The following is a 72089-nucleotide window of genomic DNA, read 5'->3' on the forward strand; positions in this document are numbered from 1 at the left end:
CCCTAAGTACCTATGTATCCATGTTGGGAACACTGTGACAGAGACAATGTGAAAAAACCTAGAGGAAGTTGGAAAAAGGGTAAGTGATACCCTTGAGGGGATGGGGGGGGCAGTTATATGTTATTTGGGAGAATTAATGCAGTAAGGAAGATACTAGCAATAATCCTCCACCTACGTTAAAACATACAAATAGACCTTAGGAACAAAAGGTTACAACAAATGCAAAAAGACATAGAGGACCGTGTCAATAAAGGTAAGGGAAAAACAGTGATAGCAGAGCAAAAACGAAAATGAATAGAAGAAGGGGGACTGGGGGCTCCCACATACCCTCAATATATGCACTGGGTTTCACTTCAGAATCTCAAACTACTGAAATATCAAATTTCGGTAGCTCGAGACCGAAGTGCCGAAATTGCACTTGTGCAAAAGTGCAGAATCCCGAATGTGGAAATGTCGAATCCTTGGTTGTGGAAGTGTGTACATGATGTGGGATTCTCTGTGTTTATGATGTGCGGTGTGGAATATGGATGTAGCTGTTGATTCAGGTAAGTGATGTTTTACTAGGGGCTTTGGGTAGGGATTTTAGTGTGTGTGAGTGTGTTTGGAGTTTTGAGGTGTGGGTTAGGGTAGGTAGGTAAGATTGTAAGTGTGTAAGTGTTGAGAGTGGTGGTATTTATATGTATGTGATGTGTGTTTGTGCAAGGGGAGTGTAGAATGTGTAGTGGTGGTTTTTGTGTGTTTGTGTTTTTAGTGCGACTTTGGAGTTAATATATAAGTAGCAAGGGTGCGCAGCCCATCACATGGGAGGTGCAGGGGGCTTGCCCCCCTGCTTATATGTAGGGCCCGCGCGTGTGTTTGTTTTGTTGTGTTTCTGTGTGTTTTGTTGGTTTGTAGTGTAGGGAGGAAGGTGTATGTGTGCTTGTTTGTGTGTGGAGTATGTATGTGGGCAGTCGCGATTTTGAATTTTGCGCTTTTGGGGTTTCAGGTGAAACCATGCACTGACATGTAAAGTCTTTCACTGGATGGATATAGATGAGGTGTGGAGAAGTTTATTAAACAACATGAATGAGGCAGCACTAAAATAACTGGGATGCATGAAATGGGGTGAAGAGAATTCCCACCAAAAACTATGGGGAACAGAAGAGTAGGGAGCAAAAATAGGGAATAAAAATGAACAAATCTAGAGTAGGAACCAGGAGTGATTCACACTTTCTGGTACTGTGTGTAGGCACAAGAAGTCTGGAAGCAGGCATAGATGACTTTGGGAGACATATTTCAAAAGGAAGCAGAGTATACTCAGGAATTCTGTATATGGGGGCAAAAAGAAAGAGGACAGCATCTAGAAAGAAATAGAAAAGTTAAAACCATCATCACTCAAAATTGGAAAGGATCAAAAACGAAATGACAGCAAGAATTACACAAGAAGTTCATGGACTAACTAAGGAATAAGATGACAGAATCTGTGTAGAATGAGAAAAGGAAGGGACTGGAGGGAAAAATGAAAAGGCAATGGAACGAGGTATTAGAATAGTACAAGAGTGAAAATTGCACCAGGAGGAAGGAGAGCAAATCCAAAGGAAAGCCAAGGGGATGAACAGGAATAGGACAGGGAATGAAATAGATAACCACTGATGTGATATATTGCACCATGCAGGAAGATTGTATGTCAATGTAATATATTGTATGGAGTTAACCTCAACACCAGTTTTGATCTATGACAAATGGAATAGATAAGATGGAATATAACCAGCTGCTGTTGGGGATAAAGTGCAGCGTGAATGCTAATTTAATTTGAGGTGTTACGGAAATATATTTTATGCAATAAAGTTTAACTATGCAAAAAAATGTGGGAATTGTGGTCATAGACAGGATACTGGGCCAACACATTAATGATGCATACCCATTCATCATACAGCACTTGACAGTTGATGGAATGGTAACCATTCCTGTTCTGGTACTGCTCCTACTGTGGTCCAGATGGGGCCCTAATAGCAACATGGTACAAATGGGTCTATATCAAATGAACGAAAAATCTGTTCATCGAATACGTAAAGATCGAAGCTTCAGGGACATCGAAAACAGTATTGTGGGGTCTCAGTACAGTGAGGATTAGGGTATTTACCCTTTCCTCACTGTAGTGCGATCTCAGAGTTAGAATATATAATTAGCGGGGGTGGGGTGGGGGGGCACAGCCCCCCACAATACAGATTTCGATTTCCGTGATGTTTCGATCATTATGCATTCGATGAATGGATTTTTCGTTCATCTGATATAGACCCGGTACAATCTACTGTACCAAACACCTCTGGAAAGCATGTACAAGGCCACAGTATTGGCTCAGTCTTGTGGTAACACTGGGAAACAGAAATACTGATCCACATGTGCCAAGAGTATGTTGAGGAACTGCCAAAGTATTCTTGCGGGGAAAGCCTTTGAGATGCTAAACATATTCCTATTTTTTCTCTGGAAGTTCCCTGTATATTGTGAGGGTTATACATACCTTAGTATCCACAGGTTTACAAAGGCTATGCATTCTATTAGTCCCTGTCTGCAGGTGATAAAAACTCACTACAGCCAAGATTTCCAAATCAGCAAAGTTCAGATGGGTTACCTTTGCCTGTATCTACATTTTCTCAGCCAACAAGCATGTCTGAATGTACCTGGTTTTGTCTTGACCGAGGTAGTTTTTTTCTACTAAACACAGGTAGATTAGTCAACTACTCCTACTCCCCATTTCTAAAACTGTTTAAATACACACTCCCATCATGCCAAAAAGCCCACACTAACAGTTTGTCTGTGTTACTTTCCCTCAGATTTTAACTGAATAGTTTCTTGCTTCAGTTGTTTTAACAGCAGTGGCTGATACTTTCTCTGCTGTACTCACCTCCTTTTTAGCCCTCCTCCTTCCCATGATCCCTTCCCACCTATACCCACCCTTTTAGTTCTACCTCAATCCCCTCAACGTTTTCCCTCCCCTTTAGCTATTTCCTCCCCCCTGGATATTACTTACAGAAGTTACGGACCACGGTGCCATTTTTAAATCTGGTTTGTAAGCGTCTGCATCTCCCCTGTACCGGTTGTGCAGTTGGGCTGCTTGACTCGCCTCCCGGTAGGTTTACTACTGTGTCTTTCTCTTAAATACAAGCTTGCACAGCACTAAATATGCTAAATACTGTGAAACTGAACGCTAACTCAATCTATAATTGTAAACGATCTAGTGCTGGCGGCATCATTACATTTATTTAATTATGCTGTTCCAACTACTAGGTTCATAGGTTCATACTAGGGCATTTATAAGCCTAGCCAGAGTGTGATTGGCTTTCGCCACCCATTTTAAATTAATTTTGCTATGCCCTTTTTTGAGGTTAGTATACTGTGCCTCTGTTTAACAGTGACACGGAAGTGATACCCAGGGTAAACCTACGATCTCCCATCCACTCATCAAGATTCCTCTTGAAGAGACTCAATGAGGGACTCTACCTAACCTGGACTGGGGTTTTATTCCAGAGTGAAGGGAGCCTCTGGGTTATGAATCTGTCCCTCCAGCATGTCCTATTTATTTCAGTGCTGAGGTTCAAGTCTCTCGAGCGTGTATCTCTATGGGATTTGGATTTTCTGAGGTGTAGCATGTCCATTAATTCCGGGTTGGACATGGCTTTATACGTCAGGCACAGATCGCCTCTGAGCAGGTGGTATGCCACTGAGTAGAGCTGGAGTTTCTTTAACCGGGCAGCATATGGCATCTGTTTGATCCCTTTGATCCTCTTGGTGAGGTACTTTTGGGGTCTTTCCAGTTGCTGCAGGTGTCTGGTAAGGTATATCCCAAAAGGGACATTGTACTCAATTATGGGCCTAATGAGGGATGAGTAAAGAGGCACGATGACCTCCCCTGATCTAGATGTGAATCCCTTCATGATTAGGTGGGCTATATAAAATGTTTTTCTAACCACTTTAGCCACGTGGTTGTCAAATGAGAGATTGCTATCAACTTGGGTCCCCAGGTCTGTAATTACTTCTTCTGTACTTAATGGATTAACACCTACGTGGTAATTTGTGGGCACTTTGTTTTTGCCAAAGGGGATGACTATACACTTTTTGGCATTTAGCTTGAGGCCATGGCTCTGGCACCAGTTGTCTGTTTCTATGAGGCCCTTTTGGAGGATGCTTGTGTCGGTTGGAGAGTCGATTATGGAGCCCAGTTTGCAGTCATCTGCGAACTTGGTCAGCCACAGTCCTTCCGTGTTGGCCTGTACCTCCGAGAAATATATACCGAACAAGAGAGGTCCCAGGACTGAGCCTTGTGGGACACCACTTGTAACTGGTTTGGAGTCTGACATGGCTCCAGCAATTCTAACCATGTGGGTTCTGTCCTTGAGCCAGTTTGCAACCCATCTAGTGACATAGGGGTTTATATTTAAGCTGGTGAGCTTATCTATAATGCCCAAGTGGGGTATTGTATCTAAAGCTTTTGCGAGGTCCAGGTAGGCTGTGTGAACCACCTTCCCCTCGTCAATGGCCTTGGTGACTGTTTCAAAGAAATCAACCAGGTTTAAGAGGCAGGATCTGCGCTTAACAAAGCCGAACTGGGTAGAATCCAGTGTCTGTAGGTCCCCAATATCTTTATTTATGAGGTCCATGATGATCCTTTCCATAGCTTTGCAGACCAAGCTAGTCAGGCTTATGGGGCGATAGTTTCCAGGATCCGTTGAGGCACCACCTTTGTGGAGAGGGACCACTGTTGCTGTACGCCACTCTTTGGGTACATATCCTGTAGTAAGGCTGAGATTGAACAATAGTTTTATGTTTGGGTTTAGCTCTTCTTGGAGTTCATGTAGGATGCAGCCCGGGACACCATCTGGTCCCATTGATGCTGTGTTTTTTGCTTTGGAGTGGGCGGCTCTTACCTGAGCATCTGAGATGTCAGGGGGGCAGCACTCTGCTAGGATAGATATTTGCCCTTTTGGTGGGGAGGGGAGGGAGAAGTTTGCGCTGAACTTGTCAGCTAGGATGTTAGCAATGTCTGTGGGTTCGGTGTATTTTTTGTCATTTTGGACTAATTCTGGGCATATCTGGGAATTCCAACCCAGGTTCCTAACATAACTAAAGAAAGCCTTGTGATTATCCTTAGTGTCCTGTGCAATTTTTCTCTCGAAGCTGGCCTTAGACAATTTTATGAGTGCCCGTAGTTTTTTGCTAATACTGATCAGAGATGCCTTCCATTTTTGGGATTTTGCTCTATCATGTAGTAAACCAATGCCTTTTATCTAATCAAGTCAGTGATGTCATCAATTAAGCAATGTTGTTAGTAACCATAACAACATATTATCGCAGCCTACTTTTATATAACAAGTTATGACTCATTAACTTATAATACAGGAAATAATAAACAAAACAATACTAACCTGCGATAATATGGTTATGGTTACTAACAACATTGCTTAATTGATGACATCACTGACTTGATTAGATAAAAGGCATTGGTTTACCATGTTTTAACCGTTTGTCTGAAGAAGGCTAGGCACTGTCCTAGCTGAAAGTGTAATTTATAATAAATAGCACTAACTCTTTTTGGCCGACTTTTATTGTGTTCCGTTTCAGTTCAATAGTTCGTTGTCTGTGGATTTTTGGTGTTTTGTATTTTGCTATCATGTAGTAGCTTCCTCCTTCTATTGTATAGTTTGTTTATGGCTGGGGTCCACCAGACAGGACGTCTGCCTTTGGAGGATTGGGTCTTGGTTTTATTTGGGATTGCATGATCCATGCATTCCTGAAGGTGTTCATGGAATGTGTTTATAAAGGATTCTGCGGTCTGGGCCGTATTTTCCACAGGCCTGGGGGCTTTGAAGGATTCCACCTCGGTTTTGAGGAGTGCGAAATTTGCTTTAGAGAAGTTTTTCACTGTGGTTTTCTGGGCAGGAGGTGGGGTCAGGATGTGAATATCCAGTGAGATTAGTTTATGGTCTGGTCTTACCAGTGAGGGATACACTTCTGGTCTGGAGCATAGAGTCCCCATGTTGGTGATGATCAGGTCCAGTATGTTTTCCCCTCTTGTGGGAGTGGTAACAAGTTGTTCCATAGCATTTGAGTTTATAAATTCTAGGAACCTTTGGGCTAGGGTGTTGGAGCTAGAGTAATGCTCCCAGTCTATGTTTGGGTAGTTGAAGTCGCCCAATATAATGGTGTTTGGAGAGACCTTCATATTCTCCAGTGTTCTCAGGAAGGCCGAGTGGGGTTCCTGGGTTTGGGAGGGTGGTCTGTAGCAGGCTATAAACTGGAAGGCAGTTTTACCCACTGTTAGTTGCACATGGATAGTCTCTGATGCTTCATGCTGTGCCACCAACCTGGAGGTGTGGGTATCTTTGACGAATATTGATACTCCCCCTCCTTTTGTGGTTCGGTCCAAGTTTTGGGGCCGAAAAGCATGGTATGAGGTATAACCTGGTAGTGCTGGGGTGCTCTCGGGAGCCTTTAACCAAGTTTCTGTTACTGCACGGATATTGATATTCTCCATGCTAAGGAGAGTTTCGAGTGTGTGCATCTTGAGGTTTAGACTTCTGGCGTTGAGTAGCATTACTCTTAGTTTCTTATCCCTTGTGATACCTATGGAGGTGGGTTTGTCTTTTGAGCCTTGCCTAAAAAAGGCACTATGGGGTAGCAAGAGCCTTTGCCAATATCCGAAAGCCCAGGGGTGACAGGTGCAAGCCGTCCCTAGCGAAGCATCGTGGCTTGTCGAGCATGTCATCCCAGGCTGACAGGCATTGGATCCCCTTTGAATGACACCAATACTTAAGCCAATTGTTGAAATTGATCATCTTGTCTTCATATTGTGGCATCATTCTTGGTGAGGGTAAGATGCTACTCTAGGTCAGGGTCATACCGGCCTGGGCTACATGCTCAGAGAGCTCCTCTATGTCTCTTTTCATGTAGTCCAGGGAGGTACGTCTCAGGTCATTCACACCAGCATGGACAATGACTGAGTCATATTTGTACTTGCCTTGGAGTGACCTGAGTGCTTGTGTTATGTGGTGGATCCTAGTGCCCGACAGGCAGCTCACCGTGGCCTTCTTCTTGTTCAGCCTGATGAGCGGGATGTCAGTGTGCCTGATGATAGAGTCACCTATTACAAGTGTATCAGGTGTGTTGTTTAGCCTTAAGGGCTGTGACTATTTGGCACACTGGCTTTGTGAGCTATGTGTTGCACGTGTTTTGTTTTGGGGTAGTGGTTGCTTGGGTGTCTGCTTTGGAGGTCTCTACTGCTTAGGCAGATTTTTATTTAGAGCCTCTGAGTACGTTTTTGTGTGTTTATGTGTTTGGTTTGCTGTCGTGGTAGGTCTATGTGAGACTGGAATTGTAGTGAGTGTGGTTTCCTTCTCCTCCTGACTGGTTACGCCAGTACTGAGTTGAGAGAGCTTAGCCTCCAGTTTGGCTATATGGTTGCATCTCTCACATGTGTTGGAATTTGTTGGGAGGAGGAGAGGGTTGTCTGTGTACATGAGGCAGTTGTAACATTGCCTCAAGATTCCCATCTCCGCATCAGTAATTTGTCAGAGGTTTTACGCCGGATGCCCTTCCTGACGCAACCCTCCCCATTTATCCGGGCTTGGGACCGGCACAAATAAATGCACTGGCTTGTGCATCCCCAGTAGCTGGTAGGAGGACCAGTCTGAAGGAGATTGATTGGAGACTCTAAAGTGTTGACTGGGGAAAGTGTAGTTAAGCAGCATAGAATGGTGGTCTGCAGGATGATGTTGGTGATCAAGAAGCAGAGGAGGAGTGTGAAAGCAGTGCCAAGGATTAAATGGTGGAAGTTAAAAAAGGGTGATTGTGAAGTGGAGTTCAGGGAAGAGTTAAGACAGGCACTGGGAGGCAATGAAGAGTTACCGAATAGCTAGGTAACTACAGCAGAGATAGTAAGGGAGACTGCTAGGAAGGTGCTTGGTGTGACATCTGGACAGAGGAAGGAGGACAAGGAGACATGGTGGTGGAATGAGGAAGTACAGGAGAGTATACAGAGGAAGAGGCTGGCAAAGAAGAAGTGGGATTGTCAAAGAGATGAAGAAAGTAGACATGAGTATAAGGAGATGAGGCGCATGGCAAAGAGAGAGGTGGCGAAGGCTAAGGATAAGGCATATAGAGAGTTGTATGAGAGTTTGGACACTAAAGAGGGAGAAAAGGACCTGTACCGATTGGCTAGACAGAGGTACAGAGCTGGGAAAGATGTGCAGCAGGTAAGGGTGATAAAGGACAGTGAGGGAAATGTACTCACAAGTGAGGAGAGTGTGTTGAGTAGATGGAAAGAGTACTTTGAAGGGCTGATGAATGAAGAGAATGAGAGAGAGAGAAGGTTGGATGATGTGGGGATAGTGAATCAGGAAGTGAAACAGATTAGCAAGGAGGAAGTAAGGACAGCTATGAAGAGGATGAAGAATGGAAAGGCTTTTGGCCCAGATGACATACCAGTGGAAGCATGGAGGTGCTTAGGAGAAATGGCAGTGGAATTTTTAACCAGATTGTTTAATGAAATTTTGGAAAGTCAGAGGATGCCTGAGGAGTGGAGAAAAAGTGTTTTGGTACCTATCTTTAAGAATAAGGGTGATGTGCAGAGCTGCAGTAACTACAGAGGGATAAAATTGATCAGTCACAGCTTGAAGTTATGGGAAAGAGTAGTGGAAGCTAGGTTAAGAAGGGAGGTGATGATTAGTGATCAGCAGTATGGTTTCATGCCAGGAAAGAGCACTACAGATGCAATATTTGCTCTGAGAGTGTTGTTGGAGAAATACAGAGAAGGTCAGAAGGAGTTGCATTGTGTCTTTGTGGACTTAGAGAAAGCATATGACAGGGTGCCTAGACAGGAGTTGTGGTATTGTATGAGGAAGTCGGGAGTGGCAGAGAAGTATGTAAGAGTGGTACAGGATATGTACAAGGATAGTGTGACATTGGTGAGGACTGCGGTGGGAGTGACAAATACGTTTAAGGTGGAGGTGGAATTACATCAAGGATCAGCTCTGAGCCCTTTCTTATTTGCAGTGGTGATGGACAGGTTGACAGATGAGATTAGACAGGAGGCCCCATGGATTATGATGTTTGCAGATGACATTGTGATATGTAGTGAGAGTAGGGACCAGGTTGAGGAGACCCTGGAGAAGTGGAGATATGCTTTAGAGAGGAGAGGAATGAAGGTCAGCAGGGCTAAAACAGAATATATGTGTGTAAATGAGAGGGAGGGTAGAGGAATGGTGAGGATGCAGGGAGTAGAGTTGGTAAAGGTGGATGAGTTTAAGTACTTGGGATCAACAGTTCAGAGTAATGGTGAGTGTGGAAGAGAGGTGAAGAAGAGAGTACAGGCAGGGTGGAATGGGTGGAGAAGAGTGTCAGGAGTGATTTGTGACAGACTGGTACCAATAAGAGTGAAAGGGAAGGTCTACAAGAGGGTAGTGAGACCAGCTATGTTATATGGGTTGGAGATGGTAGCATTGACAAAAAGGCAGGAGTCAGAGCTGGATGTGGCAGAGTTAAAGATGTTAAGATTTGCACTGGGTGTGACTAGGATGGACAGGATTAGGAATCAGTATATTAGAGAGTCAGCTCAGGTTGGACAATTTGGAGACAAAGCAAGAGAGGCGAGATTGCGTTGGTTTGGACATGTGCTGAGGAGGGATGCTGGGTATATTGGGAAAAGGATGCTAAGGATGAAGCTGCCAGGTAAGAGGAAAAGAGGAAGACCTAAGATAAGGTTTATGGATGTGGTGAGAGAGGACATGCAGGTGGTTGGTGTGAAAGAGCATGATGCAGAGGACAGGAAGAAATGGAAACAGATGATCTGCTGTAGCGACCCCTAACGGGAACAGCCGAAAGAAGATGATGATGATGCTGTTCCAACTAATGATTGCTTAGCCACATTATGTTGAGCTAATCATTGTGTTAACATTAACTTTCAGCTGCTTTTGGGGTTGTTGTGGTTGTTTGTTGACTGTACTTTTGGCAACATATTGTCTCTCTACTGTTGTAAAGCCAGTAAGCAACAGGACACTTACCTAATAGGGTGCTGTGAAATCCCAGTACTTGTTAAAGCATTGTACTAAATGCGACACACATTCTCTAGCTGCAGTTTCTAGCAGTAAGTTGTACAGCCGATAAGCTACTGGATGCTTACCTAAAGGGTGCTGTTATCTCCTGGTATTTGTTTCAGAGCATTATATTAAATGTGACATGCATTTTCTAGCTGCAGTTTCTAGTGGCTAGTTGTAAAGCCGGTAAGCTACAGGATGCTTACCTAAAGGGTGCTGTTAAATCCCGGTATTTGTTTTAAGCATTATATTAATGTGACACGCATTTTTTAGCTGCCTGCTTGAACATAAAGGGATTCTGTAGAGCATTTTGTATGTAAACGGTTAATAATGCCATATATTTAGACTAAAAGCTAGAAAGCTACAGGACGCTTACCTAAAGGGCGCTGTTAAATCCCGGTATTTGTTTAAAGCATTATATTAATGCAACACGTATTTTCTAGCTGCCTGCTTGAACATAAAGGGATTCTGTAGAGCTTTTGTATGTAAAAGGTTAATAATGCCATATATTTAGACTAGAAGCTCCTACTATAGCTTTACTGCTTTTTTTTTTACTTATACAGCTGCTACTTTTTTTCTGTTTTGTGCCTACATGGATATTGCACTGTAAAAGAAACTATCTTTTTGGATACTCTAAGGCTTTTGAAATATTACCAACTGAATATGTTTTGCATATAATCTCTGCTTTTTTTCTGTAAACCTCTGTTATGAACAAGGTGTTCTTGTATTAAGCTATGCTATACTGTGATTGTTTCCTTGGAATGAATGTTTACACTGCTTAACTTGCATTGGATATGCTATTTAATGTCCTGCTTTCTGCTATTCACTGCTCAAAATATACTCTCCCTGTACTCATACCCTTTATCTACATCTATCCCTAGACTTTCCCTACTTCCTGTATGATCTTACTAACGCCTTTCTCCTCTGTATATAGCAATATTTCTGCCTTAACTCTCTACCCCTTCCCTGCATCTGCTAGATTATCTAACACAGTATGTCTCTCTCTCTTACAGTTTACTGTCCCCAGGTGCTCCCTCCCTGTCATTCAAGTAAACAGATTTCCCTCCTGTGAAACCTAGAAGACTTTGAACTTTACCTGCTAGCCTGGCTTCACAAAAAGCTACCGCAGAGAGGAATCCCCTATTTCAGAACCTTGTTAATGTATGTAGCTTAAGGCAAATTACCTGTACAGTATTTTCTTTTGTACTACCTATATGTATTAGCTTCCCTTTCCGAGTGAGCGTTTTTAGCAGCCTATTGCAGACCGGTGGCCACTCTCCCCCCCCTCCAGTCTCTATATAACCTATAGTCTTACAGAAGTTGCTCTTGCTAATCCCTCAGGTTGATATCTCCTTCAACCACTAGGTGGCAGCATCTACCATTATAACATTATATAGCCAGACAACATTATTATCCTGAAGTTTGTTTTCTACTAAAAGCAGGTAGATTAGTCAAATACTCCTACTCCCCATTTCTAAAACTGTTTAAATATACACTCCCATCTTGCCAAAAAGCCCACACTAACAGTTTGTCTATGTTACTTTCCCTCAGATTTTAACTGAATAATTTATTGCTTCAGTTGTTTTAACAGCAGTGGCTGATACTTTATCTGGTATACTCACCTCTTTTGCTCTTGCCTGCTCTTTTCGCCCTTCGGGCTCACTCCACACCCTACCCTACCCCCAAATCCCACCCACCCCAACTATTCCAACACTTATACTTCAGATAGCCACACCCCCTCCCCACAACTACCTATCACCCTTCCTCAGGTAACTGAATCCCCTCCCACTCCCAAAACCCCACCTCATCATCTATAAACCTCCACCTCTCCAAACATCCTTTCCCTTTTCCACCCCAAGTCATCTATACAATCATAATTAACAAAACCTCTTTACTCCTACTCCAAACTCTTATCTTCTGTATCACCAGCTCATCAAGCTTTCCCCTCCTTGCTATCTTAAACACAGTTATACATCCTAATCCCACCATGTATACCTTACTCCTAAGCAGCCTTCTACTAATTCACCTACTCGTCTTACATCATCTCACTGCACCCACTGCACCATTACCCTCCTTCCATAAACATCCCACAAACCCACTCCCAACTAACCAACCTTATTCAAATAATTGCATCACCATCTCTCCTTCTGTCTTACCTACAAACATCCAACTTCCCAAAATAAAAATACCTCCTTCCTATTTCCAAACTTCTAAAAACAAAACAAAATGTATCCGTTACTACCCTCTCTTATCAAAGACTATAAGCTTCCCCCCTCCAGTACTAATAGCAGGTGACATACACCCAAATCCAGGCCCAAACTCACATCTTCTCTCAACCTCAAATATCTTTACTCCTGGCCAACACAAAACTCCTCACAAACAAATTTCCTTCTACTCTATTAATACCCAAAGCATTCTAAACAAAGTTAGTCAATTTCATGCATGGATAGCTAATCATACCCCAGACATAAGTGCAGTAACTGAAACCTGGCTTAAACCCCATAACCAAGATAAAGATATCCTCCCCCTGGTTATAACACAATTTGCCTCGATCGTAAAAACAAAAAAGGTGGTGGGGTTGCAATACTCTACACTAGCAATCTTACAATCTATCCCATTACACATCCTACCCCAGCTTTCTCCCCAGCAGCAACACTGGCAGTTAACCTTAAACTAAACAACTATACTACAATTACAATAGTAGCCACCTACATCCGACCAGGGGAAAATATTCCACTACTCGAAAATATTCTTTCCTATCTCTCCTTAAATATTCCAAATGAAACAATCCTCCTCGGTGACATTAACATCAATTGGCTAACCCTACATAACCCAGGATCACCACAAAATATTAACTTATATGGATTTACACAGCTAATTACTACACCTGCACACTCTAACAATACCCACACTACTAATACCCTCATTGATTGGATACTTGTCTCAACCCCTTCCAAATATCACCATCCTGAAATTCTTCCTGATTCCCTGAGTGACCACTCACCCATAAAGGTGCTAAGGTACACAAACCATCTCCCTAAACCACACAGATATATCACTAGACACAATCTCTTCAATTTTAACCCTGAAACCTTAAACACTCTCTTATATAGAGTATGCTGGGACTTCCTTACTCAGCTCCCCCTAGATGAAGCAGTCATTACTTTTAATACTACTCTTATAGATATCATAAACTCTCTAGCTCCACCTCGTAAAATTAGGACAAAAGCTAAAATATCTACTTGGCTAACTAAAAGCACTAAAACTCTCATGAAGTCTAGAGATAAGTCCTGGAAAAATGGCTACATACAAAAGACCCTAATGATCTACGAAGATATAAAGAACAAAGAAATCTGGCCTAAAGACTGATCAACAAAGACAAAAAAGAATTCTACTTTAACCCCCCTACAACACTAAAATCTGACACAAAAAATTCTGGAATGCTATAAATCACATACTCCACCCTGGAAACCCTACCTCACCCAACCTTACCCCAGAAAAAAACACTTGTAGAAACTGCCAATACCTTCAATGCATACTTTGTTGAATCTATATCCAAACTCTTTAACTCAAATAGCTCTACTAAAACTTACCCCATAAACCCAGATTCCTCCTCAACAACTACCCCTCCTAAAATCTTCTCCCTCAAGCCCATCTCCACAACATACATCCGAATCCTACTCTCTAGACTAAAACCATGCTCAGTATCCGCTGATAACATCCCATCTTTCTTTCTCCAGATTGCTGCCCACTCTCTAGCCTTTCCTGACTCTATAATCATCAACTGTTCAATCTCTGAATCCAAAGTGCCATCCATCTGGAAGCAGTTCTATACCCTACCAATCAACAAAGGAGGTAACTCCAGTGAAATCTCCAACTTTAGACCCATTACCATCCTCTCTCCTCTGTCAAAAGTGCTGGAAAAATGCATACATAACCAATTTATGGATCACCTCACCCAAGAAAACCTTCTTACTCCTACACAACATGCTTTTCAACCAAAACACAGCACCTATACTGCACTTCTATCCTTTCTAAATACTATTTCCACAGCCAGAGATGACCAAAAACTTATCTCCTGTCTCTTTCTTGATCTTTCAAAAGCCTTTAACAATGTCTCTCACTCTCTACTACTAAATAAATGGTCTAACCTTAACTTCTCCCCCACAACAGTGGCATGGTTTGAAAGCTACCTTAAAGACAGGTGCCAATCTGTAAAATGGGACTCTGCTTTATCTACTCCCCTTTCAATTCATATGTGTGCTCCTCAAGGATCCATTCTAGGGCCACTACTCTTCAACATCTTCACAAACCTGTTGTATACCTCCTGCCCTCTCTCCTCTATTATACAATACGCCAATGACTCTACAGTCATAACAATAGCAAACTCCCACTCTGAACTCTTAACAGCTACCCAGTCTTCCTTTAACTCAGTGGAAACATGGCTCTCAAACAACCAACTCATCCTCAATCCTAAAAAAACAAAACTACTACTCTTCCTCCCTAAAACAGCCAATCACATAAAAACTTATTTTACTATCCAGTCACTAAACAAGACTTCAATTGCAGTTGAACCTAGCTCACAACTCCTTGGCATCACAATAGATGATCAACTAAAATTCAACCTCCATATTAATAATTGTATCAGGAAAACACACCTTAAACTAGGTCTACTTTACAGAAATAACAAATTTCTTACTCAGCAAGCTAGAATAGCCCTCACTCATGCCTATCTTCTTCCCTGCTTAACATACTGCTCACAAATTTTTACCAACCTAAACTCCTCTCTGCTTTCAAGACTTGAGACCACATACCACAAAGAAGCTAGATTTGCAACCCAACAACCATATAGATCACATCACTGTCTCTCTCTTAGATATCTAAACTGGCTAGAACTGCCCCAACTCCTCCTTCTCTCCCAGCTCCAAACCATACACTTAATTCTTTACCAGCCATCCTTCTGTCCAGCCTTATACTCTATCATCTCCAACTATGCTCCTGCAAGGACCCTCTGAAGCTCTTCCCTTGACCTCTTAAAAATCTATAAGCCCAAATCAAAATCTGGACATAACTTATACAGCTACAATCCCTCTATTGAATGGAATAAACTTTAAATCGAAATTCGAACAAACATGCATCCCAAACAATTTAAACAAACTCTAAAAGAATACTTTAACAGGAAATGGATCTGCCAATGCTCTAACCTTCCTTGAAAATGTCTACTCCCACCTCTCTAATCTAGGCATTTCCTCTTCAATTTACTTGTACTATATCCTGTTTAGATAAATTGTAAAAATCTTTTCTCCTATTTTAACTTTTTTATACTTACTACTTCTTGTATAATATTGCTGTTGCTGTAATGTTGCCAATTGCATAATATTTGTTCATTGATTATTTACTACATGTTTGATTACTATATGTATTTACTGCAGCTTTTCTCTCTGGGCCTCTGCTGAAAAAGGGCTTCGGCACAGTCAGACATTCCTGGTCAACAAATGTAAAATAAATAAATAAATAAATAAGCATCTTAGATTGGGAGATACCTAAGTTGGGAAGGAATGCAAGCACTTTCACAGATTGTAAAGTAAATAGTAAAGACATGACTTTGATTTTATAAGTCTTATTGCACAGGGCACTTGGACTTCAAAAAGCGACTACAAATTCACTAAGGCAGGAAGAGTGCCTTATTTACATAATATACTAACAAATTTTTCATGCATTCCTCATTTACAACTCATTGTTACCTCATTTGCATAAGATTTTCTCTAACCAGTTTAAAAAGCTTTTGTCACAATGCTCTTTCCTCTATCTTCAAACAGATGAAAAAAGGAAAACAATTTCCTTTTCCGATTAGCTAAATAAAAAAAAAGAGAGAGAGAGAAAACACTAACCTATAGACATAATTTGTCTGAACAGTGGTACTGTTAAGTAAAGGGTGTTTTGTACCATAATGTACAAGGTTGGGGTTAGAGACAAGGATAGGGTTAGCAGACATGAGTAAGACAGGACAGAGGGGCAACTCCCTTTCCCTAACAATACCACTAAACAACACCCCAACAGACACACGGACAGACAGGCACACTTATATACACACACACACACACACACACACACACACACACACACACACACACACACACACACACACACACACACACACACACACAGCCTCAGTACTGAAACTTTTCTTACAAGCAAAAGTTTTGCATTACTACCCAGCCCCACGTATCTTACATTTGATTTTGCGTGCTTTGACTAACTTGCATTCTGTCAATTCTGACATCAGAAAATCCGTGGTCAAATATTAAATTTGGCCAAATGTACTGTACCTATTTTTCTTATGCAAAAATTGTGTATTTTTGTATTCGATTTTTCTGAGGGGGCTGGTCTATGACATTTTTTGGGGGCATTTTCAACCTCCTGCTGCAATATCATTATGGACTAAATCCAGTGAATCCGGAATACCTCACTAGGTAAATTAATGTGCAGGTTACTGTATTTCCATACCAGTTACACCAATATGAGACTTCTACCTACTGGAAAGATATGACAGCTAGATGTTGCAAAGGGAATGATTTAGGCTAGGATTCATGGACAAAGTGCACAGTGATGTGCTATTTGTGGCTAGGTGAAGGGAGAAGGATGTAAAATCATTGCAAAACATAAATGGTTACCTGTGAAACATCATGCTGACTTTCTACTCACCTCTCAGCTGTTCAGAATTATCAAGAATGAAATCTTGACCCACTAACTTCTAGTCTCTTCAGAGATTCATCAACATGCAACCTTAGAAATCTTAATCACTCAGGTCCTCTCCTCCAAACCCCACAGACTTGGCTTCAGTGCACAAACTATGCTTTCTCAGTCCTCGGCCCTAAACTGTGGGAATCTTTCCTTTATTTTCATCAAGGTCAGTCCTCTTAACCAAAATGGTAATTGGCAGCATATTTTCTGGGAGTGCAGTGAGTCAGAAATACTGCATGAGCAAACTGGTATAACTAATGAAATTATTTTTTGAGCTATGATACAGAATTGGAATTGTTTAGGTATAGTAAGACCTTGCTTAGTCTAATTATGTTGGCAGCCAAGAAAAGTAGTTACTAGGAAATGGAAAATAAAGTCTAAACTAACTATAAGAAGTAGTGAATACAGTAACAGAGATAAAACAACTAGAAATCGGATCTTTTTTAAACACCTTTATTGAATTATCACTTGTGACAATAAGTTATGTAATGTCTGACTAACAGCGATTGGATATACTTTAAGTGATGTATAATGTTTGGAAGTAAAATTATCTCAATATGGTTTGTTTTTATTTATATAAATGTATGATTGGCTATGTCATAAGTGATAATTTAATAGAGATTTGTTTGAAAAAAAAAGATCAGCCCTCTTACCCCATTTCCAATCAGAAATGAAAGCATATTGCAAGGTTCCAGGAAAATGCATCTGCTCTGTTTCATATAAACTAATCTCTTCCTGCCTTACTTCTCACAGCATAGTTTACCCTGACTGTACTTTTATTATGATTCTTTCAGCAGTCTTTTGATAGCCATTCTGTTTATACTGCATATAAGTATTGTATTTTGTCAGTCATGCTGTATGCAGTATCATATATCTATTATCTTTATACCCTCAAATCAGCTCTAATATTCACTTTGAATATATAATACATGTGTATATTGTATTTTGTCATTCACTCTGTATATAATGTCATGTACTTATTGTGTTTTACCCATGGATTGAGAGTAAAAATAGGTCCAGAGGGATCAGTGTTCTACCCCAATTAACAAAGTCATAATAAAATAACATGAAATAGAATAAAGTCAGTGCACATTCTATTACCTGCATAGCTGTGACCACTCTATGAATAGACCTCCAGAATATTAACACAGCACACCTGTGCAGCACTCATCTATGAATTCCAGTATCACTTTGAAGATTAACATATGTGATGATGTACAAAGTGATTGCTTTTGCAAAGAAGTCATTATTTTTGATTACTCCAAATACATTCTTGTTATAAATAGCTCACTGCCTGAAACCTCTTGTGGCATTATTTTATAGAAGTAGTCATACAGAAAAAATAAGCAGATAAGTGAAAGTAAAACAGCTAAAGCACAATGTATTTTAAATATATTGCAACTTCAATATCTGGAAAAAAATGGAAAAGACATTTATTGTAAAACAAAAAATAATGGATAAATCCCTAATGGGCCATATTTATTAACAGCTACACGAAGTGTAGCCATCATATTGGTGCCACCAACGTGATAGTGGGCTATTTGGTATTCATTAAGTGGCTTTACACATCATGTAGTGTCACCAAAGATAAATGTCAGAATATGCTAATTTATTTATTGGCATTTGTTTACCGGGATAATCCACTGAGCTGTGAAGAGCCCATTTTCAGTGGAGGGCTGGGGGAAAAAAGCTCCATAAGAAAACAATTAATAATATGTACAGCATGAAATTTCACAAAATTTCCTTAAATAGAATTTACATAGAAATATGAGTAAAGGCCAAACAATGTCAACTAATTCTAGCCAAGTTACAGGAAATATATTGTAGACAATTAAATATATAGAAATACATGAGAGAAAATACAGAGGCAAACCTAGGAATTATTAGAAGCAGGGAGTACAACAGAGAGTATAATCATGTTGAGAATGAGAATAAGAAGAATATTAGTAATAGTAAAAAGTTAAATAAAGAGTAAAAAGGAGTACCTAGATAATCTGAGTTAAGTTAATCAGCAGAGACTAAATTGTTATTTGCATTTGGAGATGTGCAATAAAATAGGAAGGTGATGACAGCTAGGTTATGGAAGGATGAGGTTTAGTACAATTACATATCTAGTTAGTGGAGAAGTGTTCACGCAGTGATGTTTTGAGAGGTGCAAATTGCTATGGAAGGGCATTCCTGGTTTTGGCCATCACATAGGAATAAAGTAGTTGACCAGCAGATAGCTTGGGCTTATGGGTTTGCAAGAGGTGTTGTTTTTCTAATCTAAGGTACCTACTGAGATTATAGTGGGTAAATAAGAAATTTGGGACAGGACAGTCTAGAGGTTTGAAAATAATTTTCTGGGTGGTAATTAGTTGGAAATAGGTGATTTACTAGGGGAGTTCAAGACAGTTTAATAAATATAGTGGTGTGCAGTGGCGGGTAGATAGGCGGGAATTTATTGCAAACTTTGCAATTTTATTATAGCATGTTTTAGTTTTTTTTTTTTTTTTTTTTTTTAGTGAGGATTGGAGACTGGTTAGCAAGGGGGCCCTGTAGATAAGGGAAGGAAGTAGATAAGTGGAAACAAGGCTTTTTAGTGGGGGGAGAAAGGAAATGTTTGTGCCTGCATAGAATGCCAAGTTCTTGGTGTGTCTTACTGATATTGTGTTGCATGTGCAATTCGAATTTTAGGCTTTCATCAGTAATTACTCCCAGCAGTTTAGTGTGGCTAACAACTTTGATTGTTGGGTTTTTCTGGAAAAATGTGGTAAACTGGGATTTGTTTATGGAGGTATTTTTCCTAGGGGTAAATATTATAAGGTTAGTTTTGTTGGGATTTAGAGACAGATGGTTATTGTAAAGCCATATCTCAATGGAAGTAAATGCTGATTGAGTGATATGTTGTTGAGATGTAGTGTCGGCAGAGCATATAATAGTGTAGTCATCTGCATATTGTTCATAGGTTCATAGGTAGGTACTAGGCTATCAGCCCAATGGCCTAAGTAAGCCTAGCCAACAAGGTTCCCTGGTTTATACCACCCAAGAAAGTTAATTTCCTGTGCCCCTGTCGAGCAGAGCCACAGAAGTGATCCCCGGGGTGTATTTCATATTTCCCATCCACTCATCAAGATTTTTCTTGAAGAGTGCTAATGAAGACTTTGCTTGACATAGATGGGTAGCTTGTTCCAGAGTATAGGAAGTCTCTGGGACAGGAATCTATCCCTCCAGCATGTCCTGTTTATTGTGGTGACAAGGTTTAGGTCCTTAGAGTGTGTAGCTCGGAGGGATTGGGATTTTGTAAGGCGTAGCATGTCCAACAGCTCTGGGTTTAACATAGCTTTATATGTTAGGGAGAGATCTCCTCGGAGTAGGCGATATGCTACAGAGTAAAGCTGGAGTTTTTTGAGATGCTCAGTGTAGGGTATCTGTTTGAGGCCAGTAATCCTCTTTGTGAGGTACTTCTGTGGCCTTTCCAGCTGCTGCAGACATCTTGTGAGGTACATTCCAAAAGGGGCTTTGTACTGGGTCTAATAAGTGCTGAGTAGAGGGGAACAATGACCTCTTTTTTCCTGGATGATAACCCTTTTGTGATAAGGTGTGCCACATAGAAAGATTTCCTGACAACTGTGGTGATGTGATTATCAAAGGAGAGACTACTGCCACCTGGGTCCCAAGGTCTCTTATCACACATCCGGTGTTAAGTAGACTGCCGTTTATGTGGTAGGTCATGGGTACAGAGTTTTTACCAAAGGGGATGACAATGTACTTTTTGGCAATGAGCTTGAGGCCATGCCTCTGACACCAGGCATCTGTCTCAGTGAGGCCCTTCTGTAGGATGTCCACATCATTTGGGGACTCTACTATGACTCCTAGTTTGCAGTCATCTGTGAACTTCATTAGCCAGAGGCCTTCTGTGTTAGCCTGTACTCCAGGAGAGGTCCAGGACCGAACCCTGTGGTACTCCACTTGTCACTGGTTTGACGTCAGATTTGGAGTCTGCAACTTTTACAGTGTGGGTTCTGTCAGTGAGCCAGTTGGCAACCCATCTTGTGACATAGGGATTTATACCTAGTTTATTGAGTTTAGCTATAATTCCAGAATGGGGGATGGTGTCAAAAGCCTTGGTGAGGTCAAGATAGGTAGTGTGAACTACCTTACCCTCATCTACGGCTTTGGTGACTGCCTCAAAGAAGTCGATCAGGTTCAGAAGGTATGATCTGCCTTTCACAACCCCGAACTGGGCGGGGTCCAGAGTTTGGAGGTTACCAGTGTCTTTGTTTATGAATTCTATGATGATACGTTCCATGGTCTTACAGACCAGGCTCATCAGGCTAATAGGGCGATAGTTCCCAGGATCAGTAGTGACTCCCCTTTGTGGAGTGGGATAACTGTTGCTGTGTGCCATTCTGTGGGCACAAAGCCTGATGTGAGACTATGATTGAACATGATGCTTAGGTGGGGAGCCAGTTCGTTCTGAAGTTCGTGTAAAACGCAGCCTGGGATGTTGTCCGGTCCCATGGATGCTGTGTTTTTGGTTTTAGAGAGTGCAGATTTTACCTGCATAGATGTGATTACAGGGACTCTGCATTCTTCCTGTATAGATATGGGCCCTTTAGGGGGTGAGAGGGGGGTAAAGTTAGCACTGAACCTATCAGCCAGGATGTTGGCAATATCAGTTGGTTCTGTAATTTTCGTGCTGTTGTGCTGTAACTCAGAGCAGATCTGGATGTTGCCATTGAGACTCTTGACATAGCTATAGAATGCTTTGTGGTTGCCCTTAGAATCAGTGGTGATTTTGTTTTTGTAGCTAGCTTTGGAGGATCTTATAAGAGATCTCAGCTTCTTATTGAGACTGAGCAGGCAGCTCCTCCACTCATGGGATTTTACTCTCTTTTGCAACAGTTTCTTCCTTCTGTTGTAGAGTTTGTTTATGGCAGGGGATCACCAGATTGGCTTCCTTTTTTTGGAGGATAGCATCTTGGTTCTGTTTGGGATAGCATGATCCATGCACTCTTGTAAGTGCTTATAGAGCTCATTTTTGTAGGATTCAGCCGTTGTAACTGTATTGTCCATTTGCATGGGTGTCATGAAGTTTGCCACTTCTGTCTTAAGAAGCATTAAGTTGTCTTTGGAGATATTTTTTACCATGGTTTCCTTAATGGTGGGTGGGGGCGGGATGTGGATATCTAGGGCGATTAGCTTATGGTCGGATCTGACCAACGAGGAGTTGATTTCGGGTGTGGAACACTGGTCACTCATGTTGGTAATGAGTAGGTCTAGGATATTGTTGATCCTGGTGGGGCTGTGAATAAGTTGATCCAGGGCATTCGAATTTATGAATTCCAGAAAGTGCTGAGTGAAGGAGTTGGTACATGAGTAGTTTTCCCAGTTAATGGTGGTGTAGTTGAAATCGCCCATTATTAGGATGTTTGGTTGAACCCTAATATATTCCAGTACATCAAGAAAAGAGGAGTGGGAATCCTGGGACATGGTGGGGGATGTGTAGCAAGCTACAATTTGGATTGCAGTTTTGCCCAGAGTTAGTTGCACTTGGATAACCTTGGATGCATTATGCTGCACAACTAGCCTGGGGGTGTGGATATCCTTAATGAATATGGACACGCCTCCGCCTTTAGTGCTTCGTTCTGGGTTAGGTGGCCGAAAACTGTGGTATGAGTTATAGCCTGGTAATACAGGGGTGCTCTCTAGTGCCTTGAACCAGGTCTCAGTCACTGCACAGATATTGATGTTCTCCATTTTAAGGAGTGCCTCGAGTGAGTGCATTTTGAGATTTAGACTTCTAGCATTGAGTAGCATTGCCCTCAGTTTTTGCTTCCCTGTTCCTGTTACGGTGGTGAATTTGTCATTTGAACCTTGCCTAAAAAAGGCACTATAGGGGCGGCAAGAGCCTTAGTCAGTATCCGGAATCCCAGGGGTGACAGGTGCAGGCCATCTCTGGCAAAGCATCGTGGTCTGTCGACCATGTCGTCCCAGGCAGACAGATACTGGATCCCTTTAGAATGACACCAGAAGCTTAGCCAATTGTTGAAGTCAATCATTTTGTCCTTGTACTGCAGTATCATTCTGGGCGATGGCAGGATGCTACTCAGGGCTAGGGTCATACCTGCATGGGCTACAAGATCGGAGCGCACGTCCATGTCTCTTTACATGTAGTCCAGGGAGGTGCATCTCAGGTTGTTCACACCAACATGGACAATGACAGAGTCATATTTGTACTTGTTGTGGAGTGACCTGAGTGCGAGGGTTATGTGGCGGATCCTGGCACCCGACAGGCAACTGACAGTAACCTTCTCCTTGTTTAGCCTAGTGAGTGGGACATCAGTGTGCCTGACTATAGAGTCACCTATGACTAGTGTGTTGGGTAAGTTGGTTTCCCTTATGGGCTGTGGTTTATTGGCATACTGAGTTTGTTGGCTATGTGTCATTTGGGTTATGTTGGGAGGTGGAGGTTGCTTGTGTTTCTGCTTTGGAGGTCTCTGTTGCTTGAGCAGATTATTATTGAGAGCCTCCGTGAATGTTTTTGTGTTTCTATGGGTGGATTTTGGTGGTGTAGGTTTAGTGGGACTATGTGATGAGTGTGGTGTGGTGCAAGTGTTTACCTTCTCCTCTTGACTGTCAAGTTCAGTCTTGGTTGGAGAGAGCTTTACATCCAGTTTGGCTAGATAAGTGCATCTCTCACAGGTTGTGGTGTTGGGTGGTAGGAGGAGAGGGCTGTCTGTGTACATGAGACAACTGCTACATTGCCTCAAGATGCCCAGATTCATCAGATAGACAGGAGAGAATACCGGGAGCTGACCCTTGGACATGTCTGAATAAAAAACTACTTTCCTCCAGACAAGTGAGGAAAGTGAGTATAAAAGCTGTTTTTCTTTAAGCAAGTGAGGAAAGTAAGTACAAAAACTGTTTTCCTCTAGGTAAAGAGGAAGGTTGAGTGCTGTAGTAATTTGTAGCTTATTTAGTGCTAAGAACAAGTTCTGGACAAGTGCTGAGCACAAATAAGTAAATTCATGTGCTAAAACTAAGAATCTGTACTTGGATCTTGTGGTAGATAGGCTACCTAGTGCTTACCACTCCCACTGATAAGCTAGAATGCTTCCCTCCAACACAGAAAGGCTTGGGGGCTCAGAAGCTTTCAAACAGTCCTGGATACAGCAAATCTGTATCTGGACTAGACTAGTTACAGGAAAGGTGGGAAACAAGCACAAATGCAGGCTTTTAAACCTGAAAGTTGAAAGAGATGGAAAAACTGCCCAAACGGCCAATAAACTACAATTTCTGGACCAGAAACCACTCTTGCGGTAGATAGGCTACCTATTGCTTACCACTCCCCCTGATAAGTTAGAATGCTTTCCTCCAATACATAAAGGTTTGGGGGCCTCAGAAGCTTACAAGCAGTCCTGGATACAGCAAATCTGTAACTGGACTAGACTAGTTACAGGAAAGGAGGGAAATGAGTGCAAAAGTGGGCTTTTAAAACAGAAGGTTGAAAGAAATAGAAAAACTGCCCAAATGGCCAATAAACTACAATTTCTGGGCCAGAAACCACTATTGTGGTAGATAGGCTACATAGTGCTTACCACTCCCACTGATAAGCTAGAAGGCTTCCCTCCAACACAGAAAGGCTTGGAGGGCTCAGAAGCTTACAAACAGTCCTGGATACAGCAAATCTGTATCTGGACTAGACTAGTTACAAGAAAGATGGGAAACAAGTGCAAATGCAGGCTTTTAAATCAGTAAGTTGAAAGAGATGGAAAAACTGCCAAATGGCCAATAAACTACAATTTCTGGGCAGGAAACCACTATTGTGGTAGATAGGCTGCCTAGTGCTTACCACTCCCACTAATAAGCTAGAAGGCTTCCCTCCAACACAGAAAGGCTTTGGAGGTTCAGAAGCTTACAAACGGTCCTGGTTACAGCAAATCTGTATCTGGACTAAACTAGTTACAGGAAAGGCAGGAAACAAGCTTAGAAATTTTTGTTTGGCAAGTGGAAAGGGAGAAAGGAGAAAGAGAAGATAATTCAAAATTAAGGACCTAAGTGGCTTGCCCTTCACAAATGTTCTCTCTGTATTAGGCAGAATGTGTTAGTGACACTAGACTGGAATAGAGCTGGGATAGAGCTGAACAGATGGGAGTGGTAGGAGTGTCTGAAGTCAAAATATGATCTCACTGTACTCGGTTGAGTGAGCACATGAAACAGACCCAGGAGGAGTGTACAAACACAAATTTACAGGAGGGGCAGGCAATTCCAAAGCCACCAAGATTAATACCAGAACAAGAATAGGGAGGGTGGGTGCGAAACTAACTGCAGAGACAGAGAGAGACTACAGTATTCTATGAAACAATTAAATAGAAAAATAAATAACTACAGAGAGACACAGACCAATTAAACAATTAAATACACAGAAAAATAAAAGAAAATGCAGTACAATTTTTAACACTGCAAGTTTGTACTTACCTCAGCTAGTAATGCAGTTGATTGTAGGTATGTAGCAGAAGCCAAACAACTCAGAAACTGAGCAGTAATAAATTCAAAGATATGTGACTAACACTTATAAATACACAGAAACCCTCTAGGCTAAGTGTTTAACACTGAATATCAATGAAGTGAAACACAATAGCCCCCAGCAACTGCAGAGACAGGGAGATACCACAGTATTCTATGAAACAATTAAATAGAAAAATAAATAACTACAGGGAGACACAGACCAATGAAACAATTAAATACACAGAAAAATAAAATAAAATGCAGTACAGTCTTTAACACTGCAAGTTTGTACTTAACTCAGCTAGTAATGCAGTTGATTGTAAGTATGTAGCAGAAGCCAAACAACTCAGAAATTGAGCAGTAATAAATTCAAAGATATGTGACTAACACTTATAAATACACAGAAACCCTCTAGGCTAAGAGTTTAACACTGAATATCAATGAAGTGAAACACAATGGCCCCCACTAACTACAGAGACAGAGAGAGGCCACAGTATTCTATGAAACAATTAAATAGAAAAATAAATAACTACAGAGAGACACAGACCAATGAAACAATTAAAGACACAGAAAAATAAAATAAAATGCAGTACAATCCTTAACACTGCAAGTTTGTACTTAACTCAGCTAGTAATGCAGTTGATTGTAGGTATGTAGCAGAAGCCAAACAACTCAGAAATTGAGCAGTAATAAATTCAAAGATATGTGACTAACACTTATAAATACACAGTAACCCTCTAGGCTAAGAGTTTAACACTGAATATCAATGAAGTGAAACGCAATAGCCCCCACTAACTGCAGAGACAGGGAGAGACCACTGTATTATATGAAACAATTAAATAGAAAAATAAATAATTACAAAGACACAGACCAATGAAACAATTAAATACACCGAAAAATAAAATAAAATGCAGTACAATCTTTAACACTGCATATTGTACAAGAGACCCCTGACTAAATGATGAGTGAATGTTATTAATAAATATATTGAAAAGGAGAGATTCTAATATATAGCCTAGGGGGACACTAGTGCAGTTGTGAAGATATGGGGATATCGAGTTATGCCATTTTAATGCCTGTTGTCTGCCAGATAAATAACTTGTGAACCAGCTGAGAGAGGGAGTAGATAGACCAGTATTTGAAAAGTCAGATAGAAGGAGTGAGTGAGAGATAGTATCAAAGGCTTTTGATAAGTCAAGAAATATAGTGGATAGAATCTTCCCAGAGTCGTAGGCTTTATTGACTAAGTCCATGAAGGATATTAAGGCAGCTGTAGTACTATGACCTGGTCTGAATCCATGTTGAGTTTGAGATAGGATTTGGTTGTTAAGTAAGAAGTGTAGAGATTGCATGTGTACACATTTTTCAAGGAGTTTGGAGATGGGAGATAAAATGGCTATGGGGCAGAAGTTAGATATATCTGTTGAATTACCACATTTTTGAAGGGGTAGAATATAAGCTCTTTTCCAAAGGTTGGGGACATAAGATTCTTGGATGGATCTGTTAATGAGTATGCTAATAGAGTAGGCAAGGGAATCTGCATCAACTTTTAGATATTCAGAGGGTAAACTGCTGTGTTGGAACTGTGTTTTAGTTTCAGACATAGCCTTTTTATGGTAGAAGTTGGGACCATAATGAGTGAAAATTTAGGTGAAGCATTTATAGTTGATTCATTTGTACATGTGGTTGAGGGGGAAATGGGGCTGGGAGAGGTGAAATAGTTTAGTTTGACCAGAATGGTTTGTATTAGAGAGATGTTGTGAAAACTTAGCTGTGATTTTGGCTATTCTGTCTATGAAGTGTGAGTTAAAGAGACTTGCTATTTGTTATGGTGTTTTGTCTGGGTAAGAACATGTGTTACTTTATGAGCCAGGGTTTAGAAGTGATCCTATGTAGGTCCAGAATTGTTTGGGGCTATGTTTATGTTTTGTTTGAAATTGTAAGTAATATTTATTATTTTTGGATACACATCTTTTCACTTGGTTGCAAAGTTGTTTAAATTTGAGTAGATCAGAATAGTTGTGTTTTTGCCACTGGTTCCAGGTTTGTCCCTGGTTATCATTAGCTCTTTAGTAGGTTTTATTAACCATGGAGCATGGTTTTTCACCCTTTTATTCGAGGTGGTGCAAGGCTGTCTAATATTTTTAAAAAGGTAGTGTTGAAGTACAGCAGTGCATCATTGAGAGGGAGACATTTTAGGTTATTCCAGTTGATACTTTCCAGGATGTTGTTGCATTTCTGTGGTTGACCAGGTAAGATTCCTAACATGTTTGAAGAGATGATGTTTATTGTAAGGAGGTTCTGTTCAATTAAAAAAGGCAGGAAGAAGATCACTTAATGTTTTGGGGAGGGTACCGGCTGTTGAGATTTTAGCAGAATCAGAAACTAGAATCCAGTCTACGATGGAGCCTTCCTTAGTATTGTTATTATATCTTATGGGAAAGGTAAAACGTTGTGTGAAGTGAAACAGGTTTATATTTGAGGATGGAAATTTTGAACATGTTTAACCAGTTATAATTTACATCACCCAGAATTATGTTTTCAATTCTAATAGTGCGGGAGACACAAGATAGTATTTCTTCCAGTATTAGTATATTATTACTGGGGGAATGTGTAGGACTATGATACAAAGATTTTTTGAGTTATTTATTTTTAGGAAGGAGACCAGAATTTCAGCATTGCAGAACTGAGGGATGTGATCACTATATAGGATAATATTAAAGGTATTAGGGAGAAGGAGAACAACACCACCTCCTTTTTGTGAGGTTTATCAGTTCTTATTGTACTGTAGTTTGGTAGCATGAATTAAGAATCTTTTATATTTGGTTTTAGCCAGGTCTTGTTGGCAGTAATGTTATCAGGTTTATTGTGGGCTATGCAGGCATGAAGGTTAGTAGTTTTATTGTGAATGCTCAGCATGTTTAGTGTAACAATTTGCAATGATTTGTAGCAGTTAACTGAGTTGGACGTTGCAGAGGGGGTGGTGGAAATTGGTCCTGGATTGGGATGTATATCACCACAGAGGATTAGTGTTAAAAATGTAGTTGAGTGGAGAAATGGATAAAGAGCATGTTTAGAGATGATAGTGTGGAGTAGAAGGGAGGGGGTAAATTCTTGCACAGAGAATATAATTGTAGGAAGAATTAATATCTTAGAGCAGAGTAGTGGAGTTATGTGATAGAGGCTGGGGTATATTTATGAGTAGCTTTCAAATTGGGGAGAGGAAGATGGTTACAGATGTGGGTTTAGTGATTATTAAGGTAAAGTTGAGTACAGGAAGTTGTAGCAGTAGTAGTAGAACTAGAAGTAGTATAGCTATAGCATGAGATAAAAAGAGAATATATAAAATAGAGAGTGCCATTAGGAGACGTAGTTTAACTGCTAGTGGCTGGGTTGGAGAAAAGTCTATTGGAGTTTGGTTAAGTTAGAGTAGTAGGTGGGGCGATGGGATATAAATTTAGAGGTAGTGGGGTTGAGTGGGAATTGGGAGTAGGGTAGGGGAGTGGAGTGAGCCTAAGTAAAGTGAGGGTGAATGGAGCAGGTTGGACCTGATTCTGAAGAGGGAGGCATCAGGAACAATCAGTAAGTTAAAAAAGAGATAGTGCTATGCCGTAAGTTTAAAAAAACTAGGCAAATAGACTATGAATTTAATCCTATCACAGCAACACACAGGAGCATTAGGATTACTATAAAGAGAAAGAAAAGAAGAAGAAAGTATGGAGATAGTAATGTAAATGTACTTAGTTTGGACAGTAAATAGCTGAAGAAGCAAACAGAGGTGGAAGTTAGGCATTTAGAGAAAGAGATAGACTCTACAAGCTGCCCTATAGGGAAAGAGTTGTACAGACCAACCACTTTGGGCAGCTGCTGTGGTGCACAGTATACTCAAGATAGGAGAACACGGATCATAGACTGCGTGCCATGGCAGGGCTAGCCACTCAATGGTGTAAAATATGGCTCTAGGTGATTAGGTCATGTTGACTAATGTTGCCAAAAATGGGCATGGGTAGTTACCGGTGATAAGTGGGTTGAGGACCCGGCCTACTCTAACCCACGCCAGGGACCCTTGCTAATGGTAGGAGGGGTATATGTGTCCCTATTGGCCAGTGTGTGCCTGCCATGAAGCCCAGCAGCCCTGGGTCAATAAGTTACTGGCTGGCCGGTGTCTAGTTGCACAGCCTGGGTTACTTGGGATAGTTCTGTTGAGTGAAAGCTGGAAGTAAAACCAACCAACCTGCCAAACATAAATTGAGAATTGCTACACTTAATGTAGGTTCACTGTCAGGACACATCTTGGAAGTGGATGGCATGATGATACGGAGGAGGCTGGACATCCTATGTATCCAGGAGATGAGATGGAAGGCCAGTGCAGCAAAGCCACTTGGCTTGGGATCCAGAGTCTACTACTCAGGTGGAGGGCAGGCTAGGAATCATGTAGGAATTGTGGTGAGAGAGAGGCTTCAGAAGGCAGTAAGGGATATCATCAGAATTAATGACAGACTCATGGCAGTCAGATTCCAATGTAATGATAGGGCAGTATTCATAATCTTAGTATATGCCCCACAGCAGGGCGGCTGTGATAGTGAGGAAAAGAGTGCATTCAGTCAGCAGTTGCAGGACCTACTAGATAAAGCTGAACAACATGAATTGGTGTTGATAATGGGTGACTTGAATGCACATATCAGGACAGACAGAACAGGATATGAGGACTGCCTGGGTCCCCATGGGTGGGGCAACAGGAATAAAGAAGGAGAAGCCATTCTGGACTTCTGTTTGGCAAATGGCTTGATAGTAGCCAACACATGGTTCAGAAAGAGAGACAGTCACAGGATCACATACAAGAGTAGTCAACATGCAACACAGGTAGACTTCCTCCTAGTAAGGAAAAGGCACTGTGGTAAATCCATGATTGCAATGTCATCCCAAGTGAAACAGTTGGCCCACAGCATAAACCACTAGTTGCCACAATCAGCTGCAAGCAGTGGTCAGAGAAGGCTCTAAGGACAACAGAGACCAGGTTGAAGACCTGGAAGTTGACTGGAGAGAAAGTACAGCCGTTCAAGGAATTATTCAGGGCTCTAGCACCCCAAGAAGAGGAGGAAGTAGGGGAAGTTGAAGAAGAATGGCAGCGCCTAAAAACAGCATGTGTTAGGACTATAGAAAAGATATATGGCCGAGCCAGGTATGGAAGTAAGGTGCATGAAGAAAGCTGGTGATGGAATGCAGAAGTCCAGGAAGTCATCAAAAGAAAAAAGGAGTGCAGGAAGAAGTGGGAGACAGAAAAGACTGACCACGCTAGGAAGGACTACTGGTTGGCTAACAAAGAAGCTAAGAAAGAAGTTGCAATAACAAAGAATAGGGCATTGAATGCACTGTACCAACTTCTGGAAAGTGACTCAGTAAGGGGCACAAAGAAACTATATCTGGTTGCAAGGCAAAGACAGAAAGATAATGAGGATAGTCAGACACCCTTCATAAGGGATGTCAGCAATAACCTGCTCACCAGCCCAGAGGACATCAAAGGCAAATGGAAGGAGTATTTCCAGCAGCTTCTGAATGACGAAAACCCCACAGAAGCTGTACTGTCCCAGAAACAACCTACAATGAGAGAAGAAGAGGAGCCCACCCTAGAAGAAGTAAGAACAGCATTAAGGAAGATGAAGTCAGGGAAAGCAGCAGGCTCAGATGAAGTCACAGCAGATATGATAAAGATGCTGGGTGAGATAAGGAAGAAATGGGTCCTGAGGGTACTAATAGCAGTGTGGAGAGAAAGGCATATCCCAGATGACTGGAGAATAAGCATACTCATGCCAGTGTACAAGAACAAAGGGGACATCCACAACTATGGGCAGTACAGAGGCATCAAACTGCTATCACACTGCATGAAAGTTCTGGAGAGGGTGATTGATAAATGGATACGCAGAGTAGAAGTTTGGATTCAGATCAGGATGTAAGAAAACTGACCCGATTTTTGCATTGAGACAGATACTTGAGAAGAAGCTAGAGATGAGGAGAGAGTCCAACTGGGCATTCCTAGACTTGGAAAAAGCATATGACAAGGTCCCAAGAAAGCTGATCTGGGCAGTACTGCAGTGGTTTGAAGTCCCAGAAACATTGGTAGAATTAGTGCAGGATATGTACAAGGACCCAATGACTCAAGTACGAACAGTGTTCAGCCTCACAGAGGGGTACCCACTGGGTGAGGGTGTACACCAGGGTTCAGCTCTGAGCCCACTGCTGTTCATACTGGGGATTGATTACATTAACAAACAGGTTAGAGGGGACAGATCAACATAGCTGCTGTATGCAGATGATGTGGCAGTACAGGCAGACTCTGAGCTAGAACTTCAGCTAAGGATAGGAGAATGGAATGCAAATCTGAAGGCATATGGGATGAAACTAAGCACAGATAAGACAGTGGTAATGGCTGTAAATTGGGGAAATCAGAAGAAGTTGAGAATAGAGATAGAAGGGAAGACAGTGGAACAGGTAAACAGCTTCAAGTATCTGGGAGGAATAGTTGAGGAGAAGGGTAGTCTGAATTAAGAGGTCAAAGCTAGAATCAGAGGGGCTGCAACCAACTGGCATAGAGTATGTGGTGTAGTCTATGACAGAAGAATGCCAAAGAAGTTAAAAAGTAAAGTGTACAAGAGAGTGGTGCAACCAGTACAACTGTATGGTACAGAAACCTGGCCAGTAAAGGCAGAACAGTTGAAGAAGCTAGAGGTGATGGAAATGAAGTGCCTGAGAAAGGTGATAGGATGCACACTGTAGGACAGACAAAGAAATGAGGACATAAGAGCAGAGCCAAAGTAGCTCCAATTGCAGAAAAGATCAAAGAGAACAGATTACAATGGTTTGGGCACATGTGTAGAAAAGCAGAAGACAATCTGGTGAGGAAAATTTGGGACAGATAGAAAGAAGGTAAGAGGAAGCGAGGATGTCCAGCAAAGAGGTGGATGGATTGTGTGAAAGATCTGCGACAGTCAGGCATGAGTGTTGAAGAAGGCAGGAGTGTGGCATTGAATCGAGAGAGATGGCAACAGTTAACATGATACCCTGACCCCATGTAGAAAAATAGGAAAAAGGGGGCTGATGATGATGATGATGATGATGAATGATAGAGGCTGGTAGGAGGAGGAAAGTTCCATGAGGGAGGGCAGCAGATATTATGTAGAGAAAGCTAACTGGTTATGGTTTTACAGAAAGGACTAAGTGGTATAGTTAAGGGGAACAAGAGAGAATGAAAAGGGAGCAGAAAAGCAGGTTTTCAGATTTTACAATTTAAAGTATCAGAACATTTAGTAGTAAAGAGAAAAGAAAAAAGAAAAACAATTAATGAAGAGAGTATGCTACTAGTGGAGTGTTGCAGAATGCCAAGGGGTGTGGAGTACAATAGCAACCTGGCCACATACAGCAGATAACCAAGGGATGCAATACGTTTAAAAAAAGTCACTGAAATGGTACATATATTAATGATAAAATATGGGTAGTAGCAGCCAGTGCTTAGAACTGATGCTGTAGCCAAGACTCTTGAGTTTTGCACTGTACAGCTTGCAGGGGTGCTTAAAAGTTTGCGTTCTTCAGATATTAATGATAAAATATGGGTAGTGGCAGCCAGAGTTTATAACTGATGCCATAGCCAAGATGCTTAAGTTTCACACTGCACAGCTTGCAGTGCTGCTTAAAAGTTAGCATTCATGAAATGAAATGAAAGCATAAAGAGCCAAAGTAAATGGTAATTAACCAATCCAGCATGGATGACCTATTCAGGAAGTTATAAAGCAATTGTTTACACTCAATGTAGGCTTTCTGCCATATATACCAAAACTTTTTGGAATACAGGCACGATTATGTTTAGAATAGCTGCTGTTATTATTAACCTGTATGTGCAACAGGCTTTAAATCAGGGTACTGCTGCTGCCAGACCTCAGACAAGATGAAGAAGGGTGTTTAGACCTCATTTGACTTATCATGGACTGCATGACATAGAAATTGTTGAGAGATACAGGGTAGACAGGGAAATACTGGAGCAAATATGCAACCTCTGCCAGCCCCACTGAGGCCCCAGGGAGATCATCGAAAACCCATCCCAGTGGAAACAAAGGTATGTTTACAATGTCGTATACTAGCTACTGGTACTTTCCAGACACCCACATGAGATATCTTAGGAGTGTCACAGCCATTAACCTCTAGAATATTACATCAGTTTTTAAATGCAATGCTACTACATACAAGGAGCATATTTGTTTCACATGAACACCACAGGAGAGAGCAAGAACCAAGCAAGAATTTAATGCAGTAGCACACTTCCTTAAAGTGTTGGGGTCCATAGGTTGTGCACACATAGACATAACCTCCGCAAATGGGGAATAGGGAAGGAGGCACATCAACAGAAAAGTTTTCTGCTCTAAAAACTGTCAGTTTGTCTGTAATGCCCAAGTGATCATTTACAGTGTCTGTGCAGGTAATCCAGGCAGTTTCCATAACTCACACATATATGGCACACTTGTAAGCTGTACGCCAGGTTTACTAGGGGTGACATTCCTTAAGGGCATGTAGTGGGGGATGCAGGTTATGCACTGGAGCCCTGGCCCATGACACCCATGTGAAACACAAACAACATCACTGAGCAAGGATACAACAAAGCCCATTCTCAAGTTAAGAATGTCGTAGAACATGTGTTTGGATTGTTGAAATCAAGGTTCCATTGTCTAGACACATCAGGAGGTGCACTGCAATACGAGCCCGGCACCTCTTCCTAAATAGTTACAGTTTGTGCCATGTTACACAAGGCAATGCTCAGGAAAGATCTTCAACAAGGACAGCAAGGAGCTGGACCACAGTTTCAAGGACCACAGGCAGGGCCAACAGCAGCAGCAGGTGCAGATGAGGAGTCTGAGGGAGAACCACTTGCTGCTGATCATGTTGGCAGACTGAGGCATGCACAATATGCCCTGGCTCTGGCTAAGAGGCAAAGGATAGCACACACACACACTCACTACGTAGCTCAAAGTCTAAGATCCCCAGCACATGCAAATAGGAAAACTGATACCTTTCAAACAGCACAGTCTTTACTTAACCATGTAATGGCTGTGTTCTGATGGTATCAGAAAGAGACAACCCCCAAGGACGCAATTTGTACCTGCATTAATGACAAGGTAAGTGTGGAACCTGTCAAGAAAAAAAATAAGTTATAGAACTGATTACTCTCATATAGAAATATGTAAATGCCCCTAAGTGGAGTATTTGTCTGAGTTGTTCATTTATGTAAGTAATATTTCCTCTTACAAATTTTTGCTCTATTCACTGATGTATTTCAAACAATAATGTGCTTCAAGCATTTCAATTGACTATCATCTGTAAAACATGGATCAGGTTTAATATATTCTCATTTGCACACCTATACCAAGATACACGACTGCAGAACCTAAAGCTTCCAAAGCTTTTAAGACAACACTAACGTAAATACAATGCAGTTCAACAATTATATAAGCAATCATTCACAAATGAGTATGAACAAGAAATCAACAACTTTTCTTCTGCAATATATTTTGATAAATGCAAGATTGTGAATAAGCAAGCATTAGCTATCCACTATGTTCATCAGACATATACGCAACCTTAAATCGGAAAGGCATGTACAAGGGGCAGGGCACAGTCATCATCATTTGCACAAGGTAGGGGTGGGAGTAGGAGCGCAAGGCTGACACCAAAGACGTCAGTGTGTGCAAGTGATAAACACATGTATCTTACAGAGTATACAGTACTCAGGGCCAGTAACAGTACTATTTAGATAGCTTGCATGTGTTTGAAGTGGAATGGGCAAGTGACAATATTTATTTCTATTTGTGCATGTCTGCATGGGCACACTCAAGCACTGTGCTAGCACTATGTTTTCCTCACAACTATGTCCAGGACCATGACCCCATGACCTATCACATCAGGGTGTTTACACAGCAATCAATGATGGAGCAGTGGATGTAGTCTTGCTATGGGAGCAGGATCTTGCTCGGCCACATCTGCTAGCATCAGAAGATGTAGAGACTCTCCGCAGTCTCCAGCCATGTGGATGCACACCTTCCCTTGCAGACATTCCATCACAGACACTGCCTGAACCAGTGTGTCATTCATCCTGTCTAAGGAGTTGCCACATGGAGCAGGGAGCCACTCACATCAAAATGCATGATGTTTAGTAGTTACACTATCTCTTCCGAGGCCATGGTGGAACATGCCTGTGCATCCACTATTGTCCTACGTATATGTCTGGAGGCACCTAATGACAAATCAGCATCAGGAGGAGAGTGGACAACAGGCCTTCTTTGAGCACCACTACCAACCCCCCTGTATGGCACCACAACCTCATGATGGCTAATGGGGGAAACAACTGGATATGCAACCAGAGTAACTGCACTAGAGTGGTCAGCTGTGTAACCCTCAAACTATCCTATACTCCAAATCCAGCTTCAGCCAAGTGACATGTGGAGTACCTCAGGGTTCAGTCCTGGGACCACTCTTGTTTGGCATCTACTTCTCTGAAGTACAGGCCAACATTAAGGTACTCTGGCTAAAAAAGTTCACAGATGACTGCAAACTGGGAGCCATTATTGAATCCCCAAATTATGTGGATATTCTACAAAAGGGCCTTACAGAAACAGATGCTTGATGCTAGAGCCAAGGGCTCAAGCTTAATGCCAAGAAATGTACAGTTATCCCCTTTGGGAAAAACCATGTACCCATGAATTACCACATAGGTGGCAGTACACTAAACACCGAAAATGTGATGAAAGACTTAGGGACACAGGTGGTCTCACCTTTGATAACCACATCGCCACAACAGTCAGGAAATCCTTCTTTGTGGTACACCTCATCACTAAGGGCTTTTCATCCAGAAAAAAGGAGGCCATTGTCCCACTGTACTTATCCCTCATTAGACCCATTATATAGTACAACACCCTGTTTGGTATGTACCTCACAAGACATCTGCAACAGCTGGAAAGGCTGCAGAAATACCTCACAAAAAGAATTACATGCCTAAAGCAGATTCCCTATGCTGACCATCTAAAAAACCTCCAGCTATACTCTGCGGCATATCGTCTACTCAGAGGTGATCTCTGCTTAACATACAAGGCCATGTCAAACCCTGAGCTGTTGGACATGCTCCACTTAAAGAAATCCCAATTCCTCAGAGCCACAAGCTCCAGGGATCTAAACCTTGTCATCACAATGAACAAAACATACTGGAGGGATAGGTTCCTGACCCAGAGACTCCCCATACTCTGGAATAGACTGCCCATACATGTCAAGCAGAGTGCCTCCTTGGCCCTCTTCAAAAGGAACCTTGACAATTGGATGGTAGATAGGAATTTCACCCCGGGATCATGACAGTCACCCTGCTAGACAGGGGTCCAGGGAAGTAAATATTGTGGGAAGAAATATCCAGGAAATTGTTATGGCTAGACTTGTATAGGCCCTAGGGCCGATAGCCTAGTACCAACCTATGAATCTATGAACCTATGAACCTATATCAGCGGTCTGTGTGTTATGGGTATGCATAGGCATACTGACTGTGTCCGAAATATGGGCAGGAGCTGTAGGAGCCACAACCTCAGTTTCAGACTAACCCTCTGCACCTTCTGACTGTACCGCTTCATCGCTACCATCATTATCAGAGGTTGCCGATAATCCAATATCAGATGGTAGGAATTCCATAGTGCCACTCTCAAATCACCTATTACAGTAAGCAATAAACATAACAAATAGAAAAAGGGAGAATACAATTGATCATATATTTTCCATATAAGAAAGGTATGTTAAACTTTAACATATGCTAAATCAACACACACTTTACTCTCATATAGACTTGAATCTACTTTATATACAGTAGTAACAATAACCAAATGTGTGCTTACCGTGTGCAAGTGGGATGGCAGCCTGCAATCCAGAAGTGCCTGTATATGGAGAATGGAAAGGAAAGAAGTCTGCTAAATATCACAATGCAAATGAAACAAGAAAACGAGAACAGTCCCCTTCAGAAGTGTAGATTAAAAATGTTCTCATACAAAAATGTAGTGAATAGTTGGATTCCACCCACTCCCAAAATCTCACAATCTCGATCAAGCAACATCGAAACCCATTAAAGTGAAAGTGCACTAGATCGAACGTGCACTTTTGTAAAAGCCAGTTCTCAGAACCAACAAAAAACAAAACTGCTTTAAACAGTATTTTGCAGGGGGCAAGCCCCCCCCCCCACTTATATATACTAACTCAGAGATGGCACTACAGTGGGGAAAAGGATATATTTCCTTATCCCCATTGTAATGTGCTTCGGAGAACCAGCTTTTGCGAAAGTGCACTTTCGATTTAGTGCACTTTCACTTAAATGGTTTTGATCTTCTGGTTGTCGAGAAACTGAGTTTTCGACAATCAGAAGTAGACCCATATATATATATATATATATATATATATATATATATATATATATATATAGATATATATATATATATATATATATATATATATATATATATGTGTGTGTGTGTGTGTGTGTGTGTGTGCGCGTGTGTGTGTATCACATATTATCATAAGTAGTACACTCTCCATTAATTATTCAGCCTGTCTCTTGGATAATGATCTTATTTGTATTATGATTTTTCTTTTTATTCTTAAATGTGTGATAAATCTAGAATTATCTTCCCTTTATAAATGTAAATTAATACTCATAGGTTCTATGTTAATAATATTACTGTGTTAAGTTCTATATCTGATGTTGTATGTACTGTTAGACTTGCTGTGTCTACTGTAACTTATGCTGTATATATTGTTTGTCATGCTTTATTTACTGTTACTAATGTTGTATGTACTGTCACTTTTTGTGGGGCTTTTCTCCCTGGGCCTCCACTGAAAATGGTCTCTGCCTAGTCGAACATTCCCAGTAAACAAATGTAAAATAAAAAACAATATTATACATATATATATATATATATATATATATATATATATATATATATATATATATATATATATATATATATCACACATGTTAAATACATGCATATATAACAATGACACTTGCAACTTGCATTTTGCATGCCTGGAATGTCTGCTTGTGACACTGTGGGTCTGTGGTTCACATCTGCACCACTGTCAAGCATTCTGAGGGAACCCTCTGCCGAGCTAGATCTCTGACAGTAGACAAGAACTCCTCTGTTTCAGTTAGTGGTAGTTCAGTAACAGGACCACCCCCTGTAGCCACCTGTTCCTGAGCAATTGCAGCCGCCCATTGGTGGGCAGAGGTTATCATGTCACTTGCCTGGCATTATATCTGGGAATAGGTTCTCCCATGCCCTCCAACAGCACTAATGTCATTGACCACCTGCTGCTACATCCTGTCTCAGGCAGATTGGTCAACAGAAAAGCTCTATGGTGACATAAGGCCTGGATAATGACCTAATTTTCTGCATCACTATATAGTGCTTGTGGGGTACAAATTCCTTCTTGAGTGCCATATTCCTGTATGAGATGAAACAGAAAACTGACACATAATTACATATATAATGCACAGAGAGGATAGCAGCGAGCTCAGTAACGTGTGACTGCATGAATCCAAAATCCACACAAACAATTTAAAAATTCATTACTCCCTATGATTACCCCCAAATTAGGACATCCCCCCAAAATATATATATATTTCAAAATCAAATATCAACACAGATCTATAACACTTCTGTAATGGCGATAACACAGGCATATCTGTGTAATACATTGCGACATTAACAATAACAATTAAAAATGGAGCAGCAGAAGAGCAGCACCACTGTAATACATACATACATACATACACACACATATATATATATATATATATATATATATATATATATATATATATATTTATATATACAATGCAAAATCAGGAACAGTTGAGAGCTTATGTGCACAAGTTGACAGAATAGCAGGTTTAGCATTACCGTGCATTATCTCGTGGATATGAAGTCTGTAACTCAAAAATACAAATGTCTGTCATTACTGAATGATTTCCATCTTCAGTGATCTCCAGAAAACCACATATTTTATGGGGAACAGGCAAAAAAACACGAGGCAAAAATCAGTCATTCTCCAGGCATGTTGCAACCCCCACTGACTTGCTAAACCACAAACTTGAAAGCTTAAATGCCTTACATATATGCATACATACATACATACAATCATTACATTCAAACTCTTAGATACATACACACACACATATATATATATATATACACACAAAAACACACACACTTTAAGCATTTATATTTTTCCTACATGCTGGAATTAGCAGGCAGAGTGTCTGAAAAAATACTTTAAATTAAATAAAAAAATTCTTCTTTCATCTGTGCCTCCTTTCGCACATTTACTACTTCCTTCTTACTGGCTTAGGCTGCCTGAGCCAATGGGAAGGTCACCTCACTGCTTCATGCAACAACCTGGTGAGGCACTCATTCAGCCATGATTCTGTCAGTGCTGAATGGTGCCAATCAAACCTGATTGATGATCAGGAAGCCTATTTCCGGTCTATTTTCAAAGCAGCCCGGTAACTGTAGTAAGGCAAATTTTTTTGGTATTGTTTGTTTCAAATCTCCTCAGAGCTCTGTACATGTGGAGAGCTACATGGACCTGGAATACAAAAGAAAGTTAACTATTATTTTTAATTTAAAAGTAATAATTGACTTTCTGATTAACACATTTCTTTGTTTTTGCTTTTCAGCTGAGAGCCTGCATCTCAGCAACTAGTACCATGAGCTGCTCCTGCAGTTGCCACAGCTTTTTTCCAAGATACTTGTGCTTTCCCCTTTTAAAATACTGTTAAGCAAAGCCTTCCAGATCTTTATCAGTTTCTTCCCTTCTAACTTCCAGTCTTCTTCAAGAATACCATCTGTTCCTGGAAGCTTTCCTGCTGATTGAAATATATATCCCCATTTTTATATAATCTCTTCCTATCTTAGCTGTTGGTTATTGAGGCTCATCTTTCTTTAACATTGGCATAATTAAGTATTTCATAAATATTTCCATGTGTACCTTCTCTTGATTTCCACATTCCTCTGCTTTATACAAATTTATATAAAATTTCCAAAATACCTCTAATACCTCTATATGATTTTACTGCCATGGGCTTTCTAAGATTGGTGCCAACCATTTCTTTTTGTTGCTTACATCATTGTGCTTAACATTTTTGTTTTCTGGAGTTGTTACAAAAAATAGTGTCTTAACAACAACCTTTCTAAACTCATGCATATTATCCAACTATTTCCTTATTTTCACTTTAGTATTCTGTAGTTGTCCCTTTTTTATTCTGTCAGATTCCCCTTATTCTGTAATACTTTAACCCTTTGTCAGCCCCTTCTAAATAATGCATATTACTTCTTTCACATATCTTTTTCTCTTTTATTTATACTTTTCTTTTAAACTCTGTTTTTATTTTATCCCACTCATTAGCTACCCCTTCTGAAGAAATTCCTATCTTTCCTAATAACCATCAGATAGCTTCTACTACCTTTTCCTTAATGTCTCGCCTTTTAATAAGTAAGTAGGAAAGATCTAGCTTCTCGTTTTTCAGGGGTGGCTCATGCTATAGGACTGTGGGACTGCAGCCCCTCCACCTGTAAAATGGATCCCCCACCTGTAAAAAGCAATTAAATAAATTCCCCATTCCCCAAACATATTAAAATAAAAAATTCTCGGACTCCGCGCATGCGTGCTTAGTTCTTTACTGCTGTGTTAGGCAGACCAGAACTCCAAGCACGCATGCCCAGGCATTCCAAGCTCCAGACTGCTCTGCTAGGCAGTTCGGATAGGGAAGGCAAGAAACTCTGCCCTTCCAGCCCAGAGGTCTGTGCAGTGATGACCGCACAAACCAGAAGGTCACTGGACTGCATCGCCCACAGGCTGGACCAACAGCAGGAGGCTCCAGCCTCCTCACATCTCACAGGAGACCCAATGGCATGCACAGGTTATGGAGGACATCTCACAGGAGACCAAACAGCATGCGTGGGTTATGGAAGACCGATCAGGTGTGTGTGTGTGTAATGCTTCAGTAGCTTCATGGTGGTGGGTAGAGAATAAGGCTTGAACCCTGTACCTTGGGCCCAAGTGACAAGAGCCTGAATTCCCTACCCACCACCATTTGCAAAACTTTTGCAGATTTTTGCCTCATATTTGTTCTGTTCCTCATAAAATCTGTGGTTTCTGCATTTTTGTTACTTTACTTAACACAGCCAGTAGTGCAATGGTAGCAGTGTTGCCTGACAGCTATGGTTGTCTGGTTTGATTCTTGGCTGGGGTGCCTTCTGTGTGGAGTCTGCATGTCCTCCCTCTGTTTGTGTGGGTTTGCTCTGGTGTTCTCAGTGGGTATTTGTCCCTATTTTTTGGACTGTATTCCCCCATTATTGGCTTCGTCCAGGTTTTTTTGTGCCAAGGTTGAGAGCTATGGTGATAACTGAACTCACTGAATATGTTTGGGGGCTGTATTACCCCATTGTTGGCTTTGTTCAGGTGTTTTGTGCTAAGATGTTGACAGCTATGGTGGGAACTGAATTCACTAAATGGTAGCCATTTAAGTTTCAGTCTTCCCTTCTTTCATAACAATAGATGATTTGGCATAGTGGTATGTTGCTCTGGCTGTTTTGCACAGGGTCCTGGGTTCAATACTTAGCAGTGAAATGTATGGTGGTAACACAGAATTTTATTCTAGCAACTTTCCAACATTATACAAGCAACGTTTAAAATGTGTCCCTTGTTTTTGGGCTTTTGCCCCCCCCCCCAAAATAAATTTTGGCTTTTTCCAGATTTCTTGTGCTGCAAAGTTCAGAGATACAGCTGAGTGTCGAGTAGATTTTACAAGGAGCTGAAAGCTGCAGGGGAACAAATGTTTAGTGCTGCTTATGCCATGTCTGCTTACATTGTAAATAGCACAACAGGTAGTGTATTGGCTTTTGATGCAGAAGGCTGTGGGTTCTACTCCCACAGTAGGTAGATCCATTGCTGATATTGTACTCTGTTGTAAAGGGGATGGATACTGCAGTCCTCTTTGGCGAAGATACCTAGTAACTATGAACCTGTTATCAGTTTGCCATCCATTACCTCTTGTGATATTACTAGCATTATCATTTTTTTAATGCAACATAGGCAATTTATTTCTCAAGAGCAACAAGCACTTTATTTGTAGATGAAACAATGACATATAAAGTTGTTTGCTAGCAGTAACCTCTTCATTAGTTAACAGATTTCTTTAATGTAGAATTATTTAGATGACTTTTACTTCTTTAGAGATCATGCATATTTACTGATACTGGTGGACTGTAGAAGTTTGAGTAGACTTTTAGGATGGAAATGTTCTGAATTGGGCAGTTTTGTCATTGTTGGTGCATGCATTTTGTTTCATTATTTACTGGAAAAATGTTCATGTTCAAAACAATAAATTTAAAATGCCCTCTTAACAACTGTACTGTATTGTACAAGGAATATAATTTAATACAGTCAGGAAGGTGTATCAAAGAGCATGTGTATGCTTCATGTTCAAGGGGCCAATGATTTGAAAACAGCCCAAAATTAATCTTTATCTGCCACTGGCAAAACGTATTTTCTTTGAATGTGGGTTTCACTGCTGTTTCAATAAATGTGAGTTTCAAGGGCAGAGAAGTTTTAATGCTAAGTCTATTTTCATTGCGAGACTGCATTGCTTTGTTTAGCAGATATCTATTAGGGTTTATGCTGTATAATATAAAATAAAACTTTCAAATGAAATCTATATCGTTGCAGAAGTAAAGCAGTATGCACATTACAGTGTTTATGGCAAACGGGGTGAAATAACCAAGGAATGGGACATTGGAATGGCTGCAGGGAGGACACTCCATTCGACCATGATTTTGTGAGGGGGGGAGGGCAGCAAACTCAGACACCCCCAGCTGAACTATACCTCTCAACTGTCCAGAATTTTGCAGAATGAATAGATTTTTGCTTCTTATTTTTGGTTTGTTCCTCATAAAATTTATGGTTTTCTGCCAAATCATTTAGGAATGAAGTAACTAAATAATGGCAGACATTTGAGTTTCAGATTTTATACTCTTCAAAAATTCTTACTAATGCAATACCTACTACTATTCTATTATCTTTCTAAGTTTATAAGAGCAATATTTAAAAATTGTCTTTATTTTTGGGCCTGTGTCCCACTTCTATGTATGACTTTGTCCAGATTTCTTGGTCTGAGGTTGAGAGGTATGAGTGTCAGAGCCATCACCGTCAGCCAGAGACATTGCAAACTGTTACCTACTTGTTGCACTCCACTCCCCATTGTAGTGGCTCTGGATGTGTCCAAGCAAGGCAAGGAGCAGTTATGCAGTGTAAGTGTGCAGAGTATTCCCTCATCCAAGGTAGACCACAAGTATGACCATGGCTTTTCATCTGTCCTTGATTTTGCAGAATGTTCTGGTTTTCTGTCATATTTTTATACTGTTGATTTATGCTTTTTATTATTCAGAAATTGCATGCTGTTTCAGTGCCTTGTTGCTCTATATTATAGTAGCAATGCTTTAATGACCATCAGGTAAGCTTGTCGGAGATTGTAAGATGCAAGTAAGCTTTAATAAGCATACTGTTAAAGAATTACCAACATTAAAAGCCTTTTCATTGTTGCCATGCAGAAAATATTTACATAACTAGATAACGTATAAGCCTTAGGTATTGAAATGTATATGACAGTATTTGTAATAAAGGACAGGATTACAGTATATTCAGAAGATCATTACATTTGTTGGAGACTTGCGGTTATCTTTGCAGGCTTTACCCGTAAACTAAACAGAATGCCAATCTATCATGTGTGGTCCATAACTTGTGCAGTAATCCTTTAAGCAATTTATCTTGAGCTTGTTTCTTGTTCGCTGTTCATTTTTTACTTTGATCATGTGTTCTCCATGAAACAAGTAGATAGTTGTCAGGCAGCAGGTCTTTTGTGGATAAGAAACATTTTTACAAGTGGGGGTATCACAGAGATTGCTACTTTCAGCATGTTACTTGGTAATTTTATAAAGCTGAATATACATTATAATTAGAACTACAGTGCAAGGAGAAGTGGTTTGAGTTGAGTGCTGCTTGTTTTTCTTATACTTGATTTTGACTGGCATTCCAGTAATGTATTTAAAAAGCAATTTATTTTTTCATGCCTCACAACCTTTGTGTTTCCATCTAGATATTAAGTGAGTTGTCATGTAGCCAATGCATTGAAATATTTTTTTCTTCTACACTTCATTTTGTCTTGATTGGACTCTCGTAATGATGGTTTGGCACCCAGGGCAGCGTATTTAATTAAAGTTCCAGTTGTGTTGGTTTTGAACATAGCTCCACCCCTTTCTAGGTGGCCACACCCCTTCCCATTGGCCCCACCCATTCAGCTGTCTCCTGCAGCCCCCCTTTAATTTGAAGTCACCAGCCACCACTGTCATTTTTACTTTTTTGTCCTCCATCTTTATCTTTGTTTTTTTGGTGTATAATCTTATATAGTTACTGGACATGTGTCATAGCTTTCAATTAAATAGATATGCTCCTGTGAAATATAAATTCTATCCAGTCCAGCCCAGTTATTGTATCTTGGGAAGTGATATGTAAAATTTGTCTGATTTCCTATTACTGAGTTCACATCTTTCATACCAAATATTCTGAAATATTTCCCCCAAAAATGTAATCTACCATCATTTTTTACATTTTCCCTTCTAGGTTCCCTGACACATCCTCACTATTGCACAGTCCCTACCCATGAATAATATTCCTTTCTGAAAGGTAATTATTTCTCCCCAAATTTTCTTCAACATTAAAGTAGCAGTTTTTGGTGGAATATAAATACATGCCAATGTAATCCTTCTCCCACTGCCAATAGCCCTTTACTACCACAAATTTACTATTATTGTCTTTTTTCCCCATATTCTATCACTATCAGAAATCCTCTAGAAATCAATATTCTTGCTCTCCTTTTCCTTTGTCCATGATATCATGCTTAATGTCCCTCCTGAGCATATGCTAATTTCAGTCCAAATATATCTAATGCAACATTGCTATTTGCACTCTACATTTCTTAGTATAATTCAATATTCTTTGCTTCTTGTCTATACCAATAAGGACATTTATATAAAATGATAATATGGATAGAATAGCCATTATGATAGAAAATGATTACTTCCACCCATTACACATGACAGTATGTTTGAATGTTAATTCTCACTATTGTCTTACATGCACATCCAAATATTTGCCAGGCTGATCTTTAAAGTAACTGCTTCATCTCTTTTACATTTAAACCTCGTTTACATTTTTGCAAGAATCTCAACTCTCAATCATTTAAATAAAAAACTAAATAAAGTTTCAGAACACCCATCCTATTTTAACTTAGAACAAACACAATTACAAAAACTATGTACTTTTGCAACAAATTAAGTTACCCCTCCAAAAAGGTACATTTCCCCCTTATCAAAAGCTGTACCAGCAGGCATTATCTAATCTAAGATTAAGGTTATCCATGCTAAAGTGCATGTTACAGCCTATGTTCCCATTTACTCTGATTAATGTTAGTTATTTTTTATATGTATTCCTTTCCCAGATATGAAAACAGCATGTACTCTTTCAGTAAACATTAACTTATAGACCTAAGAAAACTTACACCGGATACTTATAAATAAATTAACTGCATTGTACACTACTTTATTAAATGCATTAAAGTATTAAGAGTGGTAAAAAGGCTGCTACTTTGCATTAAATTCCCACAGTTTCAAACTTTATTTATTTTCACTGAACTGCTTTCTACTATATCTTTAAATGTTACATTTCTCTCAGCAGAGTGTTCAGAACTATCAATATCTATCACTTACACCTGCAGACAACTCCTGTCCAAATAAAAACAGTCAGCAATGAAAAATAAATAAATTTGCAGATGCATAAAAGAATCTTTGTAAATGTCACCAAGGCACAACCTACAGACTTCCTCTGGTGAAGTGCCTGCACCTACAGACATCTTCTCTCCCACTTTTTAATTTCTTCACGTCTTTTGGGTTTCTAATACCATGATGGGAATGAACCCCATTCCTAAGTCAAAGTACAATTAAAGTTCATGAAATTAGTATTGTTTCAGTCTTTGATGCTAGCCAAAAGTGCACTTTGCAGCACCCGCAATGTGCCCAGTAATGACTCCTTCTGCAATTCATACAGAGTTACATGTGTTGGTAATATATCTAAATATGATTGTAGATTATTTTTTATAAGACCCATTGCTCCTACTACTATTGGAACTGTCTGGGTATCTTTGTTCTATATTACTCTCATTTCTGCCTGCAAATCCTGATATTTTATGACTTTGCATCTGTCTGTATGCGAGACACTGTAGTCAATGGGTGTAGCAATTTCAATGATCAATGCTATTTTTGCCTTCTTTTCATGGACCACTATATCTGGTTTTCTCGCATTTATCTTTTGAACTGTTGGTAATGGGTGATCCCATGTGATATAGACTTCATCATTTTCTATGATGCTTTGTGGATCATGTTTCCGGTGTTTTTCAGTTACTTCAATATTATAATTTTTGCACAATCTGCAGTGCAACAGTCTTGTCACATTATTATGCGTTTCAGTATACAGTCCTTCTGCCATTAGTATATCACAACCAGCAACAGGGTGTGCGACTATTTCCAATTCTCTTTTACAAAACCTACATTTGTCTGCTTCTCCCACATGTTCAATGGACTCTGTAAACCAATGTGTATGCAGCCCACTGTCTTGTGCCACCAATATTAACCTTTCATCTTTTGATTTGAATTTGCCTCTCCTTAACCATGCCTGCATTTGATCCTGATCAACATGAGGTTCTTCCAGGAGTTTTCTATACTTGCAACTATATTTATGGATTTTCCACATTTCTTCCCTTCTCATCTGATCCTTCACCTTATATTCTTTCTTTTGTTTTTTGGCGCATTCAGTTGCTGCCTGACTTTTATCTACTTCTGGTTTGATTTCCATTCCCACTTGATGCCGGTATGCTTCTGCTAGACTAAGAAGGGAAGTCATCTTAGATTTATTTTCCTCATGTTTCAAAACTTTCACTATGTTTGGGTCTTGTGAGGTCAGCAGATATGTTTGCAGTCCCACGACTGCAGATCTATGCATGTAATCAATTTCAAGGAGGAGCATACCTCCTACGGAATGGGGAATATACAATCTTGGTATGCACTGATTTTTATAAATCATTTGATGAGCATGAAACACCTTTCTTATTTTCCTGTCTAATCTATCCAACACCTTTTGGGGCCAGTCAATCACTCCAAAACTGTAAGTTAGGACAGGAAGAGCAAATTGGTTTATAGCTTGAATTTTGTTCCTAGATATCAACACTATTTTCAGAATTAATTTAAGTCTTCAAAAATATTCCTTACTAAGTTTTATTCACATTTGTTCATGTTTTATTGTTGATCCTTCATCAGTTCCCAAATATTTATACACTCCCTCTTGCTCAAGTTCTTTTATATCACATTCTTGTCCCAAACTGATGTTTTCTTGGTGCTGCAGTTTTCCTGCTTCAAAGGTTGATTTAGAACATTTATCTAGACCAAATGATATTATTATATCTTCTGAAAAAGTTTTGACTACTTGCAGTTGTGGTTTCAGTTCTAGTCTGATGAGTTATACAGTTTTAAATCACTGACCTAGAGAAGATGAGAAGTCTCTATACTTTGTTGCTTTCTGGGAGCCAAATTATACCCATTGCCTAATCTGTTAAGCAGACAGCTTAATGTGTTAAGGGCAAGGCAAAAGAGCAATGGTGACAGAGAGTGACCCTGGAATATCCCCCTTTGGATTTTTATCCCTGGCATAATAATAATAATAATAATAATAATAATAATAATAATAATTATAATAATAATAATAATAATTTATCCTTTATAATGGCTTAACTGCAAAGTGGTTTGCCACTGTTCCATGGTCGCTATGATGTAATTTATCAGTGTAGGGTGTATCTTATACATTTTTAAGCACTCTTTTATCCATGAATGTAAGATACTGTCAAATACTTTTTTGTAGTCAATCCATGCCATACTTAGATTCTTTCCCTTTTTACAGTTCTCCACTATGACTTTATTTAACAACAGATGATCCTTTATCCCATATGACTTTGTTTTATTGCCCTTTTGTTCTATTGCCATAATTGAGTTTTCTTCTAAATGACTATAAACTCTGTCAGCATCAATTCCAGTGTATAGTTTATACATTGTCGGTAGGCAAGTTATTGGTCTATAATTTTTAGGGTAGCTTACAAGTTCACTCAAGTAGGAGCATTGTTTTTCCTGTTGTTAGCCAGGTTGGTGACTGTTCAGGATGTGCATATAAATAGTTCTTACTCATGACTAAATCTTTGTGTAAAGATGTTAAAACTTTTTAACCAGAAGTTAGGCACTGCATCTGGGCCTGGGGTTTTCCATTTAGAGGCTTTTCTTAAGTTTGTTTCAATCTCTCTCTCTCAAACTTCTTATTCTTTCTTTTACTTCTATCCATTTAACATCTTTGTTATGTTCTACAGGATCTTCATAAATACTTCTCTAAAATGTACCCATTTCTTCTTCTTTTTTTTTGGTGGTCTTTCAATTAATTTTACCTTGTTTTCCATTTCTCTATAAAACCTTTTTGAGTCATCTATAAATTGCTTATTTGCACTTTTCCTTTATATTTATCTGTGTATCTTCTAAGTTTTTCTGCCTGTGCTGATATTTTTACTTTATTATTTGTGATAGTACATGATAAATCGGGTTCATATTAGAAGCTCGAAGATCCTGTTCAGTGAATACGAAAAGAGCAACACCAAAAACAGCGAACGTTCAAAACCAGGAAATTCAAAATGTCGATTCGTCATAGTTGGCCCGTCTGCGGTAAGTGTGCAATAGTCACGGACCTTAGGGTTAGGATGCAGGTTAGGGTAAGTGCATAGATAGGTAATGTATGTAAGGTTTAATGTAGGGTTAGAAGTAAGGTTTTGTTAAGTGTATGTGTGTGGATTATTTATTTTGTTTGGGTATATCTCTGTAGGGTAAGTGTGCGATAGTTACAGACCTTCGGGTTAGTGTGCGGGTTAAGGTAAGTGCATAGATATAGTGTATGCATGTGGTTTATTTATTTTGTTTGGGTAGGTAGTATGTCGCAGGCAGTGGGGTTGGCCGAGTATGACGATTCGTGATTTTAAATTTCACGGTTTACGGCATTCGGTGTATTTGCGGATTGGTAAATATGTGTTGCTCTTTTCGTATTCACTGAACAGGACCTTCGAGCTTATAATATGAACCCAATAAGTCCAGATCTGTTATAATTCTGCCAATTGCTTTTATCATGTCTATCTTTCTGAGTATTTTTGTTGATCTGTTCCCTCTTCTATACTCTTCTAACAGTGACACTTCTTGTCTTAATTGCTTTATAGTTTTCTCTATTTAATACTTCCATGATGATGTTCAATTTCTCCTCTTCCTTTCCCTTACTACCCTGTGTTCTTGTGGTAAAATTTTATCTGTTATTAATTTAGCTGCACAGTAATATATCCTGTTTAGTTCTATTATATCGCATGGATTTCCATAGACAGTCCTAATTACTGTGTTCATTTGTTTTATCAAATGTCTGACTTTTGGGTTTTATTGACCTTCTGCAGTCTATTTCTTTCATTGATCTTAATATGTCTATTTATCTCTATTAAATCAAGCAATTCTTCTCTTAGTTCATTTTCTTCTAAACTGAGGGCACATTTTTTGTTCTCCATTTCCTGCAGATATTCTCATCTTCCTGTGGAATATTTTCTTCAGTTTCATCCTTTGTCATCCATTGCTCTGTCATATCAGAACTCACTGGCCTATCACTCCTCAGCATTGACTGCATCAGAGTTACCACAGTTTCCTGTTCATTCCCTTGCTGTCCAGCTTCAAGTGAAAGTTTATACTTGTTTCCTTGTATAAACCTGGTATAAATACTGTTTTATTCTTATCTCCTACTAAGAGCATTTGCTGATGGAAAAATAGCAGGCTAATAATTTTGCAGATGCTGAAACTTACCATTTCCATGCCTTTCACTATTTTCTCTTAGTTTTCAAACTGGTTTGGTTAAAAACTTTTCTATAAACCAATGACATTAATCTAGATATCCATCCCTGTAAAAACAGGGAAATTATTATCTTAATTCTGAATATATCAATACACGTTTACACTACAACCCAATCTCTGCAGCCCAAGATCACAACATTATATTAACTTTAACTTGCTTCTGGCTAGATTTTCTTATCATGTTACAGCAGAACAACTATACATCTCACAACTAGAAAAGCACTTGCTTGCTTTAACATCTTTAACATATATAGCAGTCACTAATAATACTCCCTCTTCCTCACATTTAAAATATGTGTGACTGTACATTAAATAAAACTGATTTACAATATGACAATCAATTTATATCATGAAACTTTTATACAAATCTTAATGATTAAAAAACTTTTACTTACAGTTACTCCTTCATTCCTTACAATGTCCTTTTAAACATTAATGTTGTAGGGTATATGCTTTACCATTCATCCAAATGTTTAATAAACTCTACAAAACTCCAATCTTGCTCAACTACTTTTTCTCAAAAAGCCATATTCACATATGTTCCTCTATCTAATGGAACAGATGTTTTATAGTCTCCAACTTATTCACTGGTTTCAATGTTTCTGATTTTCTTCCTGATCACCTCCATCTCCCAACACAAGTGTTTGGTTCAAGTCTAACTACTCATGATTCTTCTAGTATGCTCATGTGCTTTTTTCTGTCTCCAAAGCATTTTTCTTTGAAAATCAGAAAAGGTTTTACTGGTAAAGTCTGTATGGGCTTAGGTGACAGAAGAATGAGAAGCAGGAATCTTTTCTGCTTGCTGGTTCACTGCTTGATGGATACGCTTTTTTATTTCCTCCTTAGCCTGTTCTTCATCAAAAAATGTCTTTGATCCTCCAGGAAAAGATCTTCTGAAGACAACTGGATATAGCAACTTGCATCTCACTCCTGCATCTCATCACCCCCTGATTACTGATATAAACTTGTTTCTCTTCTGCCTGGTGTTCAGCAAATAATCATTTGTCACAGACACTCTCTTTTCTCCAATTCTTAATACTTTTCCTTTCTGCCACAGTTTTGATAGGAGCAACTTTTTCTGCAAATATGATTACATTTACTAATGCAGGTTTTGGCTGTTTTGTCATAGTCATGCTTGGAGTATTCACATGATGTCTCCATTCAATTTACAAATGCTGCTGTGGAACACTAGGCCAGTTGCTTATTTGTGCTTTCAAAAATGAATACAGTCTGTTGTTTCCAGTTTCTCTGGTACAATAGAAAATCACAAGTTTTCTTTGTGTGCTCTGTCTTCTAACTACTATTTTTTGAAGCAGCTCTTCTTGAGCAGCATCACACTCAGCAAACCTTTCATTCATTTCACTCACTGATTTTTTTCAGTTTTATCCGTTCATCTGAATAGCTACTTAAAGCTTGTTCTATTTTTTCAGATGTTTGTTATTTGGGTTGATATATTCCATCAGTGTTTTGTTTATTTTCAACACCTCTAAGTATATTTGATTTATTTTCCCTCTAAATTACTGGAAGCCATTTCCTGTTTCAAAACTAAAACTGGTACTGCTTTTTGCTGTACAACTACCGGATTCTTCCCAGACAGAATTTTCTCTTTTTCCTGGCGTATTTTCTCTCAGGTTTTCCAGTTTTCTTCTTTTCTGACATCCAGGCAATGCAATTATTTATTTATTTGTTTATTTGACATTTGTTGACTGGAAATGTCTGACTGAGCTTCTGCCCTTTTTCAGCAGAGACCCAGGGAGAAAAGCTCCACAAAGTATTACATACACCATAAAAATGTTTACAAACAATACAGTATGTATGAGGTAATATAAACATGCATTATAATGCTTGGATTCACAATTGCAACATGTGTGTTTAAAGACAATAAAGCCAAATGTTAAAGTCTTTCATATATCTCCAGTACATAAGGACTTCACCATATAGAGGGGAAGAATGACAATTAACTCAGAGTTTAAGAAAAGAGTATATATGTACTTTATATCAAATCTTAGTTCTTACAGGCAAAAGCATGTACATCAGTAATCAGAAGCAGAGGAGTAGCTGATGGAGAAAGCAGGTGACAGAAAAAGTATGGCTATGGATAAAAGAGGGAAAATTAGAGATTTTTAATTTGTAAATAAGAGAGGAGAGTAGTAGTAGTTAGAATCAAGTGAAATCTGAGAAAGGGGAGTAAGTTAAGTGGGAAAACAAGGGAGAGAGGTGAAAAGAATGGAGAGAGGTAAATATTTACTGACTGAATTTTATCCGAATTGACAATTTCAATGTCCCTTTTTTCCACAGTTTCAGTTTCAACACTGGGAATGCTCAAATCAAGTGATAATTGATAGATCAGTGTGCAGCCATCTTGGAAGTCAGAATGTTCAATGTTTTTCAGAGACCCATCCAGATTGCAAGCCAGGAAAACCAAGGACAGTAAAGGCAGTAAGAAATATTAACAAATGCTTCCTTCACTTGGACTCTACAATTTTCCGTAGATATTTCTGTAACAATGCAGCACCTACAAGCAAATACAAGTAGAAATGTACATTCATGAGATATCCACTTACCTACTGCTGCGCTTTTCATGTCTCTGGTACTAATGCAAAACAGTTGCATGAAAATCTGATACATAATAATAGATTCCATTAGCATTTATTTTCAGTTATTCCTTACTTTCAGTCCACATTCACTCTTCTACAAGTCTGTCAGTCATGCTGCTACCAGCCAAAGGCACAGTTATTTGTCCTCATCTTGTCCCAGTCTTGTAACCATGTTTATATTTATAATTTGCTGTATTTTAAAATGCTTGTTCTGCCAATAAAAGGGCTTTAATCTCCAGTATTCCACTATAAATGGGTTTAGACAAGCCTGATTATCTTTGTTAAATGCACAATTAAAAATAAATAAAATAAAATGCATTTTAATTTATTACTTTGCTCTACTGGTACTGCGGTGGTGGTGCTGCGGTAGCATTGTCGCCCCACAGTTAGACGTTGCACGTTCGATTCTCAGTTAGAGCGTCTTCTGTGTGTCGACATGCATGAATGGGCATTCCTTCGTTGAAGGTTGTGCATTAGGCCCGGCAAACCAGCACGTAAAAATCTACTGCCAATCATTAGCGGACCGGAGTTCCGCTGTGGTGACCCCTAACCGGGAAAAGCCGAAAGACAGTTTTACTTTGCTCTACTGGTCATATTTATGACTTTCATCCCAGATTCATAAAGCTAAACTTAAGGTAGAATAATCAGGAACCACATAGCCATTCAGCATTTCTGGCAACCGAAAGAAAAAGAAGACAAAAACATACACTGCCTGAAGCAGGTGTGCATGTTTGCTTACACTCACAGACTTAATGAAAGGTTGGGGTGGGCACTGAACAGTGTTAATAGAGAAGGAAAAGGCGTAAGAGTTGGGAATGGGAACTGAATCATCCAGTAATAAGCACCCAGCAAGTGTAACGTAAATGGCATCTAACAGACCAAGATGAACAGTTGGATTACTTATGCTTTTAAAATAAAAAAGAAGAAGAAAACAAAGGCTATGATCATCTCATAAAAAGCTATTACAATTGAAAAATATTACAGCAGAGAACATTTCAGACAAGCAGGCTTGCAGAATTAATACTATATAAAATAATAATGTTCCTTCAGCTTGATTTTATGGCTGTTGAAGGCCAACAGTGATTCTTATTGCTCCAAGGTTGAAAGCTATGGGATAGTATCATAAGGGCTAGTCATTCAGTGTGGCACAGTTGCACAGTGGGTAGCATTATCACCTCACAGGAAGAGGTTCTCCGGTTCAGTTCTCAGCTGGAATAACTTCTGTGCAGAGTCTGGACATCTTGTCTGGGCTCATCTGGGTTTTCTTCTGGTGTTTTGATTTCTTCCCACATTCCAAAGACATGCAGTAGGTTCATTGGACACTCTAAATTGGCAATAGGTGTAAGTGCTTGTGGGCAGTATGATAGTCCAACTATGGCAGGGCTATTCACCCAGTTGTGTAAACACTGACTCCAGATGATGGTCACAGATGATGTGACATCTCAATTCCATATGCAAAATGGGAAAAACGGGGTGAGGGAAGGATTTATAAAATTTTCTTTTTAGTGTAAAATACACATTTGTATTGAGATTAAACATTAAAAGTTGTTTTTAACATTACAGAATGTAACAAGCTTGCAATGTGGCAAAGCTTAAAAATGTATGGGTTATTGGGGTTTGTCCCTTGATTCACACAACTTATTTTATTTTCCAAAAGACCTGTTTATACAAATACTTATATGGTTAACAGCTCAACATTTTAAATCAAAAATTACAGTACAATAATTCACATCTCAGAATGTTGAATAAATATTCTAAACCTGTTTAGTGTATACAAATTCGGATATGTGGGGCATGGAATAAATGAAAATATATGTATTCCAAAGTGTGAAACATGAGGCAAAAGAAAGCCTGTCTTGAGTAACATAACTGAACATAACATATGCTGCACAGAAATTCAAATGCATTTAAATGTTCCAAAACTACAATATGTGATCCATTTTCTATAGACACAGTAGTGACAAGAGTTTTGGCAGCATGATCAGGAACAGACTTGCTTGAATTGGTTATTAACTGTGCTGTAAACAGTACTCTCTGGCTAATGATCTTTTTCAGTACTGCAAGAAAAATAATGCCAAGTAATGTATTAGACATACACAAGGTATATATAACATAATGCAAAATGTGTCTCAAAATGTATTTTTCCATTGCAACAGTTGTAACGCACACAAATTTTGTGACTGTGTCTCTATACATACGTGTGTGTGTGTGTGTGTGTGTGTGTGTGTGTGTGTATACATATATGTATATATATATATATATATATATATATATATATATATATATATATTATATATATATATGTGTGTGTGTGTATATGTATATGTATATATATATATATATATATATATATATATATATATATATAGTTGCAGTTGGTAAGAATGAATGCTCAAAAGAGCAGGCATTTTTTTTTCTTGTTTTTTTCGCTGTTGTGCTGTTCAAGATCATGGTACAGTGGGTCTGCTATTTGCCCTTTCTCCTCATTTGTGCAATGCTGGAAATTAAATAAATATAATTAGCAGAGTGTGTTGGGATTCAGGGGGGCTTGCTCCTTGCATAAAATAGTGCTTTCTTTTCTGATTTTTTTGCTTTGATCTAAAAAGATCAGTCTTTTTTGCTTTCAGTCTTTCATGAAATATATTTGTGTGTGTGTGTGTGTGTGTGTGTGTGTGTGTGTGTGTGTGTGTGTGTGTGTGTGTGTGTATACTTTGCTTCTCTTCAGTTCACTAAGTTGTATTACTATATTAGCACCTTTCTCCTATCATCCCTCCCACCACTCAGCATACCTCTCTTTGTACCTACATTACTTACCTTTTTTCAAAGCAATTTTCTCTGATTGTTCCCCATATGCTTCTTCCTTCTCTTGTCTTAACCCGGTCCGTTTGCCCTGCGGGCTCACTCCGCTCCCCTACCCTACCCCCAATTCCCACCCACCCCCAGTGGCCCTAAACTTATACTTCTATAGCCACACCCTCCTAAACACACAACCAATCAGATGGTGCCACCATCCTAGTAAATTGAACCACACCTGCTTTTCACGTAACCAATCTCTACCCCTAAATACTTATAATCTCAACTCAAACTCCTCCTCTCCTCCTAACCCATACCTCTGCTAAACAACCTAATATTTCCTTACCTATTCTACCATCATGTCTACTAAAACCACCTCAACCCTAACTAAACTACTACTCTGTGCCACACTCACATCTGTACTAACCTCAGCATATCTGTTAACCTCCTATGAACACCCAAATACTTCTCATCCTAACCATCCAAGAAAACAAACAGTCCCACATACTCTCACATTCACCCTTAATAATATCACTATTACATCCACACCTAGATACATACTAGCTAAATACCACAGACTTGCCCACATTACATACAACAACCTTACAACAAAGACATTCTGCTACCAAATTAGTAACATACATTATCTTTTACTTTCACTAAAAAATCATTGCTTACTGGATGGAGACATACATCCTAATCCTGGCCCACATAATGTCCTATCCACTGGACATCTCACCAACAATCCCTCTATTCCCCTCATCCCCAACAAGCACCCCAACTCTCTCCTCATTGCACATCTCAATATCCAAAGTATAAATAACAAAGTTCCCCATCTTCATGCTCTCCTGGATATACACTCTTTCGATATTCTATGTTTGACAGAGACTTGGTTTAAACCTAAAACACAAGATAATGAAATTATCCCACCAGGTTATAACATATTTAGACTTGACCGTATAAAAAGAAAAGGAGGGGGGGAGTAGTACTTCTTTTCAAAGATGGACTACAAGTCACCTCTATACCCTATATCCCACCAAAAAACAACCATGCTGAAGTCCTTATTTCCAAATTACAGCTCAACTCTAGTAAATCCTTATATATCTTTTGTATCTATCTACCTCCCAGAAACAATATCAGCATTCTAGAAGATATTCTGAGCTGGATCTCGACATCCTTCCCACAAGAAACAATTATCCTAGGAGACTTTAACATAGATTGGAAGAACATAAATACTGAACATCCTACCTCTCACATTAACCTTCAGGGCTTTACCTCCCCAACAAGAATAAACAAACCAAACAAAAAAGAGAGCACTTTGGATTGGATCCTTATTAATAACTACCACCACAATTATACAGTTGGTATCCTCCCTGATGATGTAAGTGACCATTCCTTGACTTATATAATCAGGCAAAAGTTTATTATCTCTCACCTAACCTCATATAGGACTATACGGTCCAACAAGCAATTTAACCAACACCTTTTTCATAGTCAACTCAGTGCCTGTGATTGGTCTCAATTAAAAACCCTCCCAGTTGAGCAGGCTGTCAAATATTTCAACTCCAAGTTCTTAGAAATCCTAGACCACCACGCTCCTAAATGTACTATCTGAACTAGGTCCAAACCTGCCCCCTGTCTTACAAATGAAACGAAGAAAAAAATCCTCCTCAGAAACAAAGCCTGGTCCAAGTGGCGAACTACCAAAAGTACATCTGATCAACAAAGCTTTAGACATATGAGAAACATGACAAAAAAAGAAATCCTGTCAGACAAAAAAAACTTCTACTGTAAAATGCAGCAAACAAACCAAAACAATCCTCAAAAATTCTGGGCAAGTATCAATAGATTCCTCTATCCAGGTCACTCCAGAACACCAACCCCAACAGGTGCAACACATGAGACTCCTATCCAAACTGCCAATGCTTTCAATTCCTTCTTCACAGAGGCTATCCAATCTCTAGCCAGTCAACTAGCTCCTGATAGAGCCAGTCTTCTTAAATCTTCTCCGAGCTCTCTTCCTACCTTCCAATTTCTACCCACCTCTACAAATTATATCTATAAACTCATTCTAAAACTTAAGCCTTGTACTCCTTCTGCTGACCAGATCCCAGCCGAATACCTGCAAAAAGCAGCTAAAGAAGTAGCCTACCCGATATCCATCCTGATTAATAGAACTACTAACGAGGGAAGCATCCCTAACATCTGGAAAATCTCACATATTATCCCCCTACACAAAGGTGGCAACTCAAATGAATACTCTAATTATCGACGTATAGCCCTACTATCCCCCTTAGCAAAAATAATGGAAAAATGTATTCACCATCAGCTTCTAAACCATTTAATTCAACACAACCTACATGCTGAAAGCCAACATGGCTTTAGGCCATTCCACAGTACTACTACTGCCCTCTTATCTTTTACTGATACCATAAACAAAAACCGTAATAACAATATTCTCTCCTCCTCTCTATTTATTGATCTCTCAAAAGCATTTGATATGGTAAACCACTCTCTACTTATAAATATTCTGAAATCACTCTCTCTTGATACTTTAGCTGTACAATGGTTTACTTCTTACCTCAGCAATAGGCAACAGGCTGTGCTCTGGGAGAATAAACTATCATCCCACCTTCCAGTCTCACTCGGTGTCCCTCAGGGCTCCATCCTAGGCCCTCTCTTATTCTCAATATTTATCAATGATCTCTACCTAGCTATTCCTCAGGCAACATGCATACAATATGCAGATGATTCAACTTTAATCTGTGCAGCTGAATCTTCATCTGAACTACAATCCCTAACTCAGAAAATATTTAACATAGTTGAGACTTGGTTCACAAAATGTTGCCTCCTCTTGAATCCCAAAAAAACAAAGCTCCTTCTCTTTACACCCACCCGTAAATCCATGCCTTTAGATTTCTCTGTCATTTCTAACAATGGCACCCTCATATCCCCTGATTCTACCACCAAACTCCTAGGAATAACCATAGACAGTCACCTCAGCTTTGATAACCATATTAATAACACCATAAAAACAGTCAACAGAAAAATGGGCTCCCTATACAGGATCAAATATTTTCTCACTCCAACAGCCAGAACTACTATTGCCCACTCTCATCTAATCTCAACACTCCTCTATGCCTCACCAATTTACACCAACCTATCCAAGAAGAATCTTCTTAAACTCATTTCATCTTACAACAACATTGCCAGATTTGCTACTGGTAATCGCTTTAGAACTCATCACTGCCAGAATCTAAAACAACTAGGATGGCTTGAACTGCAAAATCAGCTTTATTTTAACCAACTAACCATTGTTCATAAGATCCTCAACCAGCCCAACAACACTCCTATACTCTCAAACCTCATTACTCCGTATAAAAATCTTAATACCTTACGCTCTGCTAACAAACCTCTACTTAGTATTAGTAAGTCTAACAACATGGCAGGAAACTCTCTTTACGCTAACACAACAGGGAAATACTGGAATCTTCTACCTAGTGATCTTATATCACTTCCTTTCCTACCCCACTTCAAACAAAAACTCAAAATATACCTTAGAACACACTGGCTATGCCCTTGCACTAACCCTGACTAACCTACTACCTTAGCGACTAAGTTTCTCCTAACTCCTCTCTAATTATAATTTAATGCTCTTTCAGCAAACTTTAGAAGAATATCGAACCCGCTTTTGTGATGTTCTACCTCATATGGATATCTTGATCAACATGTTATCAATACTCTTATGTTACCGTTCTCAGGAAATTGTAAACTTTAAGATTAATCTACCTCATGAGAATATCTTGTCCCATATTATTGTAAATATTTGTCTTGTAAAACTGTAAAATGTTTGTATCTACTGTTATGTTAACTTGATTGTAACCTTAAAAACACTGTTTTTGTATGTTAACCTTATACATTTTGTCATAATGTATCTTTCCTTGGAGCTTTTCTCCCCAGGCCTCTACTGAAAATGGACATATATCCAGTTGGACTAGCCCGGTCAACAATTGTAAAATAAATAAATAAATAAATTATATATATATATATATATATATGTGTGTGTGTGTGTGTGTGTGTGTATGTATGTATGTATGTATATACACACACACACACACACACACACACACACACACACACACACACACACACACACACATAGGACCTAAGAAGTTTGAATAGGTTGACAACCTCCACAAAGGGGCCGGTCACTAGAGGATTCCCTCAGGGCTATGTGCTGGGTCCACTCCTTTTTGCCACCTACTGCTCAGAAATCAAGATCAATGTTAAGGACCTCTGGCTGACCAAGTTAGCAGATGATTGCAAACTAGGAGCAGTCACAGAGTCCTGCCAAAACACTAACATTCTACAGGAAGGAAAGACAGATTCAAATGCTTGGGGCTAAAGCCACTAATTAAAACTCAGAGCCAAAGAATGTTTAGTACCCTTTTGGAAGTCAGCCAACCTTGATAATTACCTAACTGATACCACACCCTAATATTATAACCAGTAGTCAGGGATTTAGGTAAACATGTAGATAGCAACCTGGCTTTTGGCCATCACGGGTCTAAGGGAGTCAAAGGAAGTAATTGTTCCACTGTATTCGGCCCTCATCAGGCCCGTCATTGAGTAGAATGCCCCCTTCAGTATGCACCTGTCCAGGCACATGAACAAGTGGAATATCCACAAAAGGAATACAGAGAGTAAACAGCACGTAGTGTGCAGATTGCCTCAGGCCCAATCTCTATACTCTTGTTTCCTACAGACTGTTGAGAGGCAGTCTATACCTGGTATATAAGGCATTAGTGGATCCCTCCCTGATGGGTCTTTTGCATATCCACAAAATGAATAGCATAAGAATCAATCAATCTAGGTATTTGAACTTTGCTTGCAACATACATAGGGCATGTTAGAGGGACAGGTATACATCTCAGAGAATTCCCTTCTCTGGAATAGGCTTCCATTTGTGTGAAGCGAAGCTCTTCCCTAACCCTATTCAACAGAACCTGAATCATTGGATGGGAAACTGGAAATACACCCCAGCTCTAGCAGGTATGTCTCTAATGGATACAGGCAGTCTGTAAATGTTGCTTTAGCTTACATATACCCCTTAAAATAACCTCTAAGGCACATAAACCTGTTGGATACAATTTGGATACTTGATTAAGCTTATAAAGACCCCAGTGGTCATTAGCCTAGTGTACACCTATGAACCTATAGCAACATGATTTAATTAGTTGCAAAAATGACAGTCTATTATTTGTGTGTGATGAACTTTTCAAGGCGCTATTATAGCTTTCTGATTCAGTTTAGCAAATAGCTGTTATGTGGCTACATAGTAGCTCTTTGCTTAGCTTAAAAACCTTTATTCTTTAAGTGTAGATGAAAGTCAGTAAACTGTAGCAAGAAGCTACTGTAGCTCGCCAGTAATAATGCTTTATACAACAAAGAGTGTATGTATGTATGTATGTATGTATATATATATATATATATATATATATAAATAACATATTCATAAAACTGTTTGCTTAGTCTGAAGGTTTTTTGGTCCAGAACTCTGACAGGACATTTTTTTTTTAAATCTGAGTAAAATATTTATGTACTTTACAGCTGCTGGGCTCAAGGCTCATCAGTTTTGCTCACATTGAAACAGAATTGTTTTCTGCCAGTCTTGGAAGACAGAGAGAGAATAAAATAAGCTATCATATATACTACAGCATATATAGCTATATAGAAATTCTCTGTCTCATGTTTTAAATTGCTCCCTATTGAAATGTCGGTACTTGAAATGCCGAGTGCCAATAAGCCGAAAAAAAGATCAAAAACACAGGAGAACAGTGAATCTCAAAAATCAGTCTTCTCCTTGAAACTTCTTTTTTGCGGGGGGGGGGGGTTCAAGCCCCCCCCCCTCTAAACGTATATATACCAAGTATGAGATCGCCATACCTTGGAGGAAAGGGAATATTCCAAGAAATGGCATCTCGGACTTAATATATGTAAGCCTGTTCTTTTGGCCATTCAGTCTTGACATTTCAGGACTTGCTGTCGCAGGTCCCAACATTTCAAATGGTTAGCATTTTGGCCTGTTAGCTCAGGATCAACTTCTTACTTCAGAAAATAATGTTTCTAGTTTATCTCCCTCTATCAACATGTTATGTTTTAATTGAGCTGCATAGTAGTAATATGTAAATCATTAATTATTCTCCTTAGATTAACAGGTTATCATTAGATACCTCTTTGCATTAGTCATATAGTGTTTTTCACTGAAACTCACACATACCATGATCTCATTCCATTTATCCAAATGTGAGGCAAATTTTCCATTTTTCCTGCCTCCACTCTCCTTGAAGATAAAGCACTCTGTGGTTCCATTTGTGCATGCTTGCACAGGCAGACAGACTGACAGACAGACATGCAGACAAACACACACACACACACACACACACACACACACACACACACACACACACACACACACACACACACACACACACACACACACACACACAAATTCATACAGGCGTTATACATTAGACAAAACACACAATGGATGGCCAGCTGTTTTCTCATGTTGCCTGTGCCCTAAAATACTCTCAGTAATAGTATAGCCAGTTGTGAATTTTAAGAGGTGATATACAGCTAATATTTTAAATGAGTAGTTTTACAATTGTCGTTGTGCATTTTATTTGTGCAGTTTGAAAATAATTCTAGCAATACTCTAGCACTGCCTTTTGTTTGAAAGTTACTTTCATTTATTAGCAGGTGGGGAAAGGATTTTTTTCCCTTTGTGTCCACTGACATAAAAATGTACATGTCTATGAAATACCAGTCACTTATTGTGGAATTTTCATGTTAAATAGTTCTTGTATTCACTGTACAGTATTGTAATACCTCACTTTGTTTAAAATTCATACTTTTGTTAAAATTGGGAAAATACATTGTAGTTTTTATTTACTATTTGCAAAGACCAAAAAGTACTGTGGAATGAAATGATATTCATTTTTATATATATTTTATTTTCATGAATAGTGATACAATAAAGGAGTTTAGTACATTATGTCAATGAAAGCCTTGATAGGAGCCAACTCATGGAGAGCCTGCCATCAAAATACCATATAACCCATCAATCCTGCTGAAACAGTCTCACAGACAGTAACAACATCTCCCCAAACAATTATGATCATTAACAGACACACACACACACACACACACACACACACACACACACACACACACACACACACACACACACACAATCTATTATAGTCAATGTTTCTGTAGTGAGATAAGCCTCCTTGAATCCCCAGCTATCGGGAGCACCATCCCTTACACACCCTGCTACTTCGATATACCATCTCTTGTGACTGCAAAATCTCAGTGAAAGAGAAAATGTCTGGGCACTATATAGGACATTTTACGCACCAGCTGTGATAGTGCAGTCTCACTATTAATATAATATTAGATGAATGAGACACTCAATGAGAGGGACTCAATGAACTAGCAGTTACTAAGCAGCCCCTAGAAAAGATGGACTGCTCCCTAATAAAGATCTGAACATTAATGTAACTTTAATGTGACGATTCTAAAAAATGCAACCTGTTTGCTTATCAGTTTAAGCAATAACTACTAAGAGACTTCTCAAAACTTAAATTCTCCATAAAATACCATATGATGACTCCAATGAGTACTGTATACAAACAGTGTGCGAGTTCCTGTTCCGATACCATCAAGCTTAAATTTTGTCATGACTCTGACACGTGTTCTCAGGTTCCCTCTTGGTAACACTCATATCAGTTTAAATTTTAAGCTCTGTATTTATTGGTGACAGTGATCCAACAAGCTTATTTTTATATTCTAGCTTTTAACATTGATTCCTGGAGGAACTTAAAAGTTTCTTAAGTATTCTATAGATTGGCAACATTCTGTATGTGAAATGGGCAAAGTCAGTACTTACTTCTATCTGAAACACAACTGATTTATCAGAAATGAATTGGCTTTCAAAATATGCCTATAAAGATTAGTCAATAAGCCCTTAAGCCCTAGGATGGCACAATGGTGCAGCAGTAGTGTTGTCACCTCACAGTAAGAGGTTCTCCAGTTCAATTATCAGCAGGAGTGCTTTCTGTGCGGAGTCTGCATATGTCATCCCTGTGTTCTTGTAGGTTTTCTGTGAGTACTCCAGTTTCCTCCCACCTTACAAAAACATGCATTTGGAACATTTCTCCCCGGGCCTCTGCTGAAAATTGGCTTTGTTCCAAGTCGGACTTTCCTGGTAAACAAATGTTAAACAAGTAAGTGATAATCAGTTATTTATAGACCTTAGCCAATAAGATGTTTGGTAATGGAAATGAAATTTGTGATCCAGCTTCTGTCAAACAACAACTTTAATAAGTTTTTGCATTCTGCTAGTAATCACTGGCATAGTCTACCAAACAAAAAGTAAAATAAAATAAAATAAAAATTCCAGCAGTCAACATGCGCACCCCTGTAGCAGGTGAAACGTGTACTTCCATGATATAGTTTTTGCCTGTGTTGACTGCAGTTGCTATGCTATGCACAGCTTGGTGGGTGTGGACATTGCAATGTGACTGCTGTATGCTGTGTCTCCTTCATTTGGCAAGAGCCAGTCACATGGTAGACCAAGTTGTATTTGTTCTCTCTCTCTCTCTCAGAACTGGTGAGCCAGTATCAACCTTTCTTTTGCACCCTCCTCCATCTCCTCCAGCACCCATGCCACTAACTGATAGAGGGTTATCTGAGTCACTGTGAGAGCTTCATTGTTCTATGTCATAGATTCAAACCAATAATAAATATTGTTGATAACCTGCCTTTCCAAATTAATTTATTCCAAATTGTTCTGAATTTATTATACTACAATTTCTGTGGAGGAATTAACATATCCTTAACAAAATGCAACCCACCCTTAATTTGAATTTAAAAGATTCATTTTTCCTGTTAATGATGATTTTAAGAAAGACAACTTTATCAACTCTAGTCTCATTCTGTAGATGAGACTGTTGGCTTGGATGATTATACTTAACAAACCAATTCAAACTCCAAAGCCTAATCGTTTGTATTGCTCTAATTAAACACCTTAAACTGCACATATTTCAGGCCAGAAGAAAACCATTCTAATATGGTTTGGGGTAATGAATTATTTATATAATTATTACTGTAGATATGTAGTTTAGCTTTAAGGTTAATGAGAGTGTTATAATGATTTACATTCCATCTGGTACAAAAAGTCCTAGAAAAATCAAATTGAATATAGACCTTATGGAAGCTACACCCCATTTCCTGTTTTTCTGTGCTGTTGCTGTTTATTAAGCCTCCTGATATAACATGATATCACAAGAGTGGAGAGTTGGGGCAGCTGTGTGGCACAAAAGGATGGTGCCCCAATTGCATCACAGATGACCAGTGTTTGACTAGCAAGACTGATGCCTGCAAAATCAGTAGAGGTAAATAGGAAATATAGCACCAGACTAGCAGTTAGCACATAGGATTAAAGCTATGAGCTGTTAATGATATGTTTCCTCTAATCCAGTATTGGTTCACATGGTTTCCATTTGCTTACTATATGACTTTGATCAAGTCACTTAACCAGACACTGCTCCATGGCAATTCAAAAAATGGGCTAGGCTTCTCAGTAGTCTCCTGGACAACATGCCTGGCAACTGTCCATGAGCAAATTGGAAAGTATTTGACAGGAGCAAAGAAATACATCTTGAGAACTGCAGGAATATGTTTGCCTTCAGTAGCTTCTGTGTTTAGAAACACAGAAGTATAAATGTCAGTAGAAATATAGGTTAATTGTACACAACTAGAATTATGATGCTTTGAGGAAACATAGCAGAAAACTTGAAGATTTGGATCCAGAAATAAGATTTATTCCTCATTACAAATGGATTATCTAAAAGGTCTGAGAAGGTTTAGTGTAGTACTTTCCAGCATTTTGCCAGGGAAGAAATTGTTGGCTTTCTTGTACACTTAAGTAAAATCAGTAACTGTTGCAAGCTTATTTAGAATTTGTAGTTTATCAAGCATTTATTGTTTGCAAGAACAAAATGTTGTACAGAGGCTATGATGTGCATGTTACCAAGCTGAAGAACAGTGCCAAAGACTATGATTTTGGGATGGTGCATGATTCTCTAATTAGAAGTTGAGCAATTTGTTGAATAATAAATGATGAATAAAGAGACGGGAATTTAAGAGAAGCAGAACAGAACATATTGAAAGCTGTGCATTTGCACAGAGCAACTACAATTATTACAGCACATATAAAAAAATACCTGAGGGAATGAATGTGTGCAAAACAAAATGTGAATCAAATAAGGCAAAATCAGAAATAAAGACTGGGCATATTGTGGAGATAATGGGTATGAGAAAAAGAACTATTTGTGAATCCAAAAAACTGAAGACTAGACAATTTTAGGCAATAATTTATTAGCAAAATTATTATTTATGTGCAAGTGACTACATAGTATTGTCGAAGTTAGCTACAGTGATTTGGATGTTATGTAGTACACAGTATTTCTGCAGAAATCACACTGAAAATAGACATCATTGCAGCTACACTCCCAACTCCTGTGTCTGGTTCTTACTTATTAAGCCTCCTGAAACATATTGCACATTTTATAGACTCTCAGAGGGTACTGAATAATTATATTTGATAGTTATTGTTAGCAATTTTGAGACCTTTATCATCTTTATGAACAAAACTTATCCTAGCCAAACTAAAATATCCGCTCGCATTTCTTTAACTGTATAACAAAGAAACAAATTAAGCAATAGTGGAGCCAACACATCTTGAAATTCCTTATAAAACTCAATACTATATGGGAATTACTCTGCCCCTGCTGACTTTCTCTTGGGTGACCATTGGGAAATATATTTTACGTTATCCTGATTAAAATCAATTTGTTCTTTAGTGAAAACCTCTTTAAAGTGTCACTTCAGAAACTATTCTTTGTCTAAAGCTGTACTTGTCATTTTCATAGTAATTTTTAAATACTATGTACTTAATTTTATTCTGGTCTGTTGTTATATTATCTGATGCTCTAGATTTCTCTTTGTTTAATATATAAGAAAGAAGTCCCATCTTTTTCAACATTTAGGTACTGAGCAATATGTTGATACAGTTATATCGCTCCTGCAAAATGGTGTTTGTTTTATTCAGACATTCAGCTCTTGGACATATTTTGTTGCAATTTACAGTGATTAATCTGAAACCCACAGTTCATGTAGGATTAACTCATACAATTTATAACAATGATAATAGTACTCATTTTAACCAGGTAGGCCCTCTGGACATACAGTCCCTTTTCAGGGGTGACCTATAGCAATGTTTGGTGAAATGACTTGTTTAAATGTCATTTGTAACATCAGTGTATGAAGGTATGGCAAAATATGTCTTAAATGCTGCTCATGTAGTGGAAAATGGACCGGCTCACTATTAGTGAATCAATTTCTATTTTAATTTTGTCACCAATTTCTACAAAATGTTGCTCAGTTAATAATTAATTTTCTGAAGTGACTAAAATACAAATATGTTGACAAAGCAGAATGATCAGAAACAATAGGTAATAGTTATGTTTTAGAGGAGAACAGAAAAAAGTCTCTTACGAAGGACTTCATAAAGAGCATTCTTTTTTCAGAGCAATCCAAAGCTTTCAAGATAAAATATTATTTGATAAAATGTTAAATATTTCTTTTTGGTGCCACACATAACTTATTCCCTTATTCTCTCCAATGGATCTCTTTTGAGTTTGTGTTCTAACTCCCAATGGGTGTGGCCTGAGCTTTTTAGAAAAATGAAGTTCTCACCTCACAGTTTAAGCAAATGTTCATATCTCGAGAACCATATGTGTTATTAGAAAACTATAGATGGCAAGCTATTGAGCAGAAAGTAACCTTTATAATGGTTGCATTCATTCAATTCTAGGTCTAAAATGGATTTTATAAGCCACAATAACCACAGTAAATAAGAATTTTGTAATGTTGTATAAGCAGCTTATGATATCTCAGTAGCCATTCAACACACAGACTGCCAACAGCATTTTCTTCATACAGCTGTGAGCTTTCTTATGAGGCTAAGCAGTCCTGTCTGTGTTACTTGATTTTTTGAGATATTTAGAGAAATGTGAACATTATTACAAATAATTGGGATACAGTAATGTTCAATATCTATTTATCTACAATAAAAAGAGATCAAATATCAATACAGTTGCGTTCACAAATATGTAAGCTTTAAGAGGAAATCTTTTAATAGTGTGTATATAGCACACTTTTGGAATTGTTAAAGTAAATGTAAACAAGCAATATTTGATAACTAGAGACATGAGTAGGATGTAACTGCAAAAATACTTAGAGGCATCACTAGGTTGTAATGAGTAAGACTGGGCCCTTTGTTTTGTTCTGAGCTTTATATTTACAGTATTTGCCATTATTTTTATACTGATCTTACCTTTCCTTCAATAAAATATTTCCCTGGAATTCAGAAAAAAAGTTCACTGCTGTGGTAATTACCTAATTTGAATCTTTCAATTACTAGTTGTTGTTGTCTTTCGGCTTTTCCCGGATAGCGGTCGCCACAGTGGAACTCCGGTCTGCTAATGATTGGCAGTAGATTTTCACGAATGCCGAGGTGCCAGCTCGACGTTCAACCTTCAACAAAGGCACACCCATTTACACATGTCTTTTGAACGCCCACCCAACCGCGGGGAGGACATGCAGACTCCACACAGAGGGCACTCCCCGCACTCCAGCCTAGAATAGAACGGGAGAACCTCTTGCTGTGAGGCAACAATGCTACCGCTGCACCACTGTGGATCATTACTGGCTAATTATCAAGCCTTGGAATCACACTTTAACATTACTCTTGCTAGCAGTATATGCATTGCATTGGCAAAGCCACGTCCTATGGCACATGTACACAGTGCACACACACATGCACACAAGTTCAGACAACCATATACTCACACATGTAAGCATACACACTTTCTCACACATCCCCCCATCAACAAACAAGTGCCCTCACAGTTGATCTTAGTGACAGAAACACCCACTCATTCACCCCCACACACACAGACACATCCAGATTCAGTTCTCTACCTAACGCCCAAGTGCCACTTTCTAGGCAGACACAGACTCACACACACGTAAGCATGCAGGCACACACACACACACACACACACACACACACACACACACACACACACACACACAAACATGCAAGCGCACATGCACACACACACACACACACACACACACACGCACACACACACACACACACACACACACACACACACACACACACACACACACACACACACACACACACACACACACACACACACACACACACATCTTGCAGATTCCTGTCCCTACACATACACATACCAACACTCCTCACCTGCACATCTTTGCAAAACGTACTTGCACAGTAGCTGCTTTTATAGAAGTGAATGGGTGAATGCCATCTTCTGACTGTGTTCCATTTTCACTCCAACAGTGAAATTTTACATGGCAGAGTGATTCCCTGAATCACTTAGTGTAGATCAAGAGCTGCTGGCATTTCTGGGGGAGAGCACATGACAAAAGAGATTCAGATGGTCCCCCATATTATCATGCAGTTGTGCCCACAACAGTGTCCTCTGCATCGAGGTCCCCACTAAAACTTCAACAGTACGTAGGTCTATGAATCAGAAACGTTTGCCACAAGGGGGGGGGGTTGCTGTGTTAAACCTTTTCCCTCGTGGCAAGCCTTTCTGAATGTCAGCCTTTTTATCTCCCATTCTGCTTACCAACCTGTTGTTCTATAGCTTTTTAAATTACAGTTAACAGGTTTTTAGAAGTGTACTGCAACTCAGGTCTCCGAGTAAAACTTTTCACTAAGTGGATGTTAATATTTTTTTTGTATAAGAAACTGACTTTACTTTCTCTTTCAACCTGCATTTTCTGTAGACTTCACCTTTCTTATTATTCGGCATCCATTACTTCATTCTAAAGAATCTGAGTCTTATGTACATATCCATAGAACAGCCTATGTAATTTTTGGTTCTACTTTGAGTTATCAAACCTTAATGCATCAGACTTGGTCTACTACAGATGATCTTGACGAAAAATATTAAACTAAAATTAAGTTTAGATATTTGCCCTAAACCCCAGATTTCTACATTGAAGGTCACACTGATTCAGAGAAAAGTGAATAAATATATTTCTCTTTCCTCTGAGCTGGTGCATTCTTGGGGGTAATATATAAATAGAGATCAGGATAGGGGGACAGAGTTCTCCATACCAAAGGTGCATGGGGAGCAATCCCCTTCAAAAAATTGCTTTTAAATACTGTGCTACAGTTTATTTGTTATGACATTCAGATGGGTTGGTAAGACAGTGTGTTTAGTAGAGTTTAAATGTGTCTCAATGAATCAACAGCATCAGAGACTTCAATCAGATGAAACTAGATGCAAACTACATCATAAATTCATGCCCTCATATTCCCCTTAATTTATGCATATTAACTCCAGGGTTTCTGAGCCATGGACAGTCATATAAAGGACAAAGAGAAAGTCTGCTGGCAGTGATCCTTAAAAGAAAACAGTGATCAGTGACCTGCAGCTTGAGAGAGTGTACTTAATGAGTAGCATCCTTAATCAGTTTACACTTGACCAAGGATCAAGATGCAGGACAATAGTTTAGTCTTTGAAGTTTATTGATAACATCAAATAGACCCTAATTTTCCAAAGGACATGATTTCTTTTTTTTTCCGATAAACAGCTTTATTAAATTATCACACATGACATATGCAATCTTAAATTTGTATAAATGAAAAACAAACAACATAGACACCATTTCAGTTGCAAACATTATACATCACAGACACCATTGAAACAACTGTAGTTGCAAACATTATACATCACTTATAATCTATCCAGTCATTGTCAGTTAACATTATATGGCTCATTCAAATCTTAGGTTCATAGGTGTGTACTAGGCTAATGGCCCTGGAGCCTTTACAAGCCTAGCCCATAGAAGTCTTCTGGCATTGTGCCGCCCAATCCTGCCTCTTAAACTTTGTTTCTCCTCTGCATATATTGTTCCCACAGTTCCCATGTTTTCCTATGTACTTTGCTCCATCACATTTCTAAAGATCCCAATTCCAGTTGTTTTATCTCTGTTACTATATCCACTATTTCTAGTAAAGATGGTCTAGCATTTGATTTCCATTTTCTAGTAATTACTTTTTTGGAAGCCACCATAATTAGACTCAACAAGGCTTTACTATGTCTAGGCAATTCTGATTCTGTATCATAGTTCTAAAAAATCATCTCCCCAGTTAATCCAATCCGCTCACCCAGTATGTCCAACAGAGCAGTCTGCAGGGAATCCCTAAGGTCTGCCAACTCATTACACTTCCAAAAAATATGTTCCCAGACACCTCTTTCTTGCCCAATACATCTTCAACATTTGCTATCTGCCTGAGGAAAAATATTTTGGAGTCTACTTGGGGTATAAAAATACCTATGTAAGCAATTCCAGGCAAAGATCCTCAATCTTCTAGACTTTGTTGCATATTTGGGATATATATATATATATATATATATATATATATATATATATATATATATATCATTGTCTCTTTGCAAATTGCTTGTCCTTTCTAAGCTCCTCTGATTGATTCTTATAATTATCATGTGATATTTTATATGCTCTACTAATTACTCCTTTTTTAACAGTAGCTTCTGTTCTAGATTCTATTAAAAACTCTACCAGTGCTGGTCTTTCATTTAGGACCCCCCTATTTCTTTCTCTTTGCCTATACTCTGACATCAATCCTTGATAGGGAAGGCAATCTCTAACCTGCAGTCCAAATACATTCTTGGCCTCTTCTCATTCTATTATCTTTCCCTTTCTAGTTATTTGCTCCCAATACCTTGGTTCCTTTGCCAGTTTTCTCCAATAAATTCCAGCCCCCTCTTGCCTATTATCTGTATCCCCAACCACAGTTATCCATTTTGGTAGAATCTCTTTTCTCCATTCTCGTCCTGGTTTAGTTCTTAGAATACTCCCTGCTATTTTTTGAATATAATACCCTGTGTGATTTTTGTTGTTTTCTTTAAGGGTCTGTTTTAGAAAACCCCAATCTCTCCTTATTTCTTGAGCTTTCTCCCTGTATTATCATCATTCCTTTCCACTTTGAATTATAGAAAAACAAAGGCAGCACTCCTGGAACCACACACTTCAGCAGC

Source organism: Protopterus annectens, chromosome 1.part2, assembly GCF_019279795.1.
Source record: "Protopterus annectens isolate FY-2018-M chromosome 1.part2, PAN1.0, whole genome shotgun sequence".
NCBI classification, from domain to species: domain Eukaryota; kingdom Metazoa; phylum Chordata; order Ceratodontiformes; family Protopteridae; genus Protopterus; species Protopterus annectens.